Source organism: Eumetopias jubatus, unplaced genomic scaffold (assembly GCF_037043125.1).
Source record: "Eumetopias jubatus isolate StellerSeaLion01/CBP00866 unplaced genomic scaffold, mEumJub1_p1.0 scaffold_3, whole genome shotgun sequence".
Classification (NCBI taxonomy): domain Eukaryota; kingdom Metazoa; phylum Chordata; class Mammalia; order Carnivora; family Otariidae; genus Eumetopias; species Eumetopias jubatus.
In genome coordinates, this window is record NW_028274809.1 from 92737549 (window position 1) to 92809637 (window position 72089).

Consider the following 72089-nt stretch of genomic DNA (forward strand, 5'->3'; position numbering starts at 1 on the left):
GTCTGTGTGTTTGGGAGAGGGAGTGAGAGTGGAGAAGAAACAAGGAGATGATCCCGCAAGGCTGGAAGGGAATACTAGGGAGGGAAAAAGACACAACAGGTGAAATCCCCTCAAACACACTATGCCCTGTCTATTCTTCTAAACACTGCCTAGTGAGCACAAGGCCAAATACTCCTTTTCTTTTGCCATGGGACCATATAGCCTTTCTAGGGGACTACCTAACCATAGAGGTCTATTGGCAAGTGCCCTAGTGAGGACCCAGAGTCAGAGTTCAAGGCCTGGCTGTCCCTGGATCACTGGAGGGGCACCGGCCCCTCTGTCCTTGGATCCCTCTCCAGGCTGGGGCTGTAAACAATTCTCCTGGCACAGACACACTTTGGTCCCTGACCCCTGAGGTTCTAATGCACCAGCAGGGGCTGAGTCATCTGAGGCATGAACCACCTCATAAACAGAGAGGTGTTGGTGGAGGCTTTTTCACAATGTTCCACTAGACATTTGGCTAGACTAGGTTTCCACCTTCAAGGAACTGGCTTTTTGAAAAGACTAGCCAACACCTTTAAATGATCCACATCCTCTGGAGGTGTTTTCTCCCCTTCTTTCTTCACAATCCCATTTGTCTTTTAAAACCAGAGACAAATGTGGTATTATTCTCTTCAATAATTGGGTTCTCTGTCCTGGCCTAGCAAAACCAAAAATCTATGAGGAAGGAAGCATGCGGTTCAGTCTCAGGGTGTGGGGGGAGTTTATCTGTTTGGAGGGGGTTGGGTCGTTCCCAAAATAATCATTACTACAAAGGCAAATCAATGCTTGAAGATTTGCTCCCCGCTTTTGCACTAATTGGTGTACAGGAGGGGGGAGGAGGGGATGAGATGCACAAAGCAGCCACCAGCTGTGAAGATTTGTGATGTTAATTAACAACATGATTAGACAGGAAAATGACAGTCAGGTCTGATCAGTCCCAGGAAGCCCAGACTGGTCCTGTAATGCCCAGAGAGCTGGGGGGTTGGGGGTGGGGGGTACACTGACTGCCTCCCCTTGGGGCTGCCTCTGCTTCCGCAACACCAAGGGGTTGGCAATGGAGCTTGGAGAAGACACCAGGAAGCCTAAAATTCCTTCAACTGGGTGCCAAGAAGCAGCTCCCACCCCCAACCGAGAAACCCACTTGGGGCACCTGAGAACCAAAAATAGTTTAGGGTTTAGGGAGCATTCTCTGTCCTGGCGGCAACCACTTCACCAGCTCAGGCCACCACCAGAAAGCTTTCCCGCGGCGTCAGAGCTGTATTTTCCATCGGCTTTAAGTGTAAGGTCTTAAGAGAGGATAAATGGGTTTAGTGAGCGGGAGAACACCAAAGGGAAGTAGGGAGTAGAGTTGAGAGTCTAGTGATAAAGAATAATGGAGCTCTATTATTAGTAAAGCAACTCTGCTTTTAGAAAGGGGGTTGCAGGTCTGGGCAGCTGGTAAGTGCCCTCAAAAACAGCTTGATGTGCTTGCTTTACATCTCTTCCTTCTCCTTGGGCCCAGAGAAACCATCTTGCCCAGAGACCTGCTTCTGGGGGTGGCAAAGGCAATTTATCTGCTTGCTGCCTTCACTGGTATCTGGGGATGGGCGGTTCTGGCAAATGCTATGATGCCGGGTCCCCAGGCAGAGCCAGGGGCTGGAGCCCCTGTTGTTGCCACCCTCGCTCCCCCGAGACGGCCCCTTCAGATGCAGGCAATTCCACGAGACACTGGGGGAAAGACGCACCACGGCAATCACGGGGCTTTGTAGCTGGAAGGCAACTGAGACAGCGTGTTACCCGGCAGCCTCATCTGGGAGGAGACAGAACCGCTGAAAGTTGCAGGTGACAGCACAGAGGGACAAATGGTCAGAAGCAGAGCCAGACAAGAAGCCAGGGCTGCAGCGGCCAGGCCTGCACTCTCTCTGTTGTCCCACCCACCGACACAGCCTGATCTTGCTCTGGTCACTGTCTGCTGGGGACTCTCCCTTGTGTGCCTCTGGTCAGCTCCGGCAACCTTGGAGGGGACAATAAAGAGCTGGAGAGCACTTAGTCATTGGGAACACAGTGACTGTGAGGCTCTTCTCTGTGCCAGAGATGGGGCTAAGTTATGGGGACACAAAGGCGGGGCGCGGGGACACTCACAGTCTGGCAGGGACAGCAGATCCACAAACCAAAAATCCACCAGTAGTCTGGCTGTAAAAGGTATACATTGGAGACCTGGAAAGGAAGCAGCTGCAGCCTGCTATGTGAGCTGGAAGCACCTCCCTGGAAGCAGGGATATTTAAGCTGAGCCACAAACCATCCCCCAAGCCCCCCCATCCCCACAGCAACAACCATTTTCTTGGTCTGCCCTGTCCCCCTTCCGGGGTGCTTCTCCTAGGAATTCAGCACCCTCATACTTGCCCACTGGCGGCTCAGGACTCAAAGCTCTGTCCTCCCAAGGAATGCCTTTTGCTCTCATTCACCATCCTTCACAACTAGCATCCCATCTCACTGGGATGAGTAAAATGTTCTAAAAACGGATGTGAACGGGGGCACCTGGGTGGCTCAGTGGTTAAGCGTCTGCCTTCGGCTCAGGTCATGATCCCAGGGTCCTGGGATGGAGCCCCGCATCGGGCTCCCTGCTCGGCGGAGAGCCTGCTTCTCCCTCTCCCACTCCACCTGCTTGTGTTCCCTCTCCCTGTCTGTCTCTCTCTGTCAAATAAATAAATAAAATCTTAAAAAAAAAACGGATGTGAACGGTTGCACAAATCAGTAAATTTACTAAAAATCATCGGTTGCACACTTAAAATGGGTGAGTAGTTTAACATGTAAATACACCTCAGTAAAGGTGCTTTTAAAAATTCCCAACATTTTAAACAATGAATCATGGAACACTACATCAGAAACTAATGATGTAATGTATGGTGATTAATATAACAATAAAAAATTTTTTTTAAAAATTCCCCACATTTTTTATGTGAGAACATACAGAGAACATATCATTCCCTGGAGTAAACTGAAGGAAAGTTAGACTTTAATGGGGAAAAAAATCATTATACTTTATTCATTTCAGTATAAGAAAAATAAAATACAAAAGTTTCAGAAAGGTATGAAATACTGAATTTATATAAAACTTCCAAATAAAATGTTTTCAATATTGAAGTGAAACACTCGGATCTGTGTCCATGAACAAACTTTTCATGACCTCTGCCCATTCTCTTGGGGGGCACAGGTTGGAAACTGTTACATGTAACTCTGGAATAACACTTTTTAATAATAATCCCTTCAAATTCTTGATGATCTCCATCATCAAGAAACTCTGTTTACACAAGGAGGTAATACAAATTTTTAAATCATTTTTACGATTCAAAAATCTACATTGAAAAATCATGTTGGAATGAATCTAGTAACCCTTCCTTGACAAGTAATAGTGACATTTTTGTGATAATGTAAACAAATTTCAAATCCAATCAAATTTTTCATGTCAAGTGTTTCAAAATCATGATGATATGCATGTTTTCAAAATACACAGGAACTATTAGAACAATCAGCTTACAAGCGGCTTGGATGTCACTACAAGGGTGTGGAAGCTACAAATATAATTATCCAGCATATGTGAAAATACCTGGAGCTGTGCCACCAGGACACATTGGCCCACACCTTGGAGAGCAAGCCCTGGTCCTCGGGTACCTGGGACACTAGCTCTTCCCACTACTTCCTTGGGCCTTTGTCTTCAATGGGAGGCGGTGGTCCCTGTAACTGGCTGCCCAGAAGGATGTGCAAAGCGGGGCAAGTGGTGGATGGGCTCAGAGCAGGACTGGGGGCCATGTCAGCAGACTCCCCTCCATTCATTCAGATACACTCTGAGAGATACCTGGGGCCCAGCCTACCACCCCAAGAAATAAGGGATCCTGGTGTTAGGGGGCTGGCTGTACTGATACCTGATAACACCTCCCCTGTTTGGACTCCCAGATAAGACCGTGAGCATTTTCTAAGAGGCTCCAACCACCCTGAGACAATACTCATTTTGAGATTTTGAGACCTTGGTGGTCACTCACCAGAGAGGCAGTGTGCACAGAATGAGGGGAGCAGGAGGTTAAAAACACAAATTTGCCCATTTTTTGACTTGATTATTTGTTTTTGGGGTGTTGAGTTTGAAGAAGTTCTTTATAGATCTTGGATACCAGCCCTTTACCTGTAGTGTTATTTGCAAATATCTTCTCCCATTCTGTGGGTTGCCTCTTTGTTTGGTTGACTGTTTCCTTTGCTGTGCAGAAGCTTTTTATCTTGATGAAGTCCCAAAATTCATTTTCGCTTTTGTTTCACAAGCCTTTGGAGATGTATCTTGAAAGAAGTTGCTGTGGCCGATGTTAAAGAGGTTACTGCCTATGTTCTCCTCTAGGATTTTGATGGATTCCCGTCTCACATCGTGGTCTTTTATCCATTTTGAGTTTATTTTTGTGTATGGTGTTAGAGAATGGTCGAGTTTCATTCTTCTGCATGTGGCTGTCCAATTTTCCCAGCACCATTTATTGAAGAGACTGTCTTTTTTCCATTGCATATTTTTTCCTGCTTTGTTGAAGATTATTTGACCATAGAGTTGAGGGTCCATATCTGGGCTCTCTATTGTGTTCCATTGGTCTATATGTCTGTTTTTGTGCCAGTACCATGAACAGACACTTCTCCAAAGAAGATATACAAATGACTAACAGACACATGAAAAAGTGTTCATCATCATCAACCATCAGGGAAATTCAAATCAAAACCACACTGAGATACCACCTTACACCAGTTAGAATGGCAAAATTTGACAAGGCAAGAAACAACAAATGTTGGAGAGGTTGTGGAAAGGGGAACCCTCTTACACTGTTGGTGGGAATGCAAGTTGGTACAGCCACTTTGGAAAACAGTGTGGAGATGCCTCAGAAAATTAAAAATGGAGCTACCCTATGACCCAGCAATTGCACTACTGGGTAGTTACCCCAAAGACACAGATGTAGTGAAAAGAAGGGCCATATGCACCCCAGTGTTCATAGCAGCAATGTCCACAATAGCGAAACTGTGGAAAGAGCTGAGATGCCCTTCAACAGACGAATGGATAAAGAAGATGTGGTCCATATATACAATGGAATGTTACTCAGCCATCAGAAAGGATGAATACCCTACTTTTACATCAACATGGATGGGACCAGAGGAGATTATGCTAAGTGAAATAAGTCAAGCAGAGAAAGTCAATTATCATATGGTTTCACTTATTTGTGGCACATAAGGAATAGCATGGAGGACATTAGGAGAAGGAAGGGAAAAATGAGGAGGGGGGGGGAATTGGAGGGAGAGATGAACCGTGAGAGACTATGGACTCTGAGAAACAAACTGAGGGTTCTAGAGGGGAGGGGGGTGGGGGGATGGGTGAGCCCGGTGATGGGTATTAAAGAGGGCACGTTCTGCATGGAGCACTGGGTGTTATACGCAAACAATGAATCGTGGATCACTACATCAAAAACTAGTGATGTATTGTATGGTGACTAACATAACATAATAAAATAAAATTTAAAAAAACAAAACACAAATTTGGAAAAATCTATATTTAAGAAGTGGGTGGACAGGTCCCAGCTTGGGGAGAAAATAGAAGGGGAGGAAAGACAAATGCTGAGAGATCACAGAGGTTAAAGAGGGGAGTAATTAACGTAGAGGGAGAGTAAAGTCTTAGGTGCTATTAGGAAGAGGAGGAGGAGACATGAGGGCACTGGGCCCCAGGGAGAAGGGACTTTCGGGGCCTGAGAAGACAGAGGCACAAGAACTGTGGGGATGCTACTAAGGAGAAATGATTCATGATGCTTGGTAAAGGCAGTAAGGAAAACTTTTTCAAGAGGGACCACTGCAAGGGGATTTGTAGTAGGGGAGAGAGATGGGGCTCAATACCAAGTACAAGTGGTGATTTACGGCAAAGCAGCAGGGTGGGGGTCAGTGGATGGAAGAGCACTAAGAAGAAACTTCAAGGGCGAGGGGGATCCTTGCTAAACCCACCTAACAGGATTCTTGCTGAAGGCAGGCCAGAATGATAAGATATCAAAGGTGGGGGATAAAGAATTTGATCAAATATTGAGGATGATCAGACACAAGGGTGGGGGGATTTTTGCTAAACTGACTCAGCAGGATTCTTGCTAAAAGTGGACCAAGCAGGCCAAGGACGCAGTCCAAGTTCAAGGCTTAGTCAAGAGGAGGGCTCAGAGGAGCCAGACTCAGGCTTGGTCAAAGACGGAGTCTTTTCAGAGTAGCCTGGTATCTTCAGGAAGTCACATGGCCAATGGAAGTATTGCTTTTTGATTTTCTGGCCCACAGAAAGGAGGCTGTGAGGGATACTGCTGCTAGTGCTGGGGAGATGGGGGCTCTTGGGAAAGCCAGGACTTAGGAAGTCATGAGGTCAGGAACCCAGAAGGAAAGGTCTTCCTAGGAAGGAAAGAGTTCCTTTGCTCCTGAGTTGGGAGCAAAGGTCTTCCTGTTGGGATGACAAGGAGGAGATTAATGTTGCTGAGAGCCACCAACTAGTCAGCTGGTGCAACAGATGGGGACAGCTGGCCCATGGCAATGTTCCTTCATTATTCATGTGCCAAGATTTTCTGGACAGCTGCTGTGTGCCAGGCCCAGGGACAAATGAGAAGCAGCCCTTTCCCATTAGGAGCTCTGAATCCAGGGGAACAAGCAAGCTATTCAACCATCACCGAGGCAGGAGAAATGACTGGGAAATGGCAGGATGCAGTGGAGAGACACAGAAGGAGCACCCAACCCACCCTACGGGGCCCAAGGAAACTTCCGTAAGGAGGTGACATCTCAGCCAAGCCTTCAGGAAGAAGAGGAGTTAGACAAGAAGGGGCAAAAACGATTCCAGGAGCAAAATGGGGCATGGCCCATTTGGGGACTGAAAGTGCTCAGCTTGGATGCAGGCACAGCAAAAAAAAGATGGAAGATGATGGCCAGAGGACTAAGGCAAGAGCCAGACCATGAAGGACACTGTCATCTGAGTTAAGGGTTCTGTAGTCTGCCCAAGGTTCTTCCCAGTCTTTGCAATAAAGAGATTCGTCTAAAAGAGAAAGCCCTGCCCTATCCTCCTAAACTTAGGACACAAAGACCTCAGAGCCACAGAGGAAAATAACGGGGTATTGGGACATTCAGATGACACAGTGTTTAGATCAGAGGGACAAAGCAAAGTGCCCTGAAGATCTAAGCCTTTACATATAAGGTTAACTAGATTTAGTTGTCCTGGTTCTTTCCTTTCTGTGCAAGGATTATTCAGAGTGCTTATGAGCCCTGACTACTTTCCCCTAGAGACCATTTTTGTGTCTTATGTCTTCACTCAAGAATCTTCTGAGGCTCCCCACTACCTGTGCCATCAAGTTTGAATTTCACTGTTGGGGTTTTGAGATCCTCCATTAGCTGGCTTTTTTTCTTTTTAATCTAATGTGGACTTCCATATCCACCTTCTAAACACCAACACACTTATTGATGGCCTTAGAACACAAAGACCCTGCTCTGAGAGTTTGTGTGTTGTTTGAGAGAGTTTCATAACCTAAGAAAGCAAAATAGTGTCCAAAAATATGAGGAGAGTGGACCACCTCAGGAGTTCAGAGAAGAGAGCTGTAAGGAGCCCTACACACCTGTTCATCCCTACCTCTGTGCTTCTGGCAACTGCCTGAGGTCTGGTGGCTAACAAAGGAAGTGATAGTGAAGGAATATGAAAGAATACTTGATAGTGAATGTGAAAATCCAGAGTCAGTAAAGCATGATTGTAAAGACAGTGGTCCTCCAAGCAACACATACTAATCTGTAGCAGCTTAGATAACCCTTTGGGGCCTCAATTTCCCATGTGTGCAATCTGGTGGTCACATCTACCTTGTGGAGTTATTATGGAAAGTCAGTTAAATGAAACACTATATGCACAGAAGTCAAAGTACTCAGCACAATGTCTAGAGAGAGCTCTTAATAAACAGTAGCTATTGGGCGCCTGGGTGGCTCAGTTGGTTAAGCAACTGCCTTCGGCTCAGGTCATGGTCCTGGAGTCCCAGGATCGGGTCCCACATCAGGCTCCCTGCTCAGCGGGGAGTCTGCTTCTCCCTCTGACCCTCCTCCCTCTCCTGCTCTCTGTCTCTCATTCTCTCTCTCGCAAAAAAATAAAAAAAATAAATAAACAGTAGCTATTAGTATTTATTATAATAATAATATTCTGAAAAAGAATACAAAGAGCACGGTAGGTAGATGTCTGTCTCAGGACTCCTAATGTTCTTCACCTACCAGCTACACTGCCTTGAGCAAGCAACTTCAGCCTCTCTGTTCCTCATTGCCTTTATCCATCAAATGGGGAGAACTGTATCTACTGCAGACATCACTATGAAGAAAATTATTAGTAGTATCAGTATTAAGTCTGAAAGGAGAACTAAAGAACACGGTGAGTGATCCAAAGGGGTACGTGCACCCCAATGTTTATAGCAGCAATGTCCACAATAGCCAAACTATGGAAAGAGCCAAGATGTCCATCAACAGATGAATGGATAAAGAAGATGTGGTATATACATACAATGGAATATTATGCAGCCATCAAGAGGAATGAGATCTTGCCATTTGCAACTACGTGGATGGAACTAGAGGGTATTATGCTGAGCAAAATAAGTCAATCAGAGAAAGACATGTATATATGATCTCACTGATATGAGGAATTCTTAATCTCAGGAAACAAACTGAGGGTTGCTGGAGTGGTGGGGGGTGGGAGGGATGGGGTGGCTGGGTGATGGACACTGGGGAGGGTATGTGCTATGGTGAGCACTGTGAATTGTGTAAGACTGCTGAATCACAGATCTGTACCTCTGAAACAAATAATACATTATATATTAAGAAAAAAAAAAGAACAAGATAGCAGGAGGGAAAGAATGAAGGGGGACGGAACCGGAGGGGGAGACAAGCCATGAGAGACTATGGACTCTGAGAAACAAGCTGGAGGTTCTAGAGGGGAGGGGGGTGGGGGGATGGGTTAGCCTGGTGATGCGTATTAAAGAGGGCACGTTCTGCATGGAGCACTGGGTGTTATACGCAAACAATGAATCATGGAACACTACATCAAAAACTAATGATGTAATGTATGGTGATTAACATAAAAAAAAAAAAAAAGAACACGGTGAGGAAGAGAAAAGCTGCATACCTTCCCCTGGGCTTGAAGAGCTGCTGCCTGTCCTCCACTCTTAGTGATGTTGGCAGAAAACTAGACAGACAGTGAAACAGAAGATGAAACCCAGAAACAGATCCAAATATACAGGACATTATGATATCCTCTCAAATCAGCGGAGGAAATGGAGTTGAGACCACTGAGCAGCCATCTGGAAAAGCTGGCTCTACCCCTCCATCCTCTCTGATGAGGAAGGAGTGAAGAAGTGGGCCGACAAGGAACAGAGGTGGGCCAGAGACTTTACTCTCCATGCTTTTGTCATTTTGAAGTTAAACCAACTCAAAAGCACTATATACTTTTTAAGAGCAAAAAAAGAGAGAGACAAATGTATAGTTCGCCAGAAGTGATGAAAGATGGATTATCCAGAAGAGCCTAGAATCCCACAGATGGCATCGGTTTCTCTGTGAAGTGGTCCTCCATCCTCACAATAGGTCAGGGAACACAGGAACAGTCAGGGCTGATGTGCAGAATGGAAGAAAGGGCTGTGGGGGACTAGGAGGTCCCCCTTGCTGTCCCTGTCTGCCACTGACATTGGGTCATGACTTCAACGCAAATTCAAGGGCTATCCAGGAAGGGAGTACAGTGTAGGAGTCAGTTTTCCCAGAACCACATTGCCTTTGCCAGACTGGCAGAGATCGGAGCTATTAATGGTGGACATGTCAGTCCGCCAGGAGAAACGGACACAGGGGCTGGGGTACTGCTGAAGCCCTAAGACCCAAAGAAAGCCAGAGGAGTAACAGGGCAGAGGGAGCACAACCGGATCCCAAAGACAAGAAGTCCTGAGCATTCACTGGGAGAGGGCAGGAAAGGAGGAAATACAGGGATGCATTCCCCCAAGCTCACCCTCTGCTAGCCTTGGTCTTCAAGAGACTGGCCTTCCAAAGAAGCTGGAGGCTGCACATAGCCACTGCAGAGAACCTCTCAGGCTCCATTGTCCTTGGCAGTGATTTAAGTTCAATTGCCCAACTGCTGAAAGTTTACATCCTCCAGACTTGAAAGATGCACGAGGCCCTTCATCCCCGCTGAGCCTACCCAGGGGAATTGCCAGTCCCCCTGCCCTCCTTCCCGCCTTGAGGGCACCCTCCTCCACGGATCAGACAGGACTTGTCCTTGGTGTCCCAGACTTTGATTTGTACTTCCTACTAGCTATTCCAAGAGGACTCACGTCACGTGGCTAAGTTACAAGCAGGAAAGGAGTACAAAATCAATGCAGCCCGTAAACTCTCATTCCCTTGCCTCCCTGACAGCTCTACGGAGCAGAGTCTAAAATTCAACATTTGTGGAAGGCACTGCTGAGGAACCATTTAAACTTTTTTCCTGATTATAAAAGGAGAACTCTATTGCCCTTCCGGGTCTTGCCCTGGAACTTAGACACAGTTGCAGCATCCTTATAGACAAATCAAAAATACCGAAGAAAAACAGAAGAAAAAGAATTTAAACACCAATTATCCCACTAAACAGGTTTTACTTCCTGTATTAGTGTGTTTCCAATTCTTTTATTAAAGCCTGGCTGGTATAATTCAGAAGATATTCTATATTAAGTGAATATGCTATTCACTTAGCATACATCATTTGGTCATGGATTTAAATTCTTTATAATTTTTAGTGGTTATATAATATTCTATCCAAAGAAATGCTGATATGCTGAAACTTATTTAATCAATCCCACAATGTTGGACATTTTTTTCATGGTTGGTTTTTTTCCTAATATAAATAATGCTCGATAGATAATGTTTTACCCAAAGCTTAACACATGTATCAGCTCATTCCCCAGGAAAAGTTCCCAAAACTTAACATTACTGTGCCAAAGTGTAAGGAAATGTTTAAGTCAATACAGAGTGCCAAAGTAGCTGCAAGGAAAATTATATCCGTTTATACTCCCCCAGCCCACTGCAGATTTTAACTTTTATTCTCTCTGTCAAACTCTGAACGATTCCCTCCTGAGCTGCGGTATCTGGGACTGAAAGGAAGATGGTGTCCGATCAGAGCGTGATGCCCACGGGATTCATCAGTACCGTAGGAGGAGTGGATCCGGAATCCAGCCTGGGAGGAGGGATACAGTGGGCACGTGCTTTCTGAACACCAGCGTTCTGACATATGTGGTGGCCTTTCCAACACCAATCCTCTGATTCTCTGACATATGTGGTGGCCTTTCCAACACCAATCCTCTGATTCTCTGACATATGTGGTGGCCTTTCCAACACCAATCCTCTGATTCTCTGACATATGTGGTGGCCTTCCCAACACCAATCCTCTGATTCTCTGACATATGTGGTGGCCTTTCCAACACCAATCCTCTGATTCTCTGACATATGTGGTGGCCTTTCCAACACCAGTCCTCTGATTCTCTGACATATGTGGTGGCCTTTCCAACACCAATCCTCTGATTCTCTGACATATGTGGTGGCCTTTCCAACACCAATCCTCTGATTCTCTGACATATGTGGTGGCCTTCCCAACACCAATCCTCTGATTCTCTGACATATGTGGTGGCCTTTCCAACACCAATCCTCTGATTCTCTGACATATGTGGTGGCCTTTCCAACACCAATTCTCTGATTCTCTAATACCAAGTGGGTAGTCAACCAATTTTACTCTGACATGAACTACCCAGAAATGCAGACCCCACAGGTTAACGGATGAGTCCCATGAGATGGCCCCCCACCTTTCATAGACCAGTCACAAGTCCCAGGCTGCCACCCATGCTTCGGACTGACCAGCTATAAATCCAGGGGTTCCCACAATCTCCCTGTCAGGTCAGTATACAACAACTCATAGAATTCAGGAAATCACTGTACTTACTATTACTGGTTTATTATAAAAGATACAATTCAGGAACAGCCAAATGGAAGGGATATGTGGGATCAGGTATGGGGAGCCTGCATGGAGCTTCCATGTCCTCTCTGGGTACGCCACACTTCTAGCACCAGATGTGTTCACCAACCGGGAAGCTCTTTGAACCCCATCATTTAGGGGTTTTTAATAGAGACTTCATTATGTAAGCATGGTTGATGGAATTATTGGACATTGGATGGGGCGCCTGGGTGGCTCAGTCAGTTAAGCGTCTGCCTTCGGCTCAGGTCATGATCCCAGGGTCCTGGGATAGAGCCCCAAGTTGGGCTCTTTGATCAGCAGGGAGTCTGCTTCTCCCTCTATGCTCCCTCTCTCTTTCTCTCAAATAAATAAAGTCTTTAGAAAGAAAGAAAGAAAGAAAGAAAGAGAGAGAGAGAGAGAGAGAGAGAGAAAGAAAGAAAGAAAGAAAGAAAGAAAGAAAGAAAGAAAGAAAGAAAGAAAGAAAGAAAGAGAAAGAAAGGAAAGAAAGAAAGAAAAGAAAGAAAGAAATCATTGGGCATTGGTGCCTGAACTCAATCTTCAGCCCTCCTCCCCTTCCTAGAGTTCAGACATGGGGCTGAAAGTTCTAACCCTATAATCATGGCTTGGTCTCTCTGGCAACGGGCCCCCATCCTGAAGCTGTGTAGGAACTCCGGTCTTGAGTCATCTCATCAGCATACAAAAGACAGTAAACTCCAAGAGTCTTAAGCATTCTATGCCCGGAACTGAGGACAAAAACCAGGTGTTTATTTTTTTATTGTACCACACTACTTCCCCATTTTCTGTGTTCATGGTCAATGTGGAGCCCTGCCCACTCCCAACTCCAAAGGTTGAGCATTGACCCAGGCCCGATCCAATCAGTGCATCAACTCTCCACTCTAACTGCAGAGATGGGTCCAGGGATGAACCTATGTCCCAATCAGACTTGCAATGATACTGCAGAATAAGAGATTCTGATGTTTCCCCATGGAGGATAAAGCCAAAAAGATACAAAATCTGGGACTACTACAGCTATCTCTTGCTACTGTAAGGAAGAACCTCAGGATGAATCATCATGAAAAGAGCCAAGCAATGGTGACTGAGAAAGTCCCCATAAGTTTCTTGACCTAGGCTAGTCCAAATCAGAACCTGGGCTTTCCAGGCACACGAGAATTTCCACTTTGCTTTAGCCAGATGGGGCCATGTTTACAGTTGTGAGAATCAAAAAAAAAAAAAAAAAAAAACCCTTAGCCAGCACAAGGTATCCAGTAGATGTTGATAATCTCTGAAGGAAAGGGATCTGCTTCAGGAAGCAGCACACCTGGGTAAGGTCAGAGCCAGGGCAAGCTCCAGAGACAGGGTGAATGGGATAGGAGCCAGGCAGGCACTCCTGGTGGGACCTGATGTCCTAGAGGTGGACCCAGGCCTAGCTCATCACAGACAGGAGGGGCACGCTGAGCAAAGGAGGGAGGAAGACATGCTAGCATGTCAGAAACCCAGCCACAGAGCTAGGGGTTCGAGACCTGAAATCTGAGCAGACGGGCAGGAGTCAAGTCCAAGAGCAAAGCAGTGGAGAGGTGTTGACTGTGTAGCACAAGGTTAGGATTTGGGCAAGGAGAACCACACAAGAGCCTGAGGTTTCTGAGCCCACGCTAACCGGGCCCTAAGAGCTATGTTGGTGACAGTAATTTGAGCCAGATGCTACTGATGCTGCGGTTCTGCATTATGTCATACTCTGTGAAGTCCCGTATCTAGGGGATGACGAAGCCGCCTATAGTAGGAATTAAATACCCCATATATGAAAAAGTGGGGGCACGCTGGGCAGGTCAACCAGTGCAGGAACACTGGTCATAGAAGTCCCCTGAGCAAGGACTGTGCCTCGTTGTCCATCACAGTCACCAGCCCCATGAGTGAAGTTGGTAAGAGCCAGGCGCAGGCTGTTTCTGCAGATGGCACTTTCGGCCTATGAGGAGAAGGTTCATAGGCACAGCAATGGCAGCAACGACACTTGACCCCACTGGACCCTAAGGCAGATATCGTCGGCTCTGCCCCATTCTGGGCCCTCTGTGGGTACAGGAGCAGATAACTCACAGGTAAGTCTGTTACTAGAAGCCAGCTTGTTACCATTTAAAGCAAGGGCGAACCTCTAGTCAGAGCCAGGGGTTCTCAAATTTCATCATGCCCCAGAACCACCTGAAAGATTTGTTGAAACACAGATTGCTGGGCCTCACTCTTGTCACTTCTAATTCCAGCAAGTCTGGGCAGGGACCTGAGAATATGCATTTCTAACAAGTTCCCAGCTTTTGCCAGTGCTGCTAGTTTGGAGACCACATTTTAAGAATCACACCCTAAGCCCCTGGCCCACAGCCCTGACTGTGCATTAGAATCACCAGGGGATCTTCAAGCTCAAAGATTCTGATTTCATTGGACTGAGGAGGAGCAGAGGCATGGATATATTTCTAACATTCCCCAAGCAAGTCTAATATAAAGCTAGACTTAAAAAAAAAAAATCAACTGTTCTAGGTGCCAAACCAATTCAATAAGAAGAGAATCGTCTTTTCAACACATGGTGCTGACACAGCTGGATAGCCACATGCAAAAGATTTAGGTTGAACCCCTTTCTTACACAAAAAACAAAAATCAGCTCAAAATGGATCACAGACCTAAGTGTAAGAGCTACACTATAAAAACCTTTACAATAAAAGAGAGGAGTAAATCTTTGTGACCTTGAGTTAGGCAGAGCCTTGTGAGGTATGATTTCATTCACATAAAATGTCCAGAAGAGGCAAATCTACAGAGACAGAAAGACGAGTGGTTGCCTAAGGCAATGGGAGGAGAAGCGTGATAGGGAATCACTGCCGGCGGGTATGGTGTTCCTTCTGGGGGTGATGACGATGTTCGAAACTTAGATTGTGGTGAACACTGCACAACTCTGTGAATATACTGAATATAGTTGTGCACTTAATGGATAAATGGTATGTTGATTGTACCTCAGTAAGGCCATTAAAAAAAAAAAAAAAAACACCTTTTCTAGGCCTTTTGGAAGAGATGCTCTTAGCGATGCCTGGCAGGAAATAAGATCCTGTCACATTTTCTCACTTCACCCACCCCTTACACCTACGAAATATGAGAGGGGGTGATTCTGCTTGGGCTATAATTCTAGGAGCCTGATCTGAGACTGTTCCTTCCCCTCCTTTCTCCACCCCTTTAGCCATGACCTATTCCAAAACCTTCCATATATTGTCTGCTATAGAGAAGCTAAAGAAATATAGCAGCCACCCCAACTTACCCACAGCTTTGTTTTTTGTGATTTCAGTTACGTGCGGTCAACTGCGGTCCAGAAACAGAGGATCGTCCTTCTGACATATTGTTGTAAGGTCGGCAGTAGCGTGAGGCTCCATCTGTCACAGCGCCTGCGTCGTTCCCCTCACTTCATCTCATCACGTAGGCATTTTATCACCTCACATCATCACAAGAAGGGTAAGTATGGCACAATAAGATATTTTGAGAGAGACAGAGACCACATTCACATAAATTTTCCTATAGTATGTTGTTATAATTATTCTATTTTATTATTAGTTATTGTTGTTAATCTCTTACTGTGCCTAGTTCATAAATTAAACTTTGTCATAGGTACATATGTACAGGAAAATATATAAAGTTTGGTACTATCCACAGTCTCAGGCATCCACTGGGGTCTTGGAACATATTCACCAGGGATAAAGGGAAACTACCACATCGATCTTCAAAAATATACTGTCACTATTGACAGCCTCCACACTAAAGGCACCCTACCTTCCTGCAGGCTTAGTTTCCAGGAACATATGCTCTGTGAAGGCTTGAGCCACTGTCCCTGGCATAGTTTCCATCCATGGTCACGCCCACCTCAATACTCAGGCTGAGCTAGGATGCAACAATTCTGGATTATAGTAACAGCATTCCCCATTACTCCCTGCCCCACCCCCAACACCACTCACCCTAGAGGCACATCTGAAAAACCCCTGGAACAATGTTGCTCAACCTATAATGGGCTTACAAATCACAGGGGAATCTTATTAAAAATAGATTCTGGTTCATTCAGGGTGAGGCCTGAGATTCTGCCTTTCTAACCAACACACAGGTGATGCTCGTGCTGCTGGTCTGGAAACCATTTTGAATACTGGGGTCCTACATGGTTCTGATGGAAATGGTTTGCCAGCCACACTTGAGAAACACCCTTCTAAAGTCTCACTGCTATAGAGCTTTCTCTTGCAGACAATACATCCAGGGCTTTTGTCTCAGCTTATTAATATTCCAGACAAGAGGCTGGTTGAGCCAATATTACACTGATTAAGATTGTATTCCCTTGAAGCCATTCCTCTGAGCACAGCGGTGTGAAAAGCAGAATCAACATCACCTGCAAACTTGTTAGAATTAGAAAAGCAGATTCTCGGGCTCTACCCAGACCTACTGAATCAAGAACAATGAATTTCAGTTTGAACAAGCGCTTTGGGTGATTCTGGTATTGCTAGAGTTTGAGACCCACTGTCTAAGGGTAACAGATAGTGTCTGAACCACATGGCCCCCAGGTCTGTACCATCCTGCCCTACCACCTCCCTGGCCTTCTTTCTGCTCCTCCACTGTGTCTTGAGACCTTCCTAACTGCTATTCTTTTTGCCTGGTAAGGGAAAGCAGAACTTTTCTAATAAGAAAAGCTGCCTCCATGTTCTGAGTGGGCACAGCACCCAATCATTCGAGTAGATTGTCTTTGGCTCTCCCTTGAATGAGAGAGGCTCCTCTTCATCTATAACTTAGGGAAGGCAGCATCCATTGCCCTGAAGGGTCTTTTGTGGAACTGGCTTCAACTTCTCCGCATGTAGGCCCTGGGAACCCAAAACCATCCCTGGCAGAAGAACAGAATCAAGGAGCCTCAGGGAGGAGAGCGAGCTAAGCTGTGCCCACTTCCTCTTCTTCAGAGTCAATGTTTTTACAAGTTCCCCTGTATTCTGCCTCGGAAGGAAGTCAGTCAGCAAGAAGGGGAAACAGGCAAAGAGAAACCGATGCTGTACAGAGCGGGAGGCTGAACTGGTGAGCGGGGCTCAACTCACACACAAGCCTACAAGTTGGGAGGAAAAGATGAGGTTGGCCCAAGCCAGTCACGCAGGCCAACAGGCTGTGCTTTGGGCCCGAGCACTGTGCACATTGGGGTCTTGCAACAGCATCTAGGCTGGTGAGTCTTCTTCATGGCTGGGTCTGCAGCACCTAGCACAATGCTGGTACAAGGTAGGAATGCAATAAGTATCCTTGTGGACCGACTACCTGCAAGCTCACTAGAATCACTGAATCAGCCTCTTCATTCAACTGACCTGGAAACCGAAGCCCAGAAAATTTGAGTGACTTCCCCTTAACACACAGCCAACCAGCAGGAGCCTGCCTAGAACCGGACCTTAAGACCCCCAAGACCTTCACCCCAGCTAAACTCCCCATTGCCAGCATTCCTTACTTTTCTATGAGATTCAAGATATACCTGAGGAAAGAGTTCAGGGCTTGAATTTTTTTTAATTAATATTAAATTTTGATGTGGAAGGATAGGGCCTCTGAAAAAAGTCCTTTCAATGTGAAGCTATTTTTAATCACCTTGGGTCTTTATAATGTCCAGCTCCCAGGGCTGTAAATATTGCTGATAGAATGGCACTGGTATCGGGCTGGAGGTGGCAGACCTGGAGTGTAATCTAATTTCCTAAACTACATTCACATGCGAAGAGATAGCAAAACCGGAACATGGGATTGGGCCCCATTTCCTGAAGGCCTTCCCAGATTAGTCAGAAGGGGCATGGAGACGATCTTCATGGCTGGGTTTTGTTTACTGGGTTTTACACTAGAGGAAAGACTTGTTAATTGATACAAGGTCAAACATTTATACAAATAAAAGAGAAAACCCCTTTTAATGAAAAAAAAAGAAAGAACGAAAATTCCTTGAGTAAGTATAAATATTGATTAGACTCCAAATAAGTGCCTGGAAATAAAATGGTTTTCTAAAATTACCAGAATGCATTATTTATTATCCATGTCACTGAGGTAGGACAATAGCATATTATAGGAAAAACAGAGGGTTATAGGATTATAGGATTTTTTAAAAGGGATAGGATGAGACTCACAAGCAGCTCAATTGTGGTATTGGCTGGGCAAAGGCTTCAGGATCCCTCTCTGACAATTAAGAGGGCACCCCCGGTTGAGATGACAGCATATAGAAGGATCCAGAGGCCATGCTACTCAGGAAATCTACTCCAAAAAGAGAAGGGCACACCTTCCAGCAATACGAACATGTATCATGGCAATAACATCAGTAGCAATTATTATTCTATTATAAATAATGTTACTGTATTTTCAATCATTTTTAAACTTTTATGTTCACCATCATTTTGTCCTCTCACAGTATACCTATGAGGTATACAGACCAGGTGATGTGCCAATTTTATTTATTGAGCACCTATCATGTGCCAGGCAACAGGGAACAACGTTGAACAAAACAGAAATGTCCCATGCCTGAATGGAGCCAACAGTCTTGTGGCAAGACAGATATTAAATAGTAATTCTGCATGAAGAAAATTTTGCTCTTTGTATCCATCATTCAACAATCATTAAAAGCCCGCTTCACGCTACACTCTCGCTCGACACTGAGACACAAAGATGACCAAGACATAGCCCCAGCCCAGAGGAACTTCCTGTAGAGGCAGGAAGAGAGACTCCAAACAAAAAATAATGCTGGGGAAGGAGAGAGGACTTCACCAAAAAGGAGACATTTGAGCTGAATTTGAAAAAAACTGGTAGGATATTTGCTTTTCTGAGAAACGGAGACCTGTGCGCAGAAGAGGAAAAGGGCACGCTGTGCCCAGCTGGGAGGGAGACGAGGCATGGGGTGGAGGGTTGAGGAAAGGAGGAGCTGTAGGTGAGGTTGGTCAAGTAGACAGTGTGGCTAGCTTATACAGGGCTGAGAATTCCTACACCGCCGAGTCAAAACATCCTCCGGGCAAGAGGGTGAGCAAAGCATCCATATAATCAACTTTTCATTTCGGAAAAAAGAATTCTGTGCCCAAAGTAGGTTATGGATTTGAGGAGGAAGACACAGGGCTGAGGTCAGTTAAAAAGGATGATCCAAATAAAGATTTAAAAACAGGAAAAAACTGTGTAGGAAAGAGACAAAAGTGCTCAATAACTATAGGCTGAAAATAGTGAGTGCTAAGGATGCCCCTACGTTATTTCACGCAGGCCCCACAACACCATTACTAAGGTCTTAGCATTCCCACTTTATAAATGAGGAAACTGAGGCACCGAGAATTGAGGTAATTCCCCAAGGTCACATGTCTAGTAAGAAGCTGGAGTCTGGGCTCAAAGCCACTCACCCATCCTTGCAGAGAGAGCACACTCACCGAACATCTGTCCTGGCTAAGGGAGTTGCCCAACAAGGAGCGAATGCAGTGAACAGTAAGGGAGTTCGGAGGAGAGAATGGTCAGAGTGACTTTCCCCCACCTGGTGACAGTCTTCACCCCGCAGTCTCTGCAAGTGTCATCCAACCTCCCTGTCCTCTGATGGAGAAACACCTAGGAAACAAACAAAGAGCAGTCTCTGGGAAGATCCACCAAAACCTCATTTACTGAACAAAGGGTGATAAAATGGCAAGAAACTCGCCACAGGGAATACAAACTGCAGATTCTGGCTGGGACATCTCTTTCCACCCACTCTGCCTATTCAGCAGGCCCATACATCACTTTTCCCTCAGACTGTTGATTAGAGAGACACCCACCACCCTGACACAACACGTTAATTATGAAAACAGAGTGCTGTGCACAACATAACATGGAAATGAAGTGACATGCATCCAATTAATTAAACTTTCACAGCTCCAATCGGTTTTAATTAGAGAAGCTATCCTTTTCACTCTCCTCTCAATCAATAAATGAACTTTGCAATACATACATATTTTTTAATCAGTTAGCAAGTAGGAAAAAGTAGTGTAAGTCTGTTGCTGAGGACACATGAATTCCTCCATAAGCTACACCTATGTGTATTATCCATTTTATTCTTGAATTTACAAGCAACACAGATTGAGTCCCTACAGCTTGTTTCCAAGTTAAATGAAAAATGAAAGCTGAGAAATGACAGCCCCATCATTTCCACAAAACCTCTTACCATTCTTGTTTACAGACCTAGGAAATGTATTGAGGACTTCAGAAATTAAGAAAGGCTCCTAGTACAATGTCAGTAGATGAGCTCAAAAGCTGTTTTTTTGTTTGTTTGTTTCTGGTCATCAGTATACTGTGTATCCTTGACAAAAGGAAAGCTCTTCCTCTCCAGAAAGAGCATCCTCTTTGACCATGCATACAGCTTCTGGAGGGCAAGCCACAGATCACTGAAGTCCAGACCGGGAAGACACTCAGCCCCTTGGGTCAGCCAGCTCAGCCCCAGCGACTGATGGAGCCACACTTACAGCAATCAGACCTGCTTCACATGTGATCTTGTCAACACCACACAGCTGGTGATTCCAAGAGGGCTGCATTATGCTGTGTTCCTGTCTGTGTCCTGTCCATCCTCCCCAGTGGATTTTTAAATCCTTACGTTGGAGAAGAGGAAGGTCATAAGAATGGAATAAGTAAAAGGTCAGTACCCATGGGAGCCAAAAAGAATAGAAAAAATGAGGTGTTGAATGGGTTGGGCAGTTCGGGAAGCTAAAGCGTAGAATGAGACATAAAAGCAGGAAATTCATTTTATGCAATAATTACTGTATGCACCTTAAAATATGGAAGAAATGGGAACCCTTCCAAACTCATTTTACGAGGCCAGTGTTGCCCTGCTAGCAAAACCAGACAAGGATGCCACAAGAAAATAAAATTACAGGTCAATATCCCTGATGAACATAGTTGCAAAGATCTGCAACAAAATATTAGCAAACAATTCAACAATACATTAAAAGGATCATACATCAGGATTAAGTGGGATTTATTTCAGGGATAGAGGGGTGGTTCAACAACCACGAATCAACATGGTATGCCACGTTAACAAAATGAAGGGTAAAAATCATACGATCATCTCAATAGGCACAGAAAAAGAATTTGACAAAATTCAACATTTAATTATGATAAAACTCTCAACATAATAAAGGCCATATATGAAAGCCCACAGTTAACACCATTCTCAACAATGAAAATCTGAAAGCTTTCCCTCTAAGGTCAGAAATAAGACAAGGATGCCCTCTCTCACCACTTTTATTCAACCTCGTATTGAAAGCCCTAGCCAGAACAATTAGAAAAAAAAAAAAAACATAATAAAAGGCATCCAAATCAGAAAGGAAGAAATAGAACTGCCACTGTTTGTAAATGACATATTATATAGAGAAAACCCTGAAGACTCCACCAGAAACTGTTGGAGCTAATCAATGAATTGAGTAAAATTGCAGGATACAAAATCAACATACAAAAATCTGTTGTATTTCTATACACTAATAATGAACTATCAGAAAGAAAAATTAAGAAAGTAATCCCATTTGCAATTACATCAAAAAGAATAATATACCTAGGAATAAATTTAAACATGGAGGGGAAAGACCTATACCCTGAAACTACGAGACGCTGATGAAATAAATTGAAGAAGACAAAAATAAATGGAAATATATTCTGTGTTCATGGATTGGAAGTATTAATATTGTTTAAATGTCTGTAATACCCAAAGGAATCTACAGATTCAATGCAATCTCCATCAAAATCTCAATGGCATTTTTTACAGAATTAGAACAAATAAATCTAAAATTTGTATTGGAACTACAAAAAGCCTGAATAGACAAAGCAATCTTGAGAAAGAAGAACAAAGCCAGAGATATCATGCCCCCAGATTTCAAACTATATTACAAAGCGACAGTAATCAAAACAGTACAGTATTGGCATAAAAACAGATGCATAAATCAATGGAATAGAATAGAATAGAGAGCCCAGAAATAAATCCCCACCTGTATGGTCAACTAATTCATGACCAAAAAAACCAAGAATATACAACTGGGAAAAGGACAGTCTCTTCAATCAATGGTGTTGGGAAAACTGGACAGCCATGTGCAAAAGAACGAAACTAGACCACTATCTTACACCATAGACAAAAATCAACTCAAAATGGATTAAAGACTTAAACGTAAGACCTGAAACCGTAAAACTTCTAGATAAAAACATGGGCGGTAAGCTCCTTGACATTAGTCTTGGTGATGATTTTTAGATTTGATACCAAAAGCAAAAGCAAGAAAAGCAAAAATAAATTAGTAGAACTACATTATACTAAAAAGCTTCTGCACAGCAAAGGAAATGATCGACAAAATGAAAAGGCAACCTACTGAATGGGAGAAAATATCTGTAAATCATATATCTGTGAAGGATTAAAATCCAAAATACATGAAGAACTTATACAACTCAACACCAAAAAGAGTCCAGTTTAAAAATGGGTAAAGAGGGGCACCTGGGTGGCTCAGTTGGTTAAGTGTCTGCCTTCTGCTCATGTCATGATCCCAGGGTCTTAGGATCAAGCCCCGTGTCGGGCTCCCTGCTCAGTGGGGAGCCTGCTTCTCTCTCTCCCTCTCCTCCCCTGCTCCTGCTCTCTTACTTGATCTATCTCAAATAAATAAAATATTTTTTTAAAAAATGGGTAAAGGATCTAAGTAGACATTTTTCCAAAAAACACATATAGATGGACAAGAGGTCCATGAAAAGATGCTCAATATCACTAATTATCAGGGAAACACAAATCAAATCCACAATGAGATATCATCTCACACCTGTTAGAATGGTTGTTACCAAAAAGACAAAAAATAACAAGTGTTGGTGAGGATGTGGAGAAAAGGCTACCCTCATGCACTGTTGTGGGAATATAAACTGGTGCAGCCACTGTGGAAAACGGTATGGAGTTTTCTCAAAAAATTAAAAACAGAACTATATTATCCAACAATTCCACTTCTGGGTATTTATCTGAAGGAAACAAAAACACTAACTCAAAGAGAGAATACGCACTGCCCCTCCCATGTGCATTGCAGCATTATTTACAATAACCAAGACATGGAAGCAATCTAAGTGTTCACTAATAGATGGATGGATAAAGATGAATGGAATATTATTTAGTCATAAAAAAGAAGGAAATCTTGTCATTTGCAACAACATGGATGGACTCTGAGGGTGTTATGCTAAGTGAAATAAGCTAGACAGAGAAAGACAAATACTGTATGATCTCACTTATATGGGGAATCTAAAATAAAAACTGTACTCAAAGGCACAGAGAACACATTGGTGGTTGCCAGAGGCAGGGGTTAGGGTTGAGCAAAATGGGTGAAGGTGGGTAAAACGTATAAACTTCCAGTTATAAAATAAATAAATCCTGGGCATATAATGTAGAGCAAGGCAACTATAGTCAATAATATTATACGGTATATTTGAAAGTTGCTAAGAGAATAAATCTTAAAAGTTTTCAGTACAAGAAAAGAAATTATAACTATGTGTGGTAATGGATGTTAACTACAATTATGGTGTTATTTCTCAGTATATACAAATATCAAGTCATTATATTGTACACCTGAAACTAATAGGATGTTATATGTCAATTATACCTCAATTAAAAAATACTATTCTGGGTAGTAATGAAAGCAAAACGGGAGGAGGAGCTAAGGTTCACAGATGTCTACCGCTCCACCGGTGACAGACGTAGCTAATCAATCACAGGTCTGCTTCCAAAAATGACTTCAGAAATCATATCAGTTCAGAAACCTTGACTCAAACTGGTTTAAACATATAGAAATGTATTCTCTCACATAACAGAAAGTCTAGAGGGCCAGACTGGGGGTGGATTGAGGGTTGGTTGATTCAGCGGCTCAACGAAGTTGTCAAGGACCCTGTTTCTCTCAGTCTGTCTCTTTTGCCATCCTCAAAGTTGGCTTAAGATTCATTCTGGTAGGGGCGCCTGGGTGGCTCAGTCGTTAAGCGTCTGCCTTCAGCTCTGGTCATGATCCCAGGGTCCTGGGATCGAGCCCCGCATCAGGCTCCCTGCTCCACGGGAAGCCTGCTTCTCCCTCCCCCACTCCCCCTGCTTGTGTTCCCTCTCTCACTGTGTCTCTCTCTGTCAAATAAATAAATACAATCTTTAAAAAAAAAAAAAGATTCATTCTGGTTGCAGGATGTCTGCAGTAGAAATCATATCCAGGATGACAAGGTCCAGAGGATACAGAGAGATCATCTTTCCCCACTTGTAAGAGAAAAGTGCCCTTTCCCAGAAACCCTCAGCAGGCTTCTCCTCACATCACAGTGTTCAAAGGTAGACTGCTTGCCCTTTCCTAAATTATTCACTGGCCCAGGGAAGGAGATGATCCTGCTGCTTTAGACTCATCCATCTTAACTAGAATGGATGTTCGGGAACCAACCATTGTGTTGTTCCCTAAGGAGATCTCATTCTTCACAGCATCATAGCGCCCATGGATCAAACGGGTACCAGAGATAAATCTCTTGGCCATCTTGGACTGGGAGAAGAGCCAACCACTGGGGAACTAGAGAGCATGGCTTATTGAGGGTGAGGGAGTAAAAGAGACAGAGGGGAAGCTATTCTGTTTGGGAAAGAGTTTGAGAGTTTGAGTTCTTGGAGTTGAGGAGAAATCCATACCCCTCACCCAACCCCCAAAGACCTGGCAGAACCTATCTAAACTGAGAAAGAAAAGGTTTTCAGAAGATGTGATGCATGTCAGGGGAAGCGGTGGTTCCATATTACAGGCACAAATTTAGGTCACTGTGTAAACGCTCAGGTAAGGAGTCTAAATCAGTCATCAGCTTACCCAAGAAAGGTGAAATGGGAGCCACAGATCTGGGATCCAGGACTCAGAGAGCGACCACAAGCAACGTTCACAAGAAGGTCACTCAGAGAAATCTGGTACTTAAAGGACAGAAAATTTGCCAGTCTCTCTTTCTGGCAGAGACCCCCACTTTTTCTGAGTGATGATCTAAAAGACCCTTCTCCCTTGGTTTGAGATGAGAAGGAAGCAAATAGTAATAATAATAATATTTGGTAAGAATTATTAAATGTTGAGAGGAAGCAGGAAGAAGAGCAGTGAGAACAGCTGACCGTGGTATAATGAGCCAACTCATTTTTCATGGTGGAAATTAAAAAATATTATCTAATACTCATAAATCAAGAAATAGAGATATAGCATATTATAAGGAGAGAATCACCACAAAAATTAAATCCTAAGTAGATGAAAGCAGGGGTTGGGGTGGGGTAATGACCAGGCAAAAGACTGCTTCTTGCCATTACTAAGCTCTTCTTTACTATTTATTACTTTGTCAAACATTTAAAACAAAGTATCTGAGAAGATAAATTTAAATGGTTGCTCTCTCTTGTATCCCTGGCACACAGTAGGTATTCAGTAACTATCTGTTGAATGAATCAATGAAATGTACCAAGTAAGAGCAATTGTTGAGCCCCGGCTAAGTATGTTACGGAGCCATGCTTTACCCTTGGGCTTTCTCAGATGAGACAGTACGGAGGCGCCTACACAGGCAGCCCTGACCTCTCAGTGGACCTCACTTATTACAAATCTAGAAGAGTAACATTGAATGCTTTGTCAATTTGAAATTTCAACATCAAAAGAAGCTTCTCTCTTTCCCTCTCTCTCTCCCTTTTTAAACGAACTTTTCTTACTGATCATGTCCCACACTTTCATGGTATCCCATAGAGTAAGTCCACTTTTTTTGCTCTGGGTGTAGACCAGGTGCCCAGCTGAGTGGCAGAATTCAGAGCTGTCAACATGAGTAATCGACCCACAGGGGGATCTCTATCGGGGAGTCAAAAAAAAAATGGTTGTCATCTGGTGCTATCTAGCAACTTTACCAGACTGTCTAATGCATACAGACAATCAAATGTCTATAGTAGGTTACAGGGAAGACCAGCTCACTCAACATACTCTGCATAAGCCCCCTACCCATCCGTGGGCACTGATCAAGGAATTTTCTCAATAAGTGGTTTCCCTGAGGATTTCCAGGAAAAGAACTTTGTCAATGGTAATAGAATCTTCTTCAAAAGCACAGTGGGAAAATCCCTTTGAAGACCAGTACACGCCTGACACGTTACCTCCTTATGTTTCCCTTTGATGATTCCTAAAGGCCTTTAAGTTATAAACAAGTGTTTGGACGTGGTGATTTCCAGTATATACTGGGCAGGAGCTCTTTGAATATGAAAAGAGAAAACATTTAAAATCTAATCGATTATAAAAATGGTTTTGACACTGAGTTCACATGTTTTAGTTAAAAGTGTGTACTTCACAAATTAATGAAATGTTCCAAGCATCTGGATTGGTTGTTAAAAAAAAAAAAAAGGTAGGAAAAAATGCTGATTTAATTCCCTGTGGGCTATCTCCTAACTGGAGGTTACCATCTGCCCATGAGGCCCACCACTGCTTCACCGCCCAAAAACAGTCACTGGCCCTGAGCAAAATGGGGTAGTAGATCCTTCCAGGCTGCCTATAAGGAGACATACACCTAATGCTCTGCTTCAAGTGAGCTAGAGCCAGATACAACTCCTCTGGGACCCACAGACTGCCCGGACTTGTTTCTGCTGCAGGAGATGCCACCATCAGGAACAGCTGTGCCCCCCCATCTCCCCACCTCCCCCACGGCTGCTCAGAGGATCTAGCAGTGGTAACAGCAAAGCCTGTGTGAGGGCAAATCCACTTTGCCTTCACAAAAGAATGGAATCTTGAGGCGACAGTGAATCTAGCGGCTAAAGCACAGGCATGCACACGCCCCAACACACACACAGACACACACACACACACACACACACACACAGATTCAAGCTGCAGGTGACCCAGTACTTGTCTCAGACTCCTGCTCCAGCAAACACAAGTCTGCCCCAGTTGTTTGCAAAGTGGGGGTGCCGGATACTCTCTTTTCTGACCTGGCTTTGCCGCGGTGTCATGACACACAAATGACAAAAACAACATCTGGGCACAGACTGGGAATGTCAGGCCTGCTGAATTGCCAGTGTTGCAAGCTGGCCTGGGGTGTCTCACTCAGCTTTAGCCAGAGACAAAACCAGGCAGCATTGAGGTGCCACCACTTAAATGACCTCCCCTCTTTTTTAAGGTGCTGCAGTTAAAGTATCACGTGGCACCACTGTGAAACTGAGCTGAGGACAGCTCTGGTCATGATCCCTAAGACCACAGGCCCTTTGTCACCCAAGGGCCATGCCAACAACATTGCGACATCTGTGCATTAATCGGTGTCAAAGACATCCCTCCCGGGATGAGATGACAACCAGTCATTTGAATTATCTCCTTTCCAGCCTTCCTCTTTCCATCTGTACTTCCTGAAGGCTCATGGTGCCACAAAGAAGAGAGTCCACTAATGGTTTGGGGGTACCGCAATTACTGCAGTTTCCACAGCAGTATAACACAGATTCAACTTCAGAGAAAGAGTACCCCTTGCTGGTTAATTGGCCAAGTGGAAGAAGCAAAGAAGGAAGGACAGACGGTTGTATAGGACGTGGGGCTCTAGCTCTGGCTGAATTAGCCATGTGTCACAGTGATTTACAGAGGGGCTCTTCTTGCACCATTGTCACTCTAATAATGAGCTATTTATGCAAGACTCTACCGTGCTTGCCTGTTTTATTGCTACCCAGCCCAACAAGAAGACCCTCAGAACATTCTCTTCACAGACAGAAGATGTCCCTTCACACCTGGGATACTAGAAACCTGAGATGTCCAGGTTTCCTTCCCACAAGGGCAAGGACTCTGGGCATGAACTGTAGTGGGCCTGCCTCACCACCAGAGGGTGCCCCGTGGTCACTTTTCCCTCTCCCACTCAGCTCTAGATCAGATGTTCCTCCCGAGTTTGGGCAGAACCAAGTGTTAAGGGCATCACGCAAATTAAGACTAAGAGTTTTTGTTGCTGTTGTTGTTTTCAGGAGTGCCTCCCGGGATGATGTCAGACTTTGACCATACATAATTATTTTGCTCTGGGCAATGTCCTTTGACCCATGCTGTTGCAAATCCTAACCAAGTAATATTTCTCTGAACATTGTGTTTTCATTCTGACAGCTGTTCCTGTCTGCAAAGTACTCATTTCAAAACAACACACTACTCAGATATCCATGATTCCAGGACACAGGGCACAGGGGGAGAAAAGGGAGTCTCTCACCAGCCCATCAGGGCTCCTCATTCTGACAAGACATAGCCCGTTACATTACCACAATGGGTTTCCCATATGAGTTTGGAATGGGGAACCCATTCCAAAGGTCTCATCCCCACCAATATCTTATGTGTTCTTCTATCACTGGCATTCCCAGCCATCTTATTCCAGTGGGAAGATAATGGTGATTAACACCCTAGGACACAGAGAGCTTTCAATGGCACTAACGCAATGAGTAAGTTTGGTCATTAGCTGACAAAAAGATCAGTTTACAAGCTGGATGGCTATAGCTTAGATGGCTTACAGCCATGCACCTGAATTTTTCTGTGGAAAATGTGCTGGTTCATCAGAAATTCTGTCCCCCTTCCCTTCCCAGCGGTCATTCTCCTCTCTTACCCCTTGCCAAAGCCTCCCAAATCACAATACATCCATGTAGATCTATATATAGTCCTTCTAAGTTTCTCCACATTTTCACTGCATTATCTCCCTGGCAACTCATAATACAAAGTTGAGGTGAGCAGAGAAGGTATTAATGAACTTTTGCAATTCTCCCAAGCAAAATCTGTTGGTCTGCTCCACGTTCCCATATGCTGCATAGCCCTTTATTATAGGTATTTTTAATCTCTTACAACTTCTCCTTTACCAAGTTCTACGATTGTGTGCTCCCCTAAGGCCCAGATCTTATCAGCTTTATATCCCCAAAGCTTTGCAAAGTTCTTGACATACGGTATTTAGTAATTGTCTGTTCATTTGGATTATTATACCCATTTGACAAATAAGGTAATCAAGTCACCCAGAGGGGCTAAGTGACACCACACGCTACATCCACCGCTGGGAGTGAGTGATGGAATGGTCCAACTAGGAGAATACACAATCAATGAGAAAATACGTGCTGGGTTCTGACTCTGGAACAAGCAACCTGATAAACGCAAACCATAAAATAACAAGAAATGGTCACCGTCCTAGATTCTCACCCAGTGACTAGTGAGGCCCTTTCACTTCTCTGGGTTCCACTTTTATTCTATTAAGGATGAGCATTTTGGAGGATAATATCTGTAACGGCTCCTTTAGCTCTAACACTCTACTACCTCTATCAATACTCTCGCTGGGGAGACACTATACCTACTTTTGCAGAGATATAGGACAAACTAGCATCCACGTGTCACATGGGAGTGACAACACATCGTCATATTGCCACGTGGAGTCAAGGTGGAAAGAGCAGTTCAGACGCATGCTGAGGGAGGTCTAGAGAAGGAGAGCACTTAGAGAGTGGAAGAGGTAAGAAGCTTTACCCACGGGGGACTAGCGATGAGCCCAGAGCTGCAATTTACAGGGGCCAGGGGAACTGAAGGAGGGAGGCCAACTGCGACCAGGTGGAGGAAGCACAAAGTGTGCATTCAGAGGACGATAGTTTCAGGAAACAGGGAAACTGCTGTTCCTATGGTCAACGCCTTTGTGAAAGAGAGGTTTGTGTCTAAAATAAATAAATCAAAACCTGTCTCTACTTTAGCCAGTGTCTTTTCCTCTCTCCAAACTCATGCCCATTTCATTTCTTCTGGCTGCCAAACCGCCCCCCTACCGCCCTCAATCTAAACTAGGTTTATCCTGTTGTTCAGTCTCATGGCAGTCTTAACTTGCACTTCATGGCAAAAATCTTAATCATACATGTATATAAGCTATTATCCCCTACAAGACTGCAAGGTCTTGGAGAGCAAGACTTCTCTGTGTTTTGTTCACTGCTGAATGAATCCCCCACACCTAGATTATAGTAAATGTTCAATACATGTACAATGAATTAATACATGAACACTGGCAACATTTGGAAAGTGGATCCACGTAACAGCAGGGCCACTTTTCAGGTCCCAGTTGCTGAGGGTGCCTCAGCGGCTTATCCTAGAGTCAAGTGAGGGCATACGTGACAGGTGCAGATGGAGACCAGGCAGCAAATCTGGACCCGGGCCCACCGTTTGAGAAATACAAACACAAGTTTCATCAGCTAGCCCTGCCTTTAGTGTACTACACCACATCCCTCCCCATTTCCTCTCAGTCAGGATGGAAGACACACTCCTTTCTAAACACCACTTCTCCTGATGAACCTCAGACCCCCTCCCAGCCTCCCCAAATGCACCAGGCCCAGGCATCCTGCTTCCCACTCTCTCATAATGAAGGGCTTTGTCTGCACACATCCAAAGCCATGGAGTAGAGTCCTCTGACCCATACCCCCACCTGCAGGTCCCTCAGGCTACTTCTGGTTTTTTTTAAAGCTGAAGCAACTCAGTCTCAGAAAGCATAGGTGACCCCCTGAAGGTCGCACAGCTAAAAATCCATGCAAGGGAATCTAAAAAGAAAGTCTTTCTCAAAACCCTAGTTAATATCCAGTGCTTCCCGTAAACCAGGAATTCTGCTAAATGCTTCCCTGCATTATCCCTGTTAAGCCTCACAACAGTCCAGAGAGATAGGTATATTAATCCCGTTTTCCAGTCAGACCTGAGGCACACATTAGTTACATAACCAGCCCAAAGTTGCTCAGCTTAACAGAGAAGATCTGGATTCTCACTCAGGACCACATCTGACCCCATGGCCTGAACTCGTTCCTCTATATATTCATCACAGTGATAATGAGATGGATTTTTCCCTCTCCCAGACCCTCACTCCAATATAAACCCCCTCAGCAATGGGGCCACACTGTGGGAGAAGTGACCCATGGTTCACGAGAAGGATTTCAGAGTAGGACTCACCCAGAGTATTCTCTCCTCAGAAAAGTTAAAAACTGAATCTCCAGTATCCCACACCCAACCTCCTACTTCTCCAGACACCCCTTCTTTCTGGCACTCCCATCCACATCCAAGCCTGGACCCTCCATACCTCCACAGCAGCCTCCACCCAGGCCTCCCCCCCTTCCTCCCAATTGCTTCACCACTGAACTTTTCCAGGAGGAATGCATTAAGCAAACCCAGGGACTTAGCTAGCATGCACCTACCGGATAGATGGGGCATCCCTTTAAAATTCAAGCACATCCTATTTCAGCCCCATCAGCAAGGCCCAGTTCAGTCATTTCTGTAGGAAAGGCTAGTGTTTGCTTCTCCGGGATGGTCATCTGATACTGTTCAGGCTGACATTTCGGCTGCCCTGGGGATCACAGAGCTTTTATAGCCCTGGGGGTGCCCTCCCCTGGGGGCTCATATACTCACATTTTAACACAGAGCAACCTTAAGAGGGAGAAAAAGGCCCAGAGCCCGAAGACTGCAGCTGTGGATGTTCACAGCCTCTTCAAGCGCCAGCCCTCGGAAACGGGGCGTTTACTACTATACATTGAGCACCCACTATGTGCTTTACCTACCTTTGTTTCATTTAATCCCTAAAACCACTGCATGAGGTGGGCTGCACTGTCCCAAATCGACCGGTGAAGAAGATGAGATCCAGAGAGAGCAAGTAACTTCCCACAAGCTATGAAAGATTTGGGGGACCAGCCTTGCCTGACCCCAAAGCTTTGCGTATTTACCACCACACTAAGCTGCCTCGCCCACCCTCTCTGTAAGACTTAAGATTTTACAAAGCAAAGTCTAGCCTTACCTTCCCAGACAGTGCTGGCTAGAAGCTCCGTCAGAGGAGTGGTGTGCAGTCAGCAGATGGTAGAGACTGCATACGACATACAAGCAGACATTTGTATTCTTACCTGCCATGAGACTACTGCGCCCAGCTCTGACATTTCTGTTTCATTGTGCCTACAAATCCAGTTTGATCTGCGGTTCTGCTTATTTGTCCTTTGCATTAGAACTGTTTAGATTTGTTGGAGCGGCCAAACTTATAAATGGCAAATTAAACAAGCGGTAGATGTGCTGCCTGCAAGCAATACTGATCAGCCTGAGTCAACGCAGAGCACCAAGCAGGCCTTTCAATATACGGCCAAAATTTCCGAGGCTATTGACAATTTTCACTAAAGCCTTTTAATAATTGTATGTCTGCTCTGGCTTTTCAATTGCCCCAAGTTTGGGTGGTGAAATCACAGCATGTTATTTTAATCCCTTTATAATGGACTAGAGTTCAATTCAAATAACCACGTCTCCTGAGTGCCCGTGGTAAGAGGCAGGAAGAGCTGAGAAGCGGGTCTCACGGCCACACAGATTCTGAAAAGCCCGAGATGCATGCTCCATCTGAAAACCACAAAGGCTTTGGGGCCTGCTGCTCTCACCTCTAAACCCAGGGCTCCCAAAATCCCACCCCCAAACCAGCAGGATCAGCATCACCTGGGAAATTGTTAGAAATGCAAATCCTTGGGCCCTTGTTCAGACCAACCCCAGTATCAACACCACCTGAAACAGGGCTTGCCCATAATAGTCGCTGAGCACAGATTCGTTGTTTACTGGGTAAATAACACGCAGAGAGGGAATGCGGAGGGATGAGTATAATGAAGAACCAAATGGCTGCCGAATGTTATCTGCTTCACGTCTGTCCAGAGATGGCTTCTATTCCCCAACAGAGTGTTGTAGACTGAGCCTGCTTCAGAATCAGCTAAAAACACAGATCTCTGGGCTGCATCGCAGAGTTTCTGAGTCCACAGGTCTATGCTGGGGACCAAGAACGTGCGTGTTAACAAGTGTCCCTGCTGTTGCTGATGTAGCTGGTACTGGGACCACACTTGGAGAACTTCTGTCCCAGAGATAAGACTTACCTGTCTCCACTTTCAGCCTCCCTTTCTGGCCTTGAATAGTATACTTCTTTTTAAAGACTTTTCTCCAAACTTCTCAAACCTTTGCTCACAATACTGCCTAAGGGCTGATCCAAAAATAACTAAATCCAAAACAAGAATGAATTCCTTTCTCTTTAAAGAAACACGCAGGAATCTACCTTAACAATACAAGAGGTACTTTCTTCATTCCGGAAATAGAAAAGCGGGATGGCACCATTATTAGAAATCGGTGGTCAACTTTTCTTCTGGGCAAAGAACACGCATTCTGAATGTCTGGTTCCTTGTTGCAAAGTAGCTCCAAAGTGGCTGGCAGCCTTTAGAGTTTACCCAGCCACGAGATGGCAGCACTAAGTTGGTGTTCGCCTGAAATGTAATGCTGGGCCCACAAGAGCCCCTGCCTTTCCTCTGGGGGTGACCGTCCAGAGCAAGGCAATAAGCAATGGACTAATACATTCGCGGGAACAAAAATAGGCTACAGCTTTCCCTCCCAGGAAAGGTGGCATTTAAGAAATATGTCCAGCAAATGCAGACCGTGGAACACAGACCTGAAACAGAGTTGCAAGCATTCCATTCAGTCCCTCAAGACAGAGCCTCAATTTCCCACACGCAAATTAGGAAACAGACAGCTGCCTATTGGTCATACCATGGTCATACCATGGACCATTACCATACCACACCAATGCGCGATAATGGGCAGAATGACAGATCTGTACCCCTCCCCTCCCCGATAATGTCTGGGACATGTAGCCATCTTAAGTACAAGGCAACTGATGCTGACCTGAAATAAAAAATCAACTCAAAATGGATTAAAAGACCTAAATGTGAGATCGAAAACCATAAAGTTCCTAAAAGAAAACATGGGCAGTAAACTCTTAGACATCAGTCTTAGCAATATTTTTTTTTGGATCTGTCTCCTGAGGCAAGGGCAACAAAAGCAAAAATAAACAATTGGGACTACATCAAACTCAAAAGCTTTTGCACAGTGAAAGAAACCATCAACAAAATGAAAAGGCAACCTACTAAATGGGTGAAGATATTTGCAAATCATATATCCAATGAAGAATTAATATCCAAAATATATTCAAAAATTCATACAACACAAAAAATTCCAATTAAAACATGGGCAGAGGACCTAAATAGACATTTTTTCAAAGAAGACAGATGGTCAATAGACACATGAAAAGATGCTCAATACCATTAATCATCAGGGAAATGCAAATCAAAACCACAATGAGATATCACTCTACACCTGTCAGAATGGCTAGAATCAAAAAGACAAGAAATAAGTGTTGGCGAGGATGTGGAGAAAAGGGAACCCTCCTGTACTGATGGTGGGAATGTAAGCTGGTGCAGCCATTGTAGAAAACAGTATGGAGTTTCCTCAAAAGATTAAAAAACAGAAATACCATACAATCCAGCAATTCCACTTCTGGGTATTTATCCAAAGAAAACAAAAAACGCTAATTCAACAGGATAGATGCACCCCCATATTCACTGCAGCATTATTTATAACAGCCAAGATACGGAAGCAACCTGTGTACTGGTAGATGAATGGATGAAGACAATGTAATACACACACACACACACACACACACAAGCACGCACACACGCACAGGAATATTACTCAGCCATTGACAAAAAAGTGAAATCTTGCCATTTGCAACAGCATGGATAGTCCCAGAGGCTATTATGCCAAGTAAAATAAGTCAGACAGCGATAGACAAATACCATATGATTTCACTTATATAACCTAAAATATCAAAACAAACAAACAAAACAGAAACACTCATAAATACAGAGCATAAAGCCAGAGGGAAGGGGAGGGGAAGGGGAGATGGATGAACTAGGTGAAGGAGATTGAGGTACAAACTTCCAGCCATAAAATAAATAAGTCACAAGAATGCAAAGTACAGCACAGGGAATACAGTCAATAATACCGTAATGATGATAGATGGTAACTACACTTATCATCGTGATCATTTTGTAAGTTATAGAAATGCTGAATCATGATGTATATCTGAAAATAATATATTATACATCAACTATACTTTAAAAAATATATTTATATATACAGATGCATTAGAAATTTTAAATCCTAAACAAAAGGAACGCTGTCCCCAAATCTATTCTCTCATGATTTGCCAAAGTACGGTATATTAAGTTACAGGCATTATTTTTCCATGTCAAAAATAGGGATTCATGGTTTGTGAGCTATAAGGCTACTTTGCAATAAGCATGTATAAAATGAAAGAGACTCCCAGCACATCCAGAATGTTTGGTGGCCACAATGAGAGTAAAACTGTTCAGAAAATGCAACTCTTCCTTCTCTGTTCAACCTCCCGCCACTGTCACCTTTTCCAGAGGCTTGGTCTGAATTTAAACCTATTTGGGGAAAAAAAGACTTTGCTTCACGGGTATGCTTTCCACCCAAATGTCTCAGATACAGTTACTCATGCTTCACATAATTCTAATGAAACTGTGTTTTTGTACTGGAATTATCTGGATATTTCCTTCCATTTTCCTTGGCCTTGGTGACAGAACTCAACTCTGTAAGTTTCTTTCCTTCACTAGATCAGTTGTTCACTAGATCTAGTTGTTCACAGTTGTTTCTGAACTTGGCTTACCATCAGAATAACTGCAGGGTTTTCTTTGGTTTTTGTTTCATTTTTAAAGTACAGATTCCATGACACAGCCCAAACTACTGAGTTAAAATCTTGGGGAGGCAGGAGAGAGCTGGAAATTTGTGCTGGTTTCCAGCATGGATGTGGGAACAGTAACCCAGCTGAGGGAGTTCCAGTGATCAGGTTCAGAAAAGGCTGCACTAGGTAACACAGCTTTCCAGGCTTCAGAGTTTATTCTTCTCATCATACTCACGGTGTCCTGTGGGACCAGTGGGAAGGAAATATGGTTAAGTCTACAGAGGAAGAACAGAAAGAGACTTGCCCACAGCCCAAGAATCTCACACAGGAGGATTCAAGATTCAGGCAGGTAGGGGGTCGGGACCTCTCATTACCCACTTCCAGTTCAACCTCTTCTATCTTGGAATGTTTTGGGCTTTGTCGATGGGAGTTTACCAGATACAGTAAGTACTGCATGGCATAAAAAAGCCATGAAATTGCTCTTCCCTGTTGCTCTGCTCCTTCAGTCAAGTAGATCTTCAAGGAGGCCTTGTAATCCATCCCAGAATTCTGGCAAAGCACCATGGAAAGGAAATGAGTGAAAACAAAGACATGAGGGTCAAGTTGCTGGGACTCTTTGAACGCAAGAATCAAAGACTCAGGGAGGAGTTCATCTTGTCTCTGAGGACACTGGAACTGTCTGAGAGGGGTCCTGAGGCAGCTGGGATGGAGAGCCAAGCAGCCCTCCACCAGCACTCACACCCACAAGGAACATCTGTTCACACCCACGCTTTTATTTCTATTAACTGGGGGAGGAGGAAGGCATTTGGTTGTGGTGGGGTTGGGAGAAGAGAGGGAAATGGAAGGTTTGTGTTGGCACCTCTCCCCCACTCAGCCCTGTGGTCTGAGTCTCTGATTGTACAGGGGATGGTCAGATACTGGACACTATGCTTTCAGGAGAGATCTTTATAAAGGTTTTGGCAAAACAACACCACTCTTGGATCCAGGTAGCATAAGGGTGGGAGACCTGTCTTGGGATTCAATTAGAGAAGCAGGACCCCTGAGAGTGATAACTCCTTATTACAGGAGTTAGATCTCACCCAGCTGTGGAAGGCAGTAGAGCGTTCTACGCAGCGCTCTATGCCTGGTGCTAAACTTGACGCTGCCATAGACCAGCAAGAGTAGCAGTCAAAAAAAGAAAACCAGACGTGGTCGATAGCAAGAACCACCTGGAACCCACATAGACAAACTGGGACCTGCATCGGTCTCCCACCACCTCCGACCTCAATGCACTGGGTGATGCACAGGAGACCCTGGCCCCCTTCACCACAAAGCTGCACAGGGACCTGGCCAAGAACTCACAGAAGCAGCAGATCCGGTGGGACTGGCCCAAGTCTGATAGCAAATCAGGGATAAATGGGGGCAAGCTGCCACTCTGCTGTATAGACCATCAGAGTGAAAAAATATGGCCGCTGCTTCACTCCTGCCTTCCAGATCTCAAAGGAAGTATCTCTTGCGAGCAATACTAATCTGTGCTTATAAAGAGAAGGGAATTCTGTGAAAGGAAATTCTTGCTTAGCTAAGCTGACACAATGCAGATGCACAAGCTTTTCTCTCTGCTCTGGCACCTGAGACTGGTAGCTTTGGGTACAACTAGCCTTTTGTTAAGTGTGGTGTGAACTCTGGAGTCCTCCCAGTGACAGAACTCCAAAACAGGTACAGGAATGTAAATGCAGCTTCTTGGGTCAGCCTGTTGGGGAACAGAAGTCAAAAAGTATGTTTTGGGAAGGAGAGGAAGAACATGGCAGACTGTTTTATGAGCATATATATATATGTGTGTGTGTATATATATATATATATATATATATATATATATATATATATATATATATATATATATATATATATATATATGAAAGCCCATTTGGAGATTCTCCCAAATAACTGGGGGATATTTTGGGCAAGTAGGTGGTCAGGGAGTCATACCACTGCAATTTACACATAAATGGAGACCCCACATTGTATTCAAGGATGGGGATCCTTGGACGAGCTGGTTACACAAGTGGTATCTCATGATGAGAATTATATAAACCCATGAACTAGAAAGGAATCTGAGTCATTATCTGCCTCTCCTCTCCTCTCCATGAGCATCTTATGTTTCAGTAATGCCTCGCTACTCGTAAGTCTCTCAACATATCATATACTTACATGTTTTGGAATCTTTGCATTTGGTGTAGTCTCAGTGTGAAGAGTTCTCTACTCCCCTGCCCTTCCTCACCCCCTTTCCCTCAATAACACAGACTCAAATTCCAAATCTCAGGCCAAGCGTCTCTCTCCCCTTCCCTGAATTCCAGGTAGTATCAGTTAAAGGACCTTCCCATGTACCATCTATTGATAGCACCTTGAACTTACCTCTTCCAAGGCACCTCTAATAAACTGCACATATTCAAAGTGAACAATTTGATAAGTTGTGACATAGTTATACACCCAAGAAAGTAACACCACAATCAAGAATATAAACAAATTCATCACCCCTAAAAGTTTCTGAATGATCCTTTGTAGTTTTCCCCCTCACCTCCCTCAACTCCATCCCCAGGCAACAACTGATCTGTTTTCTATCACTATAGATTACTTTGCATTTTCTAAAGTTTTATTTGATGGAATTATATAGCATATACTCATTTTTGTCTGTCTTCTCTTATACTCAGCATAATTATTTCAAGACTCATCCTTCCTGTGTGCATCAGTGGTTCAATCCTTCTTATCCTACACAATGGAGTAGTATTCCATCGTGTGGAAGTACCACAGTTGGTTTGTCCATTCACCTGTTGATGGGCATCCGGGTTGTTTTTAGTTTGGGACTATTACAAATAAATCTATGAACATTCATGTACAAATCTCTTTACAGACACATATTTCCTTTTCTCTTAATTCCAGGAGGTAAGTGGCCAGGTATATGGTAGAAGTATAAATAATTTTTAAGAAACTTCTAAAATATTTTTCAAAGTAGTTGTACCATTTTACATTCCCACTAGCAGTGTACGAGAGCTCCAGTTTCTCCACATCCTGGCCAACACTTGATATGGCCAGTCTTTTTTTATTTTAACCATTCTAATAGGTCTTTAGTGATACTTTATTGTGGTTTTAATTTGCATTTTCCTAATGACTAATGATGTTAAGCATCTTTTCATGTGTTTTTGTGCTATTCGTGTATCTTCTTTGATGAAATATCCCTTCAAATCTTATGCCTGTTTTGAAAATTGAGTTGTTTCTTCTTAAGTTTTGAGTATTCTTTATATATTTTTAAATCAGCAACAACTGATCTGTTTTCTATCACTATAGATTAGTTTGCATTTATGATAAAACTTTATTTTTAATTTTTTATTCTGTTATGTTAGTCACCAGACAGTACATCAGTTTTTATTGACACAAGTCCTTTATCAGATATAAAATCTACAAACATTTTCTCCCAATCTGTGGTTTTTTTATTCTCTTAACATTGTCTTTTGAAGAGCAAAAGTTTTAATTTTGATGAAGACTAACCCACAAATTTTTTTAAATTAATTGTATCATTCTTTTAATTTTCCAGTGATCTATTCATCTCCACTGACCTGTAAATTCTTTGAGGGCAAAGACTAAATTGTTCTATCTCTGGATGCCTAGCACCATGACAATGATTATTACATAGGAGACACTGAAATTGTAGTTCTCAGGGCTACATTATTACTTTTGGCTATTACGGGAGAATCCCTGAGCTTCCTGGATCTGTATATAATAACTACTCCTTTTTACAGGAATAGAAGGTTTTAATCAATGTGACCACTTTTTCTAAGCAAGGAATGCCCTAGTAAGGCCTCTGTACATTTCTCTATTATGTTATCTATATATTTGAACAGAGAGAGAATCAAAAACAGAAAAATCCTCTCCTGAAGGCCCTTCATTTAGGAATCTGCTTGCTTTCTTTTCTGATCTGGGAGAACTCTTTGTTTCTGGAATAAGTAAAGAAAAATATCATAGCAGTCTCCCCATGGACAGAAGTCAAAGGAAACTTCACCTGGAAAGGTGTTCAAGTAAATTTCACCATGGACCTGCTATTTTTGTTCTAGGAAGGTGTTTTATGAAAGAGATAAAACATCTCCTGCATGTATAAAAACCACGGCCTGGAGGTTCCCTCCAGTAGCCCCACAATAGCTGCTGGCCCCCACCAAGGTCTCCCACAAACACCAACCCAGACGTGAGGTTGGCTCCTTCAGAGTAACAGGAATGAAGGACCCATCTAAATATTGTTATGATGCTGAATTCAAGAGAAAACAACAGTTGAAACATTTTATGAAGCATTTGTCTCGTGGTGTTCTGAAACTTCTCCATCTTTCACAGTTAAAGACTAAGCATGTACTCTAGCTCTAGAAAAATAAAACTAACAACCAATAGCAGTAACAAAATGTCTTGCTTCAAAAACCAAGAATTGCTGATAAAATATAATTTTAAAATATTTTAAATATTTGATTAGGCTTACATACAAAAAGTTAGAAATTTCTAGGTGCCAAAAAAGAGCATGAAACAGAATGATAGCTTAGAAGCTGATAATGCTGTGGTTACCATAGGGTGAAAAAACATAAGGGCTTGTGTTTTAAAACAAGAGACACGATGTTGGACCCAATGCAAGGTAAAGAGTTGGAAGTAAGAACTCTCAAATTGGAACTCTCAAAAAGTGATATCCCTTCTGAAAAGATAGGCTACAACAAAATCTATCAGAACAGATAAACAAGAAGTCTTATCTGTCTCTGAATTCTAGATGAGCAAAAACATCTCCTTTGGGAATTAGAAATCCCAGACATCCATTTTGAGTTTATCTTTGTGTATGGTGTTAAGAGAATTGTCGAGTTTCATTCTTCCGTATATAGCTGTCCATTTTCCCAGCACCATTTATTGAAGAGACTGTCTTTCTTCCATTGCATATTTTTTCCTGCTTTGTCGAAGATTATTTGACCATAGAGTTGAGGGTCCATATCTGGGCTCTCTGTTCTTTTCCATTGGTCTATGTAACTATTTTTGTGCCAGTACCATACTGTCTTGGTGATCACAGCTTTGTAATATAGATTGAAATCAGGCAACGTGATGCCCCCAGCTTTGTCTTTCTTGAAGCGATTCGGGGTCTTTTCTGATTCCATACAAATTTTAGGATTGTTTGTTCCAGCACTTTGAAAAATACCATTGGTATTTTGACCAGGAATGGCGTTGAAAGTATAGATTGCTCTGGGCAGCATAGACATTTTAACAATGTTTATTCGTCCAATCCATGAGCATGGAACGTTTTTCCATCTTTTTGTGTCTTCTTCAATTTCTTTCATAAGTGTTCTGTAGTTCCTAGAGTATATATCCTTTACCTCTTTGGTTAGGTTTATTGGAAGGTATCTTACGGTTTTTGGTGCTATTGTAAATGGAATTGATTCTCTAATTTCTCTTTCTACAGTTACATTGTTAGTGTATAAGAAAGCAACTGATTTCTGTGCATTGATTTTGTATCCTGCCACATTACTGAATTGCTGTATGACTTCTAGTAATTTGGGGGTAGAGTCTTTTGGGTTTTCCACATAAAGTAGCATGTCATCTTAACTTCTTCTTTGCCAATCTGAATACCTTTTATTTCTTTTTGTTGTCTGATTGCTGTTGCTAGGATGAAAGACCTCAATGTGAGATAAGAATCCATCAAAATCCTGGAGGAGAACATAGGCAGTAACCTCTTCGACATCGGCCACAGCAACTTCTTTCAAGACACGTCTCTAAAGGCAAGGGAAACAAAAGCGAAAATGAACTTTTGGGACTTCATCAAGATAAAAAAGCTTCTGCATAGCAAAGGAAACAGTCAACAGAACAAAGAGGCAACCCACAGAATGGGACGAGATATTTGCAAATGACACTACAGACAAAGGGCTGATCTCCAAGATCTATAAAGCACTTCTCAAAATCAACACTCAAAAAACAAATAATCAAGTAAAAAAATGGGCAGAAGACATAAACAGACACTTCTCCAAAGAAGACATACAAAGGGCTATCAGACACATGAAAAAATGTTCATCATCATTAGCCATCAGGGAAATTCAAATCAAGACCACATTGAGATACCACCTTACACCAGTTAGAATGGCAAAAATTGACAAGGCAAGAAACAACAAATGTTGGAGAGGTTGTGGAGAAAGGGGAACCTTCTTACACTGTTGGTGGGAATGCAAGTTGGTACAGCCACTTTGGAAAACAGTGTGGACGTTCCTCAGAAAATTAAAACTAGAGCTACCCTATGACCCAGCAATTGCACTACTGGGTTATTTACTCCAAAGACACAGATGTAGTGAAAAGAAGGGCCATGTGCACCCCAATGTTCATAGCAGCAATGTCTGCAATAGCCAAACTGTGGAAAGAGCTGAGATGCCCTTCAACAGACGAAGGGGTAAAGAAGATGTGGTCCATATATATGACGGAATATTACTGAGCCATCAGAAAGGATGAATACCCAACTTCTGCATCAACATGGATGGGACTGGAGGAGATTATGCTAAGTGAAATAAGTCAAGCAGAGAAAGTCAATTATCATATGGTTTCACTTCTTTATGGAACATAAGGAATAGCATGGAGGACATTAGGAGAAGGAAGGGAAAAATGAAGTGGGGGAATCGGAGGGAGAGATGAACCATGAGAGACCATGGACTCTGAGAAACAAACTGAGGGCTTTAGAGGGGAGGAGGGGTGGGGAGATGGGTGAGCCCAGTGATGGGTATTAAAGAGGGCACGTATTGCATGGAGCACTGGGTGTTATACACAAACAATGAATCATGGAACACTACATCAAAAACTAATGATGTACTGTATGGGGACTAACATAACATAATAATAATGATAATAAAGAAATCCCAGAAAGACCTGGGGTTCAAATTTATCCACATTTTCTCGGAACTCCCCAGTGCCTGGGCCAGTGATAACTCTAAGGCTCTTGCTAAAAGAATAACCATTAATGCCACAAGGAATTCCTGGAAGGGAAAAAGGTTAACCTAAGATAAGCTCCCTATTAAAAATGTCAAAATCCACAAGGAGAAATCTACCACAAACAGAAGACAGACAATACCATAAATACAAGATTATATGTTTAAGAACCTGAGGTAATAGAATTATAATCTGAAAAAAATTTTAATAAAACACGGTAGTATTTAAAATAATTAAATATCTAATAAAAAAGGAAACCTTTAGGAAATTTTAAGAGTCAGCCTGTAGAAGTTTTAAACAGTGTGATGGACAAGCTTGATCTAATTGACATCTATAAATCCCTGTACCTAAGAATTAAAGAATACACAGTATTAGGACTCAGTCATCTTAAGAAATACCAAACAACAAATATCACATAACCATACTCTCTCATCATAATACAATAAAAATAAAAATCTATAATAAAACGGGTGCCTGGGTGGTTCAGTCACTTGAGCTTCCGACTCCTGATTTTGGTTCAGGTCATGATCTCAGGGTCAGGGATCGAGCCCTGTGTTGGGCACCCAGCTGAGTGTGGATCTTGCTTGTCCCTTCCCGCCCCCTCTATACTCCCCCAGTGTATGCACCTGCATTCTCTCTCTCTCTCTCTCTCCCTCTCAAATAAATATGTAAATAAAATCTTTGGTGCCTGGTGGCTCAGTTGGTAAAGCACGTGACTCTTGATCTCGGGCTTCTGAGTTTGAGCCCCACGTTGGGAGTAGAGATTACTTTAAAAAAATCTGTAACAGGGCACCTGGGTGGCTCAGTTGGTTAAGCGACTGCCTTTGGCTCAGGTCATGATCCTGGAGTCCCGGAATCGAGTCCCGCATCAGACTCCCTGCTCAGCGGGGCGTCTGCTTCTCCCTCTGACCCTCCCCCCTCTCATGCTCTCTATTTTCTCTCTCAAAAAAATAAAAATTTTTAAATAAAAAAAATCTATAACAAAAAAGAAAACCCTTTAAACTCTCATATGTTTAGAAATAATGCATGGGTCGATTACAATATTTTAATGAATAGTAGAAAATACTTTGCATTGCAAGTAAATGAAAATACCACATATCAAAACATGGGGGATGCAATTCAAGCAGTACTTACAAGTAATTTTATATAATACATATGTTAGAACTTAAGAGAGCTGAGCATCTGACTCAAAGTTGTGAAAGGAACAACAGAGTAAACTCCCATCAAAAACTGGATAATAAAACAAATTCTAAAGATCAATAGAAAAATTAATAAAATAAAAAAGAAACAATGGAAAAATCAATAAAACCAATAGTTACTACTTTTTAAAAAAATATTTTATTTATTTAAGAGAGACAGAAATAGTGAGAGAGAGAATGAGCTGGAAGGAGGGGGAGAAGCAAACTCCCCACGGAGCAGGGAGACCAATGCCAGGCTCAATCCCAGGACTCTGGGATCATGACCTGAGCGGAAGGTAGATGCTTAACCAACTGAGCCACTCAGGTGCCCCAATAGTTACTACTTTAAAAATGACTAAGTATGCTGAGCGAAATAAGTCAATCAGAGAAAGACATGTATCATATGACCTCACTGATAGGAGGAATTCGTAATCTCAGGAAACAAACTGAGGGTTGCTGGAATGGTGGGGGGTGGGAGGGATGGGGTGGCTGGGTGATAGACATTGGGGAGGGTATGTGCTATGGTGAGCGCTGTGAATTGTGCAAGACTGTTGAATCACAGACCTGTACCTCTGAAACAAATAATACATTATATGTTTAAAAAAATAAATAAATAAATAAAAATGACTAAGTAAAAGAAACAAACCTCTGACAAGATTGGCTAAGAAAATAGTGATTGATTTAAAAATTACACACATGCCTACAAACCACCATAAAAGAAATGTAGAAGGGGGCGGAGCAAGATGGCGGAGGAGTAGGAGACCTAGATTTTGTCTGGTCTCAGGAATTCAGCTGAATAGGGATCAAACCATTCTGAACACCTACGAACTCAACAGGAGATCGAACAGGAGAGTAGCAACAACTCTCTGAACAGAGAAGCGACCACTTACTGGAAGGTAGGACGTGCGGAGAAGTGAATCCGAGGCGATATTCGGGAGGATAGACGGCGGGGGAGGGGCCTCCGCCGGCCGCTTCTGGCAAGTGCTAGAGCCGCGGAGCACAAAATCGGACCTTTTAAAAGTTGGCTCGGCAGAGGGACGTCGCTGCAGTGGCTAAGCGGGGGGTGGAATCCTCCCGGGACAGTGTGGTCTCAGGACCCTTGGGGTCACAGAGAGACCGGGGGTGCCTGAGTGCGGCAGAGCTCCCAGGTGTCAGGGCGGGGAAGCCAGCTGCAGATACGGAGCAGAGTCGCGGGCTCTCAGCTCGGGGTTGCCATAAACTGTGATCTGCGGCCCAGTCAGGGCACGGCTCCCCCAGCAAGGACCCAACAAGCAGCAGATCCGGGGAGACTCCCCTTCCTTCCCGGGGAGGAGCGGTGCGGGAACGCACTGCAGGGATCTGCTGGGTTTGGAGACTCCGAGCGGGGTCGGGTGCCAGAGATAGCAACGCTCGATCACAGGCCGGGTGAGCACGGAGTGCGGCCAGAGACCGGGGACACAGGAGTGACTGCTTTTCTCTGGGGGCGCACTGAGGAGTGGGGCCCCGAGTTCTCGGCTCCTCCGGGCGGAGACTGGGAGGCCGCCATTTTCGCCCTGGTCCTCCAAAGCTGTACCGAGAGCTTGCAGGGAACAAAAGCTCCTGAGAGCAAACTGGAGCAGCTTCCTTAGCCCAGACCGACAAGGGCGGGGCAATTCCGCCTCCGGCAAAGACATTTGGAAACCACAGCAACAGGCCCCTCCCCCAGAAGATCAACACAAACAGCCAGCAAGCCAAGACCAAGTTGATCGATCAAGGAGAATAGGAGAACTCCAGCGCTAGGGGAATACTGCACATAGATTCATGGCTTCTTTTTTTTTTTTTTTTTTTTACCATGATTCATTATTTCATCAAAGTTAATTTTTGTTGACTTTTTTTTATTTTTCTTTTTCCCTTTTTCAACCAACATCTTATAAATCCCTTTTTTTAAAAAAAAACATTTTTTATTTTTTTTTCATTTTTAGAGTCATATTTTATCCCTTCATAGTAGTTATCCTTGTTTTTGGCATATATATATAAGTTGTTCTCTCTTTAAAATTTTGAGGTACAGTTTCTTCTAACAGATCAAAATATACCCTAAACCACTAGTGTATGGCTTTGTTCTAGTCTCCTGCCTGATCACATTCTCTCCCTTTTTCCTTTTTTTTTTTCCTTAAATCTTCTTTCTTTTTTCAAACAACTTATCTTACCAAGTCCTTTTATAAAATCTTTTATAATTTTCATCTTTACAGTCATCTTCCATCCCTTCATTGTATCAACCCTTATTTTGTACATATATGTCTTTCTTCCTTTAAAATTTTAGGAGGCACTTTTTTGTAACAGACCAAAATACGCCCAAAATCTAGTGTGTGGCACTGATCTATGCACTAGCCTGATCATATTTGATCATATTCTGCCTTTTTTGAATTGTTTTGTTTTTGTTTTTATCTTTTTTTTCTTTTTTTTTTCTTTTTCTCTTTCTTTTTTCTTTCTTTCCCTTTCTTTTCCCCTGGTTTCAGGTCTTTTCTGATTTGTATACAGTATATTTGCTGGGGACGTTGTAAACCTGTTAGCCTTTTGTTCTCTCATTCATCTATTCTCCTCTGGACAAAATGACAAGACGAAAGAAATCACCTCAGCAAAAAGAACAAGAGGTAGTACCGTCAGCCAGGGACCTACTCAATACGGACATTAGTACGATGTCGGACCTAGAGTTCAGAATCATGACTTTAAAGATACTAGCTGGGCTTGAAAAAAGCGTGGAAGTTATTAGAGAAACCCTTTCTGGAGAAATAAAAGAACTAAAATCTAACCAAATCGAAATCAAAAAGGCTATTGATGAGGTACAATCAAAAATGGGGGCACTAAATGCTAGGATAAATGAGGCAGAAGAGAGAATCAGCGATATAGAAGACCAAATGATGGAAAATAAAGAGGCTGAGAAAAAGAGAGAGAAACAACTACAGGATCACGAGGGCAGAATTCGAGAGATAAGTGATACGATAAGACGAAACAACATTAGAATAATTGGGATCCCAGAAGAAGAAGAGAGAGAGAGGGGGGCAGAAGGTATATTGGAGCAAATTATAGCAGAGAACTTCCCTAATGTGAGGAAGGAAACAGGCATTAAAATCCAGGAGGCACAGAGAACCCCTCACAAAATCAATAAAAATAGGTCAACACCCCGACATCTAATAGTAAAACTTACGAGTCTCAGAGACAAAGAGAAAATCCTGAAAGCATCTCGGGAGAAGAGATATGTAACCTACAATGGTAGAAACATTAGATTGGCAACAGACCTATCCACAGAGACCTGGCAGGCCAGAAAGGACTGGCAAGATATCTTCAGAGCACTAAACGAGAAAAATATGCAGCCAAGAATACTATATCCAGCTAGGCTATCATTGAAAATAGAAGGAGAGATAAAAAGCTTCCAGAACAAACAAAAACTAAAGGAATTTGCAAACACGAAACCAGCCCTCCAAGAAATATTGAGAGGGGTCCTCTAAGCAAAGAGAGAACCTAAAAGCAGCAAAGAGCAGAAACGAACACAGACAACAGACAGTTAACAGTCACCTTACAGGTAATACAATGGCACTAAATTCATACCTTTCAATAGTTACCCTGAATGTAAATGGGCTAAATGCCCCAATCAAAAGACACAGGCTATCAGATTGGATTCAAAAACAAGACCCATCAATATGCTGTCTGCAAGAGACTCATTTTACACCCAAAGACACCCCCAGATTGAAAGTGAGGGGGTGGAAAACCATTTACCATGCTAATGGACACCAAAAGAAAGCTGGGGTGGCAATCCTTATATCAGACAAACTAGATTTTAAAACAAAGACTGTAATAAGAGATGAGGAAGGACACTATATCCTACTTAAAGGGTCTATCCAACAAGAAGATCTAACAATTGTAAATATCTATGCCCCGAACATGGGAGCAGCCAATTATATAAGGCAATTAATAACAAAAGCAAAGAAACACATTGACAACAATACAATAATAGTGGGGGACTTTAACACCCCCCTGACTGAAATGGACAGATCATCTAAGCAAAAGATCAACAAGGAAATAAAGACTTTAAATGACACACTGGACCAAATGGACTTCACAGACATATTCAGAACATTCCATCCCAAAGCAACGGAATACACATTCTTCTCTAGTGCCCATGGAACATTCTCCAGAATTGATCACATCCTAGGTCACAAATCAGGTCTCAATCGGTACCAAAAGATTGGGATCATTCCCTGCATATTTTCAGACCACAATGCTTTGAAACTAGAACTCAACCACAAGAGGAAAGTCGGAAAGAACTCAAATACATGGAGGCTAAAGAGCATCCTACTAAAGAATGAATGGGTCAACCAAGAAATTAAAGAAGAATTAAAAAAATTCATGGAAACCAATGAAAATGAAAACACAACTGTTCAAAATCTTTGGGATACAGCAAAGGCAGTCCTGAGAGGAAAGTATATAGCAATACAAGCCTTTCTCAAGAAACAAGAAAGGTCTCAAATACACAACCTAACCCTACACCTAAAGGAGCTGGAGAAAGAACAGCAAAGAAAGCCTAAACCCAGCAGGAGAAGAGAAATCATAAAGATCAGAGCAGAAATCAATGAACTAGAAACCAAAAGAACAGTAGAACAGATCAACGAAACTAGGAGCTGGTTCTTTGAAAGAATTAACAAGATTGATAAACCCCTGGCCAGACTGATCAAAAAGAAAAGAGAAATGACCCAAATCAACAAAATCATGAATGAAAGAGGAGAGATCACAAGCAACACCAAAGAAATACAAACAATTATAAGAACATATTATGAGCAACTCTATGCCAGCAAATTAGATAACCTGGAAGAAATGGGTGCATTCCTAGAGATGTATCAACTACCAAAATTGAACCAGGAAGAAATAGAAAACCTGAACAGACCTATAACCACTAAGGAAATTGAAACAGTCATCAAAAATCTCCCAAGAAACAATAGCCCAGGGCCAGATGGCTTACCAGGGGAATTCTATCAGACATTTCAAGAAGAATTAATACCTATTCTCCTGAAACTGTTACAAAAAATAGAAATGGAAGGGAAACTTCCAAACTCATTTTATGAGGCCAGCATTACCTTGATCCCAAAACCAGACAAAGACCCCATCAAAAAAGAGAATTACAGACCAATATCCTTGATGAACATGGATGCAAAAATTCTCACCAAAATACTAGCCAATAGGATCCAACAGTACATTAAAAGGATTATTCACCACGACCAAGTGGGATTTATTCCTGGGCTGCAAGGCTGGTTCAACATCCGCAAATCAATCAACGTGATACAATACATTAACAAAAGAAAGAACAAGAATCATATGATCCTCTCAATAGATGCAGAAAAAGCATTTGACAAAGTACAACATCCTTTCTTGATCAAAACTCTTCAGAGTATAGGGATAGAGGGTACATACCTCAATATCATAAAAGCCATCTATGAAAAACCTACAGCGAATATCATTCTCAATGGGGAAAGGCTGAGAGCTTTTCCCCTAAGGTCAGGAACGCGGCAGGGATGTCCACTCTCACCACTGCTATTCAACATAGTATTAGAAGTCCTAGCCACAGCAATCAGACAACAAAAAGAAATCAAAGGCATCCAAATCGGCAAAGAGGAAGTCAAACTCTCACTCTTTGCAGATGATATGATACTGTATGTGGAAAACCCAAAAGACTCCACCCCAAAACTGCTAGAACTCATACAGGAATTCAGTAAAGTAGCAGGATATAAAATCAATGCACAGAAATCAGTGGCATTCCTATACACCAACAACAAGACAGAAGAGAGACAAATCAAGGAGTCTATCCCATTTACAATTGCACCCAAAACCATTAGATACCTAGGAATAAATCTAACCAAAGAGGCAAAGGATCTGTACTCAGAAAACTATAAAATACTCAGGAAAGAAATTGAAGAAGACACAAAGAAATGGAAAAACGTTCCATGCTCATGGATTGGGAGAATCAACATTGTGAAGATATCAATGCTACCTAGAGCAATCTACACATTCAATGCAATCCCCATCAAAATACCATCCACTTTTTTCAAAGAAATGGAACAAATAATCCTAAAATTTGTATGGAACCAGAAGAGACCCAGAATAGCCAGAGGAATACTGAAAAAGAAAAGCAAAGCTGGCGGCATCACAATTCCGGACTTCCAGCTCTATTACAAAGCTGTCATCATCAAGACAGTATGGTACTGGCACAAAAACAGACACATAGATCAATGGAACAGAATTGAGAGCCCAGAAATGGACCCTCAACTCTATGGTCAACTTATTTTTGACAAAGCAGGAAAGAATGTCCAATGGCAAAAAGACAGTCTCTTCAACAAATGGTGTTGGGAAAATTGGACAGCCACATGCAGAAGAATGAAACTGGACCATTTCCTTACACCACACACAAAAATAGACTCCAAATGGTTGAAAGACCTAAACGTGAGACAGGAGTCCATCCAAATCCTAAAGGAGATCACAGGTAGCAACCTTTTCGACCTTAGCCGCAGCAACTTCTTCCTAGAAACATCGCCAAAGGCATGGGAAGCCAGGGCAAAAATGAACTATTGGGATTTCATCAAGATAAAAAGCTTCTGCACAGCAAAAGAAACAGTCCACAAAACCAAAAGACAACCGACAGAATGGGAGAAAATATTTGCAAATGACATATCAGATAAAGGGCTAGTATCCAAAATCTATAAAGAACTTATCAAACTCAACACCCAAAGAACAAATAATCCAATCAAGAAATGGGCAGAAGACATGAACAGACATTTCTCCAAAGAAGACATCCAAATGGCCAACAGGCACATGAAAAAGTGCTCAACATCGCTTGGCATCAGGGAAATCCAAATCAAAACCTCAATGAGATACCACCTCACACCCGTCAGAATGGCTAAAATTAACAAGTCAGGGAACGACAGATGTTGGCGGGGATGTGGAGAAAGGGGAACCCTCCTACACTGTTGGTGGGAATGCAAGCTGGTGCAACCCCTCTGGAAAACAGTATGGAGGTTCCTCAAACAGTTGAAATTAGAGCTACCGTTCGATCCAGCAATTGCACTACCGGGTATTTACCACAAAGATACAAATGTAGGGACCCGAAGGGGTACGTGTACCCCAATGTTTATAGCAGCAATGTCCACCATAGCCAAACTGTGGAAAGAGCCAAGATGCCCATCGACAGATGAATGGATAAAGAAGATGTGGTATGTATACACAATGGAATATTATGCAGCCATCAAAAGGAATGAGATCTTGCCATTTGCAACGACGTGGATGGAACTGGAGGGTGTTATGCTGAGTGAAATAAGTCAATCAGAGAAAGACATGTATCACATGACCTCACTGATATGAGGAATTCTTAATCTCAGGAAAGAAACTGAGTGTTACTGGAGTGGTTGGGGGTGGGAGGGATGGGGTGGCTGGGTGATAGATATTGGGGAGGGTATGTGCTACGGTGAGCGCTGTGAATTGTGCAAGACTGTTGAATCACAGATCTGTACTTCTGAAACAAATAATGCAACATATTTTAAGAAAAAAGAAAAAGAAGAAGATAACAGGAGAGGAAGAAAAGGGGAGTATGTCAGAGGGGGAGACGAACCATGAGAGATGATGGACTCTGAAAAACAAACTGAGGGTTCTAGAGGGGAGGGGGGTAGGGGGATGGGTTAGCCTGGTGATGGGTATTGAGGAGGGCACGTTCTGCATGGAGCACTGGGTGTTATGAACAAACAATGAATCATGGAACACTGCACCAAAAATTAATGATGTAATATATGGTGATTAACATAACAATAAAAAAATTAAAAAAAAAAAAGAAATGTAGAAAGGAAGCTAATCACATCGCAGTGGAGATTTTCAGAAATCATAATACTATGAACAACAATACCATGAACAACATTTGAATATTCAGATTAAAGTTATAACATTTTAGAAAAATAAAATTTACCAGAACTGTCCAAGAAATGTATAAAATTTGAATGGTTCTATAATCAGTAAATAAAATGAATAGTTTTAAAATTCATTCACACATAAGTACACATGCACACAGGCACACACACACACAAATATAGCCACAAAAAAAAAACCCAACCTCAAGTGATTCCATGGGTAAGTTCTACTAAACATCACAGGAACAGATATTTTCAATCTTATTCAAATTGTTTCGGAAACAGAGAAAGAGGAAATGCTGCCCACTCATTTTATGAGAGTGACAGATCCTTAGATAACCCAGACAGGACAGTGTAAGAATCAAAAACCATTTGGTGATCTCACAAATATAGGCACAAAGAGAATTTTTATTTTTTAAGATTTTATTTATTTATTTGACAGAGAGAGATACAGCGAGAGAGGGAACACAAGCAGGAGGAGTGGGAGGGGGAGAAGCAGGCTTCCCACTGAGCAGGGAGCCCGATGTGGGACCCGATCCCAGGACCCTGGGATCATGACCTGAGCTGAAGGCAGACGCTTAACGACTGAGCCACCCAGGCGCCCACAAAGAGAATTTTTATAAACAGATTAACAAATTGAGTTTAGCAACATACCAAAAAAATCTTTTTTTTTTTTTTAAGATTTTATTTATTTGTCAAGATAGAGAGAGAGAGAGAACAAGCAGGGGGAGTGGCAGACAGAGGGAGAAGCAGACTCCTCGCTGAGCAGGGAGCCTGATGTGGGACTCGATCCCAGGACCCTGGATCATGACCTGAGCCAAAGGCAGACGCTTAACCGACTGAGCCACCCAGGCATCCCTGTACCAAAAAAAATCTTGACTGCAGGTTTCATCTTAGAAAGGTTTCATGTTATGAAATCTATGTACATAATCTACTTAATAATAAACCAAATAAGAAAAGTTATAGAAGCAAAAAAGACATATGATAAAATAAATTCTCATTTTGAGGTAAAATTCTTAGTAGAAGTAAAAGGGATTTCTGGGCACCTGGGTGGCTCAGTTGGTTAAGCAACTACCTTCGGCTCAGGTCATGATCCTGGAGTCCCGGGATCGAGTCCCACATCGGGCTCCCTGCTCAGCAGGGAGTCTGCTTCTCCCTCTGACCCTCTTCCCTCTCGTGCTCTCTCTCATTCTCTCTCTCTCAAATAAATAAATAAAATCTTTAAAAAAATAAAATAAAATAAAAAATAAAAGGAATTTCTTTTTAACTACATAAAGAATATCAAAAACAAAGAGCAAAGATGAAAATAGTGAAAAATTGGAATTTCTCGCTTAAAATAAGGAAAAACATAAGGATGTCAGCTATTATTGCTTCTATGCAAACTTGTATTGTCAATGTTAACACACTAGGACTAGAAAAATAAATTTTAAGATGTAGTAATTGAAAAGAAAGAAAAAAGTCATAACTCACAGATAATGTTGATGAACACAGAAAAGTAAAAAACATCTATAGACAAACTGATAGAATTAATAACAACATTCAATAAAGTTGCTGGCACACAAACAATACTAAAGTCCATTATGTTCACTAGCAACAAACATACTAAAAAGGGATTTTGAAAAATATGCATGTTACAATCCAACAAACACTATAAAGAACAAAGAAATACACTTAACAGATGTGAAAATTTTCACGAAAATTATGTTTTAAAATTTTAAGAATATATTTAAAGAAGCTAAGTAAATGAAGAGATATACCATTTTATTATTTGGGATATGGATTATGACTGAGTATAACAGAAACCCAAAATAGGGGCGCCTAGGTGGCTCAGTGGGTTAAACATCCAACTCTTGATTTGGGCTCAGGTCATGATCTCAGGGTCAAGCCCCTTGTCAGACTCCATGCTCAGCAGAGAATCTGCTGAAGATTCTCTCTTTCCCTCTCTCTCTCAAACAAATCTTAAAAAAAAAAGAAAAGAAAATGAAACCCAAAATAGCAGTAGTTTAATCTACTAGCCTCTCTCTATCCTCATTGCCCTCCCTGTCTCTTCCCTCTCTCTCCCCACTTCTCCCTCCCACCCCTCCTCTCCCTTTCTCTTTCCCCCTTTTTCCTCTCTCCCTTCCACCCCCTCCCTCCTCCTTCCATCCCCCATAAGCTTCCCCTCCCCAACCCTCAGTAATGATTTGGAAGTAGGCAATCCAGACCTGGTATGGAAATGGGGGCAACTAATGATGTTTTCCATGTTTATATATACTTTAATGAATCAATTTTTCCAAATTAATCTACAAATCCAAATTCTATTATATATGCCAGTGGATTCTGGGGTGGGATAAGCTCATCATAATTTTTTTTTTTTAAGATTTTATTTTTTTGACAGAGAGAGAGAGAACAAGTAGGCAGAGAGGCAGACAGAGGGAGAGGGAGAAGCAGGCTCTCTGCTGAGCAGGGAGCCCGATGCGGGACTCGATCCCAGGACCCTGGGATCATGACCTGAGCCGAAGGCAGCCGCTTAACCGGCTGAGCCACCCAGGCGCCCGCTCATCATAAATTTTATGTGAAAGACTGAAGCGCCAGGAATAGCAAGACTTTTGAAGAAGTAAAAGGAAGAGATCATCTACTAACATCAAAACACATGATAAAACCAAGGATTTGAACAGACATTTCTCCAAAGAAGATGTGCATATGACCAATAATCGTATGGAAAGATTCTCGGCATCATTAGCCATTAGAGAATACCAATCAAAACCACAAGGAGATACAGTTTCATGCTCAGTAGGGTAACAATAACCAACAAGCAGTGGTGAGGATGGAGGGAAATTGGAACTCTCAAACATTACTGGTGGAAATGTAAAATGGTGTAGCCACTTGGGAAAAGAGTTTGGTGGTTCCCCAAAATGCTAAACATAGAATTATCCTTTGGGCCTAGGAGTAGCACTCTTACTTACATAACCAAGAGAAATGAAAACACATGTCCACATAAAAACTTGTACAGAAATGTTCATAGTGCCATTATTTATAATGGCCAAAAGGTGGAAACAACCCAAATGTTCATCAACTGACCAAAGGATAAACCCAAACTGATACATACAATGGAATAATACTCAGCCATAAAACGAGTGATGTACTGAAACATGCTACAACATGGATGAAACTTGAAAAATGCTGTGTGAAAGAAGCCAAACTCAAAAGACCACATATCATATGAGTCCATTTATATGAAATGTCCAGAATATGCAATCTATAGAGACAGAAGGTAGATGAGTGGTTGCCAGGAGCTGAGAGGAGTGGAGGGGTGGAGAGTGGTTGCTAATGGGTACAGAGTTTCTTTTGAGGGTGACAAACATGTTCTGGAGTTGGATAGTGAAGTTGGTTGCACAACTTTGTGAATACACTAAATTTTACATTTCAATAAGGCAAATTTTATGATACATGAATTATATCTCAATAAAAATATTAATTAAAAACTCATGAGGTAATAGTAATTAAAACAATGTGGTACTGGTATAGGAATAAACATCTTGACCATTAGAATCAATACCGAACAGGGGCGCCTGGGTGGCTCAGTCATTGGGCGCCTGCTTTCGGCTCTGGTCATTGTCCCAGGATCCTGGGATCGAGCCCCGCATCGGGCTCCCCACTCTGCGGGAAGCCTGCTTCTCCCCCTCCCACTCCCCCTGCTTGTGTTTTCCCTCTCGCTGTGTCTCACTCTGTCAAATAAATAAATAAATAAATAAAATCTTAAAAAAAAAAAGAAATCAGTACAGAACATAAAAGGGATCCACATATACAAAAGTCAGGCACATGATAGAGGTAACACTGTAAATCAATAGGAAAAGGATGCAGCACTGAAGGAATGATGAAAAAAATAAAATTAAAATAAAATTAAGTTCCTCACACCTATATAAAAACTACTAAATTTTAAATGTATTAAACGGTAAAACCTTTAAAAGAAACATGGGAAAATATCTTTCGTGAATTTGGGACAGAAAAGGATTTCCCCAGTCACCAAAAGAAAAAAAGGAGAAGGAAATATGGATCTTCCTCAACTTAAAATGGGGTTATGTACTGCCAAACCCATCATAAGCCGAAAATATAGTAAGTGGAAAATGCATTTATACACCTAACATACCAAAATCATCCTCAGAACACTTATATTAGCTTACAATTAGACACAATCATCTAACACAGAGCCTATTTTATAATTAAGTGTTGACTGTCTCACCTAATTAATTAACCACTGTACTAAAGGTAAGAAACAGAATGGTTGTCCGGTTAGAGAGTGGCTGTGAATGTATCGGTTCTTTGCCTTCATGCTGCCACTGCCCAGCATCAGGAGAGAGATGCCATACAGCATATGGCTAGGCTGGAAAACATCAACATTCAAAATCTGAAGTTCAGTTTCTACTGAATGCATATTGCCTTTGCATCATCATAAAGTTGAAAAGTCATCAGTCAGGGACCGTCTATATATAGTTAATTTAAAAACACAAAGCAATCATAGTATGATCATTTATGAATACATCCATTGCAGTTAAAATGTCATCATTCATGAGAATAATGTACATTAAGTTCAAGTGCGTGGTTACCTCTGCGGAAGGAGGGAGAAAAAGATGTGGTAGAGCAATAGCTCGCAAGAATTAACTTCTCTTTCTCTTTTTTTAAGAACTCCTAAAGCAAATATAACCAAATAATAACCATTGTTTAAACTCCGTAATAGATACATAAGGCTCTGTTATATCATTTCCTCTCCTTTGCTTGTTTGAAGTGTTTCATGAATAAGAAAAATTTTTTTTTACATATTAAAACACTGTCTGGACTAGAAAGTTGAGAAATCCCCAAATGCATCCGACCACCTACCACCCTCCTATGGTCTGCACTTTTGCGGTGAAGGCACGGAGCGCCAATCATCTTCCTGAACTGGGTCAGCAAACCTGTGCCAGGAGTGGGGCCACACTCCACCCCAACTGCCTGCTCTTCCTGGAAACAGCACAGGTCTGCCATTCCGGGCAAGCATTCAAGGTATCTCCACTCTCAAGTGGTTACGTGGATTTACTAAACCAATAAGAAGTCAGGGGAGAAATGTAAATCACAGTCTTTGCAAATGAATGTTTTCTGCTACTACCAAGAACACATTCCACCATAAAATCAATGAGGGAGGGGCGCCTGGGTGGCTCAGTTGGTTAAGCGTCTGCCTTCGGCTCAGGTCATGATCCCAGGGTCCTGGGATGGAGCCCCACATCAGGCTCTCTGCTCGGCGGGAAGCCTGCTTCTCCTTCCCCCACTCCCCCTGCTTGTGTTCCCTCTTTCGCTATTAAATAAATAAATAAATAAATAAATAAATAATTTTTAAAAAAATCAATGAGGAAAAGGGGAGTCAGGGCGGGAAAATGAAGTAGCATTATTCCTGTGAAGTCTAGACATCACCCTGCACTCGGTGGGGCTGTTTCTCTGCTTCCCTGCCCACGGGGAACACAGATGCCCAGGCAAAGACCTCCATCTGCTGCTGCTAAGTCAGGACAGGGCGAAAGGCACTTAGAGAGGCTCCATACGTGGGGGCCTTAAGCAAGAGGCCTACCAACAAGCAAAAGGGGGCCCAAGAGAATCAGAAAAACCCCACCTGCTCACCTCTTCCTCTTTGGCCACAGAACCTGAGGGGGTCAGTTCTGGGCAGAGGTTAAGAGCATACAATGATGCAAAGCTGGGTGCTGGAGAGCAGACGGAACTTTCCTGAAGGCAGGAGTTCTTAACTCTAACCACATGTTACAATAACTCGGGAACCAAAAAATATAGTTGACCAAGCCTCACTCCCAGAGATTCTGATGCAACTGGTTTGAAGCAGACTACCGGTATTATTTAAAAGCTCACCAAGTAATTCTAACGCACAGTCTCTTTCCTAAGGACTAACAAATAATTTGGGAGCACTTTTAAGAGAAGTTATTTCCTCAGAGCTGCCCAAAAGTGGAGTAAAATCAGATGAGCCCAGACTCTAAACCCAGTTCTGCCACTTATCATGTGACCTGGAACAAGTTACTCCATTTGATTCAAGCCCTGTTTTCTCCTTTGAACCTGGGGACAACACCTACCTTTCAGTGATGACAGTAATTGAGATGATACAGGCAAAAGAGTGCCTGCCACTTGGCTGTCGTTATTAACCATCATCTGTGGTCAAGTACATCTCTGCGGTGATGATATATGACAGAAAAGCCAGAGCCTTGTATGCCTCAGTCACTCCCACGTTTGTGAAGGAAGGTGATCACCCCAGCACCTAGCTGGTTCTTTCTGGATCAAACACTGGTCTTTGGCTTGAACGGCGAGTCCTTAAGCAAGTAACTCTGTTATTCAAAGGAATGGAAGAGAGTTATGGGTAGAGCTCTACACTGAGTGTATCCCCACCCCACCCCCAAATTCCTCTGTTGGAAACTAAACCCCAATGTGTTAGGATATTTGGGAGGTGATTTGGGAGGGTTGAGGGCCTCCCCCTCATGATTAATGTGATTAATACCCTTATAAAAAAGCCCCCGGGAACTCCCTTGTCCCTTCCACCATATGAGGACACAGAAAGAAACTGGCTGCCTGTGAACTAGGAAGCAGGTCTGCATCAGACAGAGAGTCTCCGAGGGCCTTGATCTTGGTCCAGCCTCCAGAACTGTGAGAAATAAGTTTCTGTTGTTTACAAGCCTGTGGTATTTTGCTCTAGCAGCCCAAATGGACTAAGACAGGCAAGTGACCAAAAGATTCCCCATTTGAGATTCAAAATGTATCACAGGCTCTGGCAGGCAGCATAATACCCCCCAAAAATGTCCACTCCTACTCCCCAGAATCTTTGAATATGTTAGGTTACACATTGAAGAGAAATTAAGGTTGCAGATGGAATTAAGGTTGCTAATCAGCTGACACTGACTTGGGGAGACTGTCCTGTATTTGAGGTGGGCCCAAAGTCAGAGGAAGGCAGGAGAGAGCACAACAGGGAGACGACGGGGCCAGGAGGACTCGACCCACTGTTGGAAGAAGCAACAGGAATAAGGAGAAGCCATGAGGAAGCAGTGTGGGTGGACTCAAGAAGCCAGAAAAGGGAACCAGAATCTCCCCTACAGCCTCCAGAAGGAACACAGCTCTGCTGACACCTTGACTGTAGCCCGCCCCACATGAGACTTCTGATCTCCAGACTGTCGGTAATAAATTTGTGTTGCTGGGGCACGTGGGTGGCACAGGCAGTTAGGCGATCGACTCTTGGTTTCAGCTCAGGTCATGATCTCAGGGTCCTGAGATCGAGCCCTGCATCATGCTCAGTGCTGAGTCTGCTTGAGATTCTCTCTCTCCCTCTGCCACCCTCTGCCCTGCTGCGTGCTCTCTCTAAAATAAATATAATTAATTAGCTAGTTAATTAATTAAAATTAATTTGTGTTTGTTTAGGTCACCTAGCAATTCCAATTTTTAAAAATGGTAACATCCTGTGATATGGACAATTGCCATTCATCAATTTTATTTAAAATGTGACCAAATATATCTTAAGAAAAAGGTCATCTCCTTGTTGATCAGTATTATACAATCTAAGTAATTTTGTTAAAAAGCTTCAAACAGGGTTCCTACTCTCTCCCCCTCTTACTGCTCAGTAAGACTGCTGTTACACTGCCCCTATGTATTCCAGAGCCTGCCAGGATTCCTACCACAGAAATGACTAATTGTGAACATCGGCTGGCATTTGCTACAAACTACACGTGCCATTACCGCTGGTCACCCAATCTCTCGGTTTTCCATTAAAAAAAACAAACAAACCAAAAAAAAAAAAAAAAACCCTCAAAACTAACATGACAGATATTTCTACCAGGCCAAAACACTGGAAACACAACTTTGAAGAGTAAAGGATTTGCAAACCAAGATTTAAAATCAAGAATGTGCTCAACTTTACAAGTAAACAGCACCTGAGGCATATTGCACCTAATGCATCACTGTTCAACCTAGATCATTACGAGGGGGATTTACAGTAACTCCCGACAGGTCTAAGGAAGAAACCTCACCTGTTGCACAATTTTGCTGAGGCCTGCCTGGGCAGAAACCACCTAGCTAAAGGCTAATGTAAAAAAGAGGTACTTTACACAAACCAAGATGGAAAAGATGAATCAATACATGTTTTTCTTTATTTGTATGGTTGTTTGGGGACCAAATATTTCCTTCGTAACTGAAAACAACAGCCACACTGTGTGTGTGGGAGATGTGACCAGCAAAGCCAGTCTGATGCCCTAGCACTTTCTGTACTGTATACACTCAAATGCAGAACTTGACCAGTGGGGAACATTATTTGCTCAGCCAGTCGATGGCTGCCTTTCTCACTCCACCTCTGACTTGGCTTGGGTTATATGTGCTGGGTTGCCCACAAAGCTGATGAGCATACCTCTGAAAATAGTTTCTCAGCTATGTATAGCTCGGTTAAAATGCTCCCACAGGCTTCAACCATGAGCTGTTGAATGTTCCACTTGACTTTCAAGCTGTTCTCACCCATCCGGAGACATTGCTTACACACTTCTCCTACTTCCATGTACAGAGTAGGCCTGGCAAGCTTCCCACAGTCACTCTGAGCCCTTCCAGACTCAGCTCTCATTCCCCTCTTCCAGACTGGATTGATGTCCCTTATCTGACTCCCTTCATGCCCTACATCTACCTGTACTGTTTATACAAGAGAATAATACAGAGATAATAGGTTGGATTCAAGCCACACCTTATTTATTTTTGTATCTCCAATGTATAAAACTATAACTAGCATCTAATACATTCTCAACAGAATCTATGGTGCAGGTGAAGCAGACTTAGGTCATTGCTAATGCTCTGCCCCATTTAAGAAAAGTTCAGAAAGTAAAGTCAGCTCTGCAAGGGCCTGGGCCAATCCCAACCAGACTGCTGGCTGGATGGGAAGACTCCCTCTCCTGAAGCCCACTGCTGCTATCCTCCATTCATAGTAAGCTCCTAGAGTTATATTATCACAGCTAGTGAGGGAAGCCTGGCTCCATGTATCACTTTACCAGCTGACTTTGCTTTTCTCTTAATGGTGGAGAAAACGATGGGGCACATGGATGGCTCAGTCGGTTGAGCATCCTACTCTTGGTTTCTGCTCAGGTCATGTCTCAGAGTTGGGGGGATCAGGCCCCAAAGCAGGTTCTACGCCCAGTGCGGAGTCTGCTTGGGATTTTCTCTCCCTCTCCCTCTCCCTCTTCCCCTCCCACCCACCCTCGCTTGAGTCCTCTCTCTCTCTCTAAAACAAATACAATACAATACAGTAAGATAAGATAAAGTCTTTTTTTAAAAAAGCTGAAGAAACATAATAAAATAAAATTAAAAAAAAAAACAAAAAAAGTGTTGAAGAAAAAGGACATTTCATCTGATGGGGGAATAAACATCAGATTGGAAGGTAGAGAGATTCGCTGTCCAGAGCCTACCTCTGCAACATATGAGATTGTACAGGTCACATCTCCTCTCTGGTCTTCTACTTGTCCTTAAAATGAGATGGACGGATGCCACTTCACACCTGCTATAATGGCCACAATAGAAAGACAGATGATAACAGGTGTTGGCGAGGATGTGGGTAAATTAGAACCTTCACATGCTGCTGGTGGGAACTACAACAGTACAGCTGCTTTGGAAAACAGTGGTAGTTCCTCAAAAAGTTAGGCTTAGAGTCACCATGACTCAGCAATTCCACTCCTAGGTATATATACAAGAGAAATGAAAACAAATATCCAACACAAACCTGTACACAAATGCTCATAGCAGCATTATTCATAATAGCCCAAAGTGGAAACTGACGAATGAGATAAACAAATGTGGTATGTCCACACACAATGGGAGAGTACTCAGCCCTAAAAAGGAAAGAAGTACTGAAACATGCTACCACATGGATGAATGTCAAAGACATTATGCTAAGTGAAGGAAGGAATGGGGACTGATGTTTCATGGTACAAGGTCTCCTTTGGGAGTGATAACAATGTTTTGGAACGAGAGACAGAGAACGGTTGCACAACATTGTGGATGTAGCAAATGCCACTAAAGTATACACTTTAAAATGGCAGGGTTTTATATTATGTGAATTCACCTCCATTTTTTTTAAAAATAACTTTTAGAGTTAAAGAGATGTTTTAACTTTTACCCAGCCTGGATTATATTTATCATTTATCAACAAAGCCTTAAAATATAATTTTTAGTATCTATTTTTGCATGGAAAAAGAGGCCCACAAAAACCTTCTGTGGCCCCGCTGGGGGTGTGAGCTGACTGTCCCACTGGGAGCTTTCCCTGGAGGCAGACCCACCAGCATCACAGGCTCAGAAGAGCACCTCAGATGACTGAGGGGAAATCGTGGCCCATGAGCCTTGTTTGGGAAAACACAAGAGTACCGACTAGGGATCTGCAGAAACCATTCCAGAGGGCTTAGCTGGGCTGTGGGGTCCCGAATGGCACTGCAAGGGAGACCATACAAATAGGAGTTATTGAATTCCTTATTTTAACACCAGTCTGCAATCACTTTTAGAAATGAAATTAGTGATACTACTTTTTTTATTCAGCCTCCCTTCTTTGTCTGGGCACTGCTAGATGTTTGCCCTGCCAAGGAGGCCTCACCGTTTCACAGATGTGGGAACTGAGGCCCTTAGAGAAGGCAAGTAGTTCGCCGAAGTCATGCAGCATGAGAGAGTAACAGGCAAGGAATCACACCCAAATGCGTGCGTCTGACTTTTCCCACCACACCATGTTGCCTCCTGCAAAGGGAGTGTTTGGTTTTTAAACAAAAGCATCTTGGCCTTAGCTAACTCTGAATGTTGTGCCTTTACCCTGCACTCAGTTTCTGAGAACAGTCACTCCGGCCCTTTCTAAAGTAGACATGTGGACAGCACCTGCCGTGAGGCCCTGCAGATGATCTTGTAGAAACAAAAGACGCTAAAAAAATGTCATACATGATAAAGAGGAGCACAAATAGGATCAGTAAAATCCATGGACTGTTGTTGGGGGCATTTTCTTTCCTCCCCCTGAAACCATTACTGATCAATTTCTCTTGTAGACTGACAGCTAATCACTTTCTGATCTCATTAGCTGTTCTAGGGCTTAAGCGTGTTAGTGAGTCCAGGAGGGAAAGCGAGGTTCGTTTCAAATAGCGAAGAGATGGGGGAAATGAGCCTCACACATTTGGTTCTTTCTAGAAATGTTTATGCAGCTCAGAGAGTTCAAAATTTGTCTTCCATAAAGGTCCATGGTGAGGGGGCAGTGGTTATAAACCTGTCCTGGAGGGTGGCCCTTGGAAAAGCAGGTAAAGAGGGGGAGGAGATTTTAGACCTGATTATTCAACCAGAGAGCCTCTGTGCAGACCAGCACCTGGGGCGACTTGGCTGCAGCAAGATGACCTTTCAAAGTCTATGGCCAATTAGCCCAATTACCCAGTTAAACAAACAGCCCCAGGCGTCTCTCTGGATACCACATTTTATCATCTTCTGGCAGTCTGCAGTCTTTCCAAGAAAAGCTGTCCTGTTGAAAAATTGCTGGATGGTGAGAGAAATCAGCAAAGGGTGCATATTTGTAAACAGGACCTCTAATATTCATTATTTTTCCCAGAAGGGATAAGGCCACCACTGGATAAAAATGGCTTTGCCCGCCATGGCTGTCGTTCCAATGATAAATGTCTTTTTCTCTGCTGCCCAAAGCTAGTCTCTTGACACACTCTGAAAATTGAGGGGGGATTTTACTTGCTAAGCCCCACCGGAAAGAGAGAAGAGGACCAAAGATGCATATATTTTAATGATAGGATCTGCACCAAGAAAGGTTTGTGTAAATCCTTTACTCAACTGCCCTTTCTCCAAGGAGAGTTCTCTGATGGAGAAAAGCTGGGGGCAATTAGAAAAGATATACCAGCACTACGGACCTGCACAGAGCTGGTCAAGAGCTCTGCTCTGGGACTGTTACTTACTGGGGGGCAGCAGGTGAGGGGGCCGTTACGAGAATGAAACCGGTATGGGAAGAAATGCCGGCGAGGAGGAGTGGGGTCTGTGCTGGCCCTAACGAGGCCTAACTCCACTTTCTAACCCACTTCTTGGGCCCACGTTTCCCCTTCCTGTTTCATGGGACTGTCTCAGGGCAGGGAGTGTGAAAACCGGGGAGGACCACAGAGGTCATCATGCACGTGGGGCCAGCAAATATTACCTCAACCCCGCCTCCACCCCCTGTGCCCAACTGATCACCCTGTCTGCTCTTTTCGAGTCTAAATGCAGCCTCAACATTCTCATTAGCTCAGCATTCCACAAAGCCACCAACGGAGTTAATACACCAGATGAAACCTGTTAGGTTCGTTTTCCTAACCTCATCTCATTTTGTTCTGTCCGAACCCATTTCTTGTTCATTTGGTTAAAGATTATATATCATGCTACGGTTCTAGATTTTCTTCTTTTATTCCTCTGTCCCTGACTTCCCCCCTTGCTTTTAAAACATAAAATAACAGCTTTATTGAGATGTGATCCCCATGCCATAAAAAAAGACCCTTTTACAGTGTACAATTCATTCATTTTTAGTATACTCACAAGGTTGTGCAACCTTCACCACAACCTAATCCCAGAACATTTTTATCATGCCAAAAAGAGACACACACACCCCCCAAAAACCCAGGTGCAGTCACCCCCCACTGCCCCTTCTTCCCAGCCCCAGGCACCCACTAATCTACTTTCTGTCCCTATGGAATTTGCCTCTTCTGGACATTTCCTATAAATAGAATCACATGACATGTGACTTTTTGTATCTTAAAAGTTCATTTCTTTTCTTCTGATTTTAAAAGAAAACAAGACATCACTGGGGCCCCTCCAAGTGCCATGGGTCCCAGGCACCGAGCCTGTGGGAGAAGTTGGCCCTGCCTCCCGGGCAGCCTCCACCCTCCCCAGAGCACCTCTAATTCTGTCTCTGCGGGCCACCACACGCGACCACTGCCTGTTTCTGAGACTTCTCAGCGCTGCAGGAGTCCCAGGTGAGAGCAGACAAGGGAGATGTTGCCCACCCCCAGCATCCTCCAAGCCTGCCCTGCTCCCCACTGCCCTGTTCATGGCGCTGACCCAGAAGTGAGATCCAGCCTGTCCTCCACTCAGCCCACCCTCTGAGACCTACTGCTTTGATCCCAGGCCAGGCCTGTCTGCCTGGCCTCTTTCTCACTTAAAACCATTCCCTCCAGAGGGTTTCCTTATGCAAAGAGGCTCTCCACCACCAGGGCTGAAACCTGGGGTGGGCTGGCTTACGCATAAATGCTACCCTGTTAGCGAATCTCTTTTGCTTCCCGTTACCAGAGGACCACTTTGGAGGCAGCTCAGAGCCCTGCCTGGGCAACAAGTCCAGAGCATAGAAAGCCTGAACTTGGGCCTTTGTCACTCTTCCTGGCTCCTCCTCCCCGGTCTGTTCCCAGAAAACTCCTTCTGTTCCCCGAGCCTGTCCAGCTGGAGGGGTGGGAAAGAGAGACCGTCTGTCAGACCCTCCAAAGGGACTTCCAGAAGTCAGGGTGGGGAAACAGACTTTGAGAAGAGGACCACACAATGGGGCCGTGGGGAATTTACATCTTCTGCCTGTGATCAAGTGGCCGACAGCCTGAAGGGAGGGCTGAGCGCCAGGGGCCCGGGCCAGGAGGCTGCAGAGCACAGGACTGTTCCAAGGCATGTGAGTCAGCAGGAGGAAGTGCAGCTGGGAGGATGGGGGGTGGGGGGTGTGATTGGACGACCACGGCTTCTGGGTCCTGCCTATCTGCCTGACCCCATTCCCTCTCTGGAGTCCCTTCACCCTTCCGTGAATGTCCACAGTGTACATGATCCAAATCAATCTACTACCGGCAGTGGTTTGACCCCTATTCAGAGGCCAGGACACCAGGCAACAGCTCAAAGCCTCAGGTTGTTCATTCATTCATTCATTCATTCACTCATACCTTTCCCCAAGCCCAGGGTGTGCTCAGCACTGGGCGAGATGCCAGAAAGACAGAAATGAGCCAGACGTGGCCCTCAAAGAACGGGGTGGCCCAGAGGGGGTGACAAACAGGAAAACAGTTCAATAAAGGGGACCTGGTGAGAACAAGGAATGTTGTTAGTTCTTCCTAGGGGCGAGATTGAGCATCAGAAAAGATTTGAGAGAGTGTGTTAGTTTGCTAGGGTTACCGTATCAACATATCACAGACTGGGTGGCTTAAGCAACAGAAATTTATTTCCTTAGCTTTCTGAAGGCTGGAAGTTCAAGATCAAGGTGTCAGCAAGGGTTGGTTTTTCCTGCGGGCTCTCTCCTTGGCCTATGGATGGGTGTCTTCTTACTGTATCCTCTCACGGGACCTATCCCATGTGCACACACTCCCCAGGGTCTGTATCTACAACCAAGTATCTTCTTACAAGGATACCAGTCAGATTGGATTAGGGGCCACCCTAATGGTCTCATGGTAGCTCAGTCACCTCTTTAAAGATCTTATCTCCAGGGGCGCCTGGGTGGCTCAGTCGGTTAAGCGTCTGCCTTTGGCTCAGGTCATGATCCCAGGGTCCTGGGGTGGGGAGTCTGCTTCTCGCTCTTCCTCTGCCTCTGCTCTTCTCCCCCTTCTCATGTTCGTTCTCTGTCTCAAATAAATGAAATCTTTAAAAAATTTAAAAAATAAAGATCTTATCTCCAACTGCAATTACATTCTGAGATACCAGAGGCTGGCATTTCAACATATGAATTTTGGGGAGACACCATCCAGCCCCTAACAGAGAGGTTGTCTTTGGGCTTTGCTAGCAGTAGCCGAAACTGGCCAGATGGGCAGAACAGAGAACTATTCTTGATGTCCAGCCCAGCCCAGCAAAGACCCAGAGATATCAAATACCTGTGGCCTTCAGGGAGCAAGAAGCAAGAATTGGATACACAGGAGAGAAGGCAGAAGTGCCCCAAGCGTTAAGGCCGCTGTGTGTTTTCCTGGCAGTGGTGTACAGGAAGGTGGATGGTGGGCAAGAGTTCAGGTTTTGGATGTCCTCATGCGCAAACTGAGTATTGTGTGGATTAAATCACACAAGGTTTATTAGACTCAGAGTGTTTATAATAAACACCTAGCACTATTACAAGTGGTTCTTTCCTTCTTTTTGGTACTCCTTTATATCCTTTAGTGATTATATATCATTTTTTTTAAATGAAAAAATAAGCTTAAAAAGATGGTCAAGAGGTGGCAGATGCAGGGAAAGTCAGAAGGGAGAGAAAATCTGCCCTGTCCTACTGTCTAATCATCAAGCGTTTGCTGGGTGTAGTTCTTGCTTGGTGCTATCTGACGGGGGGCGGGGGGGGGGAGTCTAAGTTGGGCTCTTGGAGCAGAGCAGACAGCTCATCTGGGAATGTTCCTTCGGAGGACGAGCCCACCCGCAGCAAGCTGGCAGGGGTGCTGTGGTTTGTAATCTCAGCCCTTACCCCTCTAACCCCCGAAGGCACCGCACTCAGAACTGGTAGCTAAATCAAAGCCCCTGGGACAGAAATGACTTAAAGACCTCCCAGAAAGTGGCTGAAAGCCCCAAAGGATGTTTTTCACATAAGCTCTCTTGCAAAGGGCTTAGGGCTCACCCTTAGGTTTCCTTGAAACCATAACTGAAAGAAAGCTTGTTCCAGTCTCTGAGAGGGCCGTGTACAGAGCAGGGAGCCAGGAGCCAGAAGAAGCAGCCTGAGTTCTGGCTCTGCCTTTTCTAGGCTGTGCGACTTTGGTGGAATCCCTAGCCAATGAATGAATCTTTCTGAGTGGTCAGTTCCTTCATCTCTAAAATCAGGAGCAGATTACTACCTACCCCCACCTGCCTTAGGACTGGGTAACTGTCATGATCAGCTGGGGGAAACTGAGGAGACTATGCTCTGAAACTGTACATTCTGCATAAGCTGAGCCGTCAACAGAAGGGTGGGACCGCTGGGCTTGGGGGGGCGGGGGGAGGACATCTCAGAGTTCCCAGCCTGGGAGCACACTGAAAACATCCGGTTGCTGGTGGGCTCTCCAAGACGGGTCCCAGGCATCAGCATGTGGTCAACGCTCCCCAGATGATTCCAGTGTGCAGCCAGGGGTGAGAAACACGGTTTATAACCAATCCGATTGATTAGGTCATTTTACTCCTTCAGCCAAACATACATCTTCCACAGCTGTGACGGTAGGTAAAATCTCTCCTAAAACTCCTCCTGGGGCGCCTGGGTGGCTCAGTCGGTTAAGCAGGAGACTCTTGATTTTGGCTCAGGTCATGGTCTCAGGGTCCCGGGGTCCAGCTGGGTACTTGGGCCCCCCCCCCCCCACCGCCGCGGGAGGCGCTCAGCAGGGAGCCTGCTTGGGGGATTCTCTCTCTCCCTCTGCCCCTCCCGCCGCCCAGCTCGCATTCTCTCTCAAGTAAATAAATCTTTAAAAATAAATAAAATTAAAAATAAATAAAATAAAATGCTTCCTGAGCAGAGTCAAATTCTCACACCTAATCACTACGAACTCTGGGTCTCAAAACACAGCATGCAAGAGGACCCCATGGTTACTCATGAAAGAGGAAGAGGCCAGAACCCACCTCCACACAGATTCTAATCCACCCAGTCCAATAAGGGGCTCAGGAAATCTGAATTTTGGTCACATGTGCTGAAAAGAGAATCCGCTGGACTCAAAAGAATTAACTTCTTAACCTTGCTCTCATACTAAAACAACAAGTAATCTTGGCCTTCTGACAACAATAACCATGAAAGCTACTGTTCCGTGAACACGTACCGTATACCAGGATCTTAGGTACAAGTATCTGGACTCTTCCTAAGAGCGATGAGGTGGTATATTCCGAGTTTGTGTATGTGCACCCAGTACTCCTCCCGCTGGAGTTTTCCCCCTCCCACTTTGGGTTGAGGAACTGCACTTCCCCCGTTTCACGTGACTCTAGTGGAACTGCCAATCAAACTGCCCAGGACCACCCCTCTGGGAAGAGGAAAAGGCCCGAAGAGGGCATGTGACTCTATCCCAGCCAATCAGGTTCCTCCTCCTGGGACTTGGCCGGGAGTGGAGGCAGGTGGGGCCCAGGGAGGGTGTGGCCTGCATTCCCTGAGACCCTGAGCCAGCTGTTCCCACGGTTTGATGGTTAAGTTCTCTCTTCCATTTCACGAGTTACCCGGTAACCTTCCTGTAAACCTTTTTTTTTGGTGTAAGTTAATCAAAGTTGGTTTCATTTATCACAACAAAAAAATTAATGAAATATTCATTTTACAGATTAAGAAGCTCAGAGGAATTAAATGACTGACTCAAGGCCCCCACACCCAGGAGACAGCAAAGCGAGACTCACAGCCAGGCCTGCCTGGCTCCACAATACCTGACATTATTTCATTTCCCCTGAAATTCTCCTGAGAGCTCCAAAAGGTGAAAGGAAGAGGAAGAGAAAGTGCGCTTTCAAAACATATATGTTCTTTGAAAAATATGAAGAGAAATTTAAAGGTTACTACTAACTCCCACGCTCATCCCTCTGTAGGTTTAAAACCTCCCAGAGACGATTATTAATTTAATTATACATTTCTATTAAATATCTCAAGGGTATAACCAGCAACTCTCTTACTAATTTATGTATTACAACACATGGCAGAATAAAAAAAGGCATTAAAAAAAGCAAACAGTGGTTCAAGTTGGGAAAATGCCAAAGAAAAACATCCCAACAAAGTAATAATTAAGGCCAGAATTCACTCCACTGCAGCTGAGTTTCTGTTCTATTAAATTACTGACTTCCTAAATTTGTGGGTCCTAGATTATGATCCTGAAATCAGAAATCAGAGGCTACACTTGTGACCAAAAATGTGACCAAGTCATCCTTCCGAACGTTGAATCTTCCAGCTCTGGCTTGTGTAACAGAAGGCCTCTCTTGCTTCATCCTTCCAGCCATACATATGAGACTATCGGGGGAAAAATCTGTATTACTCGGTAATCTGTCGTTCTGCTGTTCACTGCAATCCGAAGTCAAGACCAAGCAGATATTTGTCACTAAACGGAAATTAATTTCACAGAATTTACTTTAAATACATACATAACCACTATTTGTTGAGTGTTGACAGTCTCAAACACACCTCACTCACTGGAAGATTCCAGACAGCCTTCTCGTGCCCACCATACCCTATGTATGCCCCATCACCAGTGACCCTAAATGATAAGCACTTGGGCAAGTTTCACATGCCGCTTCACTGCATTTCTATGCCAGTACCAGGTACCAGTGCATTAGCAAACCATTTAGTCCCCTTCAGGGAATCCAGTCTAAAAGTACGATCACCAAAAAATAAAAAAATTAAAAATTAATAAAAATATCACCAATGTACCCAAATATTTAAGCCCTAGGGCTATTAATCATAGCATTGCTTACAATAGAAAAAAAAATGGAAACAATGTAAATGTCTCAAAAGATTAATTGAATACATCATGGCATAACCATTGTAAAAACCCCATTAAAAATGAATGTTCATGAGAAAAATGTTCATGGAATACCTTCATGAGATATTGTTAAATGGAAAAACTCATAGAACAGTATGTCTAGTGTGATTCCATTTTTGTGAGTACATATATATATATATGAAATATTTTCCCAAAAAAGATTAGAAGGGTATTCACCAGAATAGAAGGGACAGTTATTTCTGAGAACTATAATTATAAGTTATTTTTTTAAAGATTTTATTTTTTGAGAGAGAGATTGAGAGCATGAGCATGGGGGAGGGGCAGATGGAGAGAGTCAAGCAGACTCCCCACTGAGCAGGCAGCCCAACACAGGGCTCAATCCCGGGACCCCAGGATCATTACCTGAGCCGAAGGCAGATGCTTAACCGACTGAGCCACACAGGCACCCCTATAAATTATTTTTATTTTCTTATTAGTCCATATCCCTTAAATTTTAAGAAGAGAGAATTTTTTTTTTAAAGCAAACTATTGGGTTGGCCACAGAATAGTCAAGCTGTTAGGTTTGCTGTTCCCAGTCAGATCTTAGTTGGCTACTAATAATATCCCATAGGACTGGACTTTCAGATCCTTAGCTGCATGCTATCTGGGAGGCTATTTGGATGATTCCAGGTATTGCCATGTACAAAACTGTCAAGAAAGAGCCCAAAGAGAGAAGTAAATTCAAAGGATTAAAAAGTAGGAGGGAAGGGGTGCCTGGGTGGCTCAGTCATTAAGCGTCTGCCTTCGGCTCAGGTCATGATTCCAGGGTCCTGGGATCGAGCCCTTCATTGGGCTCCCCGCTGGCAGGGAGCCTGCTTCTCCCTCGCCTACTCCCCCTGCTTGTGTTCTCTCTCTCTCGCTGTCTCTCTCTGTCAAACAAATAAATAAAATCTTAAAAAAAAAAAAAAAGTAGGAGGGAAGAAAAAGGTAAATAGGTCGCCATTGATGTAAAATGTAACTGGTCAAATTTAACAGGTGACTTGTGAAGCTTTACCAACTTGTTTTTAAAAATAAGGGAAGTAGCCTGATGCAGGTACAATGCCTTGAAAGGGTCAAGTCTAAAGCCAGTTTGGAAGAACCACTGTCACTCGAGGGGCCTAAAGCAAGTCTAACAGAAATATAATAATTATCTGTATTCCTCCAAGCTCCAAACCCATTCTCAACTCCATTACCAGGCAACCTGAAGTAGGATGTTGCTTTGAAAGATGTGGAGAATTAACTTCCTCTCTAACCTAGGTCAGAGTAGAGCAATCACTTTGGCCACCATCTTGGTTTTGACCCAAGCTCCCAAAACATCCCACAGAGAAGGCTCCCATTGTCTCTGACTGCCTCTGTCATGAAGACACAAAGGATTATGAGGAAGTCTTCACTTCAGACTGTGACACCAACCCACATTCTGCTAATGTGGTCAGTCAGGTCTTCAGACTCTTAATACCTATTTACCACAACAGTGCTTCTATGTTATGGTTAGAATAATTTCAGAGTAAGTGCTTCATATAAAAGGCAAATAGCTATGAAATATCAATGTCTTAAACTCTTGAAGGAAACACTGAAATATTTTTTTAGATCACTTTTCATATGAATCACATATTCAAAGATCTTGGATAATTGGGGGACACATTTACATGTTCTGTATATCATGTTTGTTCTGTAGCCCAAATGGTCCCTGGCTTGAGAGCACAAGCTCAGGCTCCTGGAGCATTCATTCCTCTCTGTGCTTGGGAGGGCAAAGGCTAGCTCTCCCTCTGTTTGTTGCCTCTCAACTCTCATCCTTACCTGTCTTCCCTTCAGGCAGAGCCTGCCTCCCACAACAGAGACTGAAAACACCAGATACCTGTTTTTCCAGCCTCCCTTACATTAGGGTGGCCAAGTGACCCCATTTTGGGCAATGAAGCATAAGAAAAATTCTGCTGAGAAACTCCTGGGAAAAAGATTTGCTTCCTTCATGTTATTTTTTTTTTAAGATTTTTATTTATTTGAGAGAGAGAGAGAGAGAAACTGAAAGAGAGAGCATGAGCAAGGGGAGGGGCAGAGGGAGAAGCAGACTCCTGCTGAGCAGGGAGCCCGATGTGGGGCTCAATCCCAGGACCCCAGGATCATGACCTGAGGCAAAGACAAATATTTAACTGACTGGGCCACC

At 43.3% G+C, this 72089-nt stretch overlaps 1 long non-coding RNA gene across 2 annotated transcripts; it reads right to left on the minus strand.

Moving 5' to 3' along the window:
* Positions 1 to 38835: 38835 nt before the first annotated feature.
* LOC148164719 (uncharacterized) lies at positions 38836 to 57868 on the minus strand. 2 transcript variants are annotated; one of them, XR_015767932.1, is made up of 2 exons: positions 57626 to 57868; positions 38836 to 41271 (listed from the first exon to the last, which is right to left on the minus strand). It is a non-coding gene; the product is annotated as an uncharacterized LOC148164719 (long non-coding RNA). The 2 variants fall into 2 exon arrangements; XR_015767931.1 differs by lacking the exon at positions 57626 to 57868 and adding an exon at positions 44535 to 45172.
* Between the last annotated feature and the right edge of the window lie 14221 nt (positions 57869 to 72089).